General features: G+C 32.6%; 4 protein-coding genes and 1 pseudogene across 4 annotated transcripts in view; 3 read left to right on the plus strand and 2 right to left on the minus strand.

The window, feature by feature from the left end:
• Window positions 1-9787: 9787 nt before the first annotated feature.
• LOC128034573 (receptor kinase-like protein Xa21) lies at window positions 9788-10654 on the minus strand. Its single transcript, XM_052623120.1, has 2 exons — window positions 10159-10654; window positions 9788-9831 (listed from the first exon to the last, which is right to left on the minus strand). Exons 1-2 carry the CDS (start codon window positions 10652-10654, stop codon window positions 9788-9790), a joined length of 540 nt encoding a protein of 179 aa, XP_052479080.1.
• Window positions 10655-23124: 12470 nt separating this feature from the next.
• On the plus strand, window positions 23125-31656 carry LOC105801317 (probable disease resistance protein RF9; annotated as a pseudogene).
• A 9356-nt stretch (window positions 31657-41012) lies between these two features.
• LOC105761297 (serine/threonine-protein phosphatase 5) lies at window positions 41013-41733 on the minus strand. Its single transcript, XM_052624626.1, has 2 exons — window positions 41233-41733; window positions 41013-41150 (listed from the first exon to the last, which is right to left on the minus strand). Exons 1-2 carry the CDS (start codon window positions 41467-41469, stop codon window positions 41064-41066), a joined length of 324 nt encoding a protein of 107 aa, XP_052480586.1. The 5' UTR covers window positions 41470-41733; the 3' UTR covers window positions 41013-41063.
• Window positions 41734-44142: 2409 nt separating this feature from the next.
• Window positions 44143-49411, plus strand: LOC105761292 (probable disease resistance protein At1g58602). Its single transcript, XM_012579067.2, has 3 exons — window positions 44143-45287; window positions 47110-48909; window positions 49040-49411. The coding sequence occupies exons 1-2, from the start codon at window positions 44261-44263 to the stop codon at window positions 48885-48887; spliced, it is 2805 nt and encodes a 934-aa protein (XP_012434521.1). The 5' UTR covers window positions 44143-44260; the 3' UTR covers window positions 48888-48909; window positions 49040-49411.
• A 17608-nt stretch (window positions 49412-67019) lies between these two features.
• Window positions 67020-72089, plus strand: part of LOC105801318 (probable disease resistance protein At1g58602) — a 17724-nt gene continuing 12654 nt past the window's right edge. Inside the window, exons 1-2 of the mRNA XM_052623511.1 lie at window positions 67020-68049; window positions 68291-69159. Of these exons, the coding sequence (XP_052479471.1) occupies window positions 67020-68049; window positions 68291-69159 (1899 nt within the window). The remainder of the gene's footprint in view (window positions 68050-68290; window positions 69160-72089) is intronic.

A 72089-nucleotide genomic window follows, 5' to 3' on the forward strand; every position in this document is an offset into this window, starting at 1 on the left:
AAAGGGGAATTGAGTTATGTCAACATTGGAAAGTATATTATGACATATTGATTCAAGAAAGGATTAAATTGCAAAAGTGAGAAAAGTTTTGTTACCCAAGAGTAAATACTCAAAATTTAAGGGGTTAAAGTGTAAATATGAAAAGTTGAAGGACCAATAGTGTAAATATTTTAAGGGTGAAATAATCTAGAAACTAAGGAAGATGGATGAATTGGGACCAAATTGAATGGATGAAGAATTATGAGGACTAAATTGTAATTTTACCAAATTAAGTGATGACTCAAGGATGGAATTTTAAAAGATCTAAAGGGAAAAATGGTCAATTAGAAGAAAGAGAAATCTAGAAAATAATGATGACGTTGGAGATATTTTAGATTAAATAAATAAATATTAGTTTATTAATATTTTAATTTGATTTTTAAATGATATTTTATTATTTTATTATTATTTCATTTAGTGAATATTTATGGAAGAAAAGATGAAGAATCATCATCTTCTTCCCCATGCAACTAACGTATGAAGAGAAAAGAAAGAGAGAAACTTTCTTTTCTTTACAATTTGGTCCTTTTACCAAAAATTCACCATTTTCACTTAGAAATCAAAAGAATTTCCATATTCATCAAGAGAGAAAGATAACAGGGAGACTATGGGGAGCTAGAATATCAAGTTAGATTCAAGAAATAGAAGCTGGAGGAAGGAGAAAATCAAGTTAAAGATTGAAATCAATGGCATAAGGTAAGAACATCAAGATTTTTATATACTTTTGAGTTTGATATTATTCAAAAAGTAGGAAATTAATGTTAAGGTAGAGTTTCATTATATAAGGCTCTATATTCTTGTTATGTTAGTAAAGGAAATAAGAGAAAGTGATGGAAAATATTGAAGAGAAAGGAAAGGAAAGTGTTATAAATTTAGTTATCAACATTTTACACTAAAATAGTTTTGAGACAATGCGATGAGTCTGAATTTGAAAATCTATCAAAAATCGTATAAATGGAATTAGAGGATGAAAAAATATGAAATTAAATTTTATTGAGTCTAGTTTCTCATAGAAGAAACGGTGTAAGCAATGCAATTTTAAATTATGAGATATAATAGGTTTTGTGAGATAAGGTCAGAATGATTTCGGGTTCCCTTGTACTGATTTTGGAAAATCATTAAAAATTTTAGAAAAATAATTAGAGGATTAAATTTATATTTTTAAATTCTTAATGAGTCTATTTTCAATAGAAACAAACGGTAACATCATTCGAATTCTGTTCGAGGAGATAATTAATTTTTAGTGAAGAAGGGTCGGAACTGTCAGACAGCAGAACAGGGATGACTTTAAAGAATAAAATGTACTTATTCGCTAAACCAAAAATTCTGAAAATTTTATGGTAAGAAGATATGTGAGTCTAGTTTTAGAGAAAATTAACAGATCTTAATTTGGAGTTCTTTACCTCAAGATATAAATAATTTAGTGACTATGACTCAAGTGGACAACTTTGAATGAATATATAAGTAAATGGTGAAATTATAGATAATGTTACCTATAAGCATGTTATATACATTAAGGATGTGGAATGGAGAGGAGGAGGAGAAAATATATGATTATTCAACTAGAATGAGTTTTCATTAAAATGACCAATTTACATGTTTTAGGTTCAGGGACTAAATTAAACAAATGTGAAACTTTAAGGGTAAATTTGTAAAAATGTCAAAAAGTGACCAAATTGCATGAAATGAATTTTATTATTATTTAAATTAGTAAATTGAATGAAATATTAATTTAGATCAAGATTGGGTGGAAATTGAGAAAATAAAAATTACCAAAATGTCCCTAAATTTTGGTATTTTTGCAATTAACTCTGGTAAGTTCGTATGAACTATATTACATATAATTTTAATTAAATTAAATTCTATTTAATGATGAATATTATATAAATATGTGTTTTATTATTGAAATTGAATTATTATTGGTAATATGTTCAATTATTAGATGCAGTGAGATAATTATCAGAAGCTCGATTGTGGTTGGTAGGAAATGTTGCATTATTTATATTGTGAAGAATTATAAAATCATGTTAATAATTTGAAAGTTTTAATAATTAATGGAATTTTATAACTCGGTTCAATACGTTTACAAGTGTATGTGTTCTGGTAATGCCTCGTACCCTATTCTGGTGTCGAATATGGGTAAGGGGTGTTACAACACACCTCTACACAAACAATGGCTTAGAGTTCTCTTCTGATAAGTTTAATAAAGTGTGCAAGTTAGAAGAGATCGTGAGACATTTGACAGTTTTTCATACTCCACATCAAAACGACGTTGCATAACGAATGAACAGAAACATGAAGAACGTTCGATGCATGTTTTCAAATGCTAACATACCAAAGTTGTTTTGGGACCGAAGCAGCCTCTACTGCATGTTCTTTTATCAGTCTATCTCCATCCATTTCCATTGAGAAAAAGACTCTACAAGAGGTATGGTTTGGTAATCCTGCTGATTATTCTGATTTAAAAATGTGTTTTTCTTGGTTATAAAGCTGGTGTAAAAGGGTATAAGTTATGGTACCCTAAAAATAGAAAATTTGTGATTAGCAGAGATTTTGTTTTTAATGAAGCTGCTATGCTACCTAACTTATCTCTTAAAGACTCTTCCAATAAAGAATAGCAAAAGCAGGTGAAGCATCAGATTAATCCAGAACATACAATAGAGCCGACTCCTCAAGCCAGTAAAAAAATTTAGAATAGAGTTGTTTCTTCACCACAATACTCTATCGCCAAAAATAGAGCTAGAAGAGAGATTAAACCTCCAAAGAAGTATGCCAAGGCTAATCTAGTTGCTTATGCTTTAAATGTAGTTGAAGATATAGATACAAACCAAGAACCATCTAATTAGTCTAAGGCGATTAGCTGTGAAAACTCAAAAAAGTGGATATTTGCTATGCAAGAGAAGATAGAATCACTCCACAAAAACAAAACATGAGATCTTGTTAAGCTTCCTAAAGGCAAAAAGGTTGTTTGTTGTAAATGGTTGTTCGTTGTAAATAGGTGTTTGAAAAGAAAGAAGAGACTTAAGGAGTTAAAGAACTCGAATATAGAGTAAGACTTGTTGCAAAGGGTTACAGTCAAATTCCAGGTATGGACTTCACAAATGTGTTCTCCCCAGTTGTGAAGCATAGTTTGATTCGAGCTTTGCTCGGTATTGTGGCCATGCATGATTTGGTACCAAGACAGTGGTACAAGAGATTTGATTCCTTTAAGACTTCTCATGATTTCAAAAGAAGTAGCTTTGACAGTTATGTTTACTTTAAGAAAAATAGTGATGATTCTTTTGTGTATCTACTCCTTTATGTTGATGGCATGTTGATAGCAGCGAAAGATAAATGATAGATAAGAAAGGTCAAAGCCCAACTAAGTAAATAATTTGAGATGAAAGATTTGAGACCAACAAAGAAAATACTTGGTGTGGAGATTCTCAGAGATAAAAAAACAAGTAAATTGTACCTAAGTCAGAAGGGGTACATTGAGAAAGTTCTTCACAGGCTCAATATGCACAGTGCTAAGCCTATTAATACTCCTTTAGCAGTCTATTTTAGACTTTCATTAGCCTTGTCTCCAAAATCAGATGATAAGATTGAGTACATGTCATATGTTCCATATTATGGTGTAGTGGGATCTCTCATGTATGCTATGGTTTGTTCACGTCCATATTTATCATATGCAGTCAGTGCATTTAGCAAATACATGGTGAATCCTGGTAAAAACACTGGAAAGCAGTTCAGTGGATTTTCAGATACTTACGAGGTACTACTGATGTTTTCTTATAGTTTGGAGGAACTACAGATGGAGTCATTGGGTATGTTAATGCTGGTTTTGCTAGAGACTATCATAGAAGAAGATCTTTCACCAACTATGTATTTACAATTGAAGGTTGTGCAATTAGTTGAAAAGCCACTATGCAAACTACAGTCACTTTCTCTACTACTAAAGATGAGTACATGACAATTACTAAGGCTTGTAAAAAAGCCATTTGGTTGAAGGGACTCTTTAGTTAACTCAATGAAGACCTTCAAATCAGTACAGTATTTTGTGATAGTGAAAGTGTCATCTTTCTTACAAAAGATCAAATGTTTCATGAGAGGATAAAGCATATTGATGTTTGGTATCATTTTGTTCATGAGATTATTGCTCGTGGTGATATTGTTGTGAGCAAAATTAGAATCATGAAAATCTTGCAGATATGATGACTAAGTCACTTCCCATAACCAAGTTTAAGCATTGCTTAGACTTGGTTGGTGTTCATTGTTGAAAAATATCCCTTAAGGGGTTTCATGGAAGAGGTAAAGAACTTGTTCATTGAGAATTCATGTCAAGTTTAAAGATTGTTAGAATTGAGTGACCCAAATCCTTGTTAAAATAAAACACAGTGGTAAAATAAAATAAAAGTAAATTCCATATATAACTACACTTCCTTTATTTTATTTTAGAATAAGGTTTTTGAACCTTATTACACTTCATCTATTTGATATTGATTAGAATAAGGTGTTTCAACCTTACTACACTCCTTTAATTAGAATATGGATTTTCAAGCCTATAAATAGACATAGTCTACTCCTCTTGTATTCGTTCGAATTTGACCTAGTGAATTATCTTCTCCTTTGCCCGTGGTTTTTTTCCCGAAAGGGTTTCTACGTAAAAATCTACGTGTTCTTTATTTTTCTTTCTTTTTTTCTTTGCGATACATTGTCATTATCGATGTTCTATTTTTCACACCAACACTAAGGAGAAGCAAAAGTTCTTAGTAGTTACTTGGAGTGACAAAGAGGATGAAAGTGAATTTTAGACTCTAAAGAGGACATAAATAACTATGAGGCCTTCAATGCTGTTGTTCAAAGTCCTATCTAGACAGGTTATGAAACAACTGAAGAACCTGATTGTGACATTGGAACACTTGAAGATACATATTTCCAAATGATCAAAAAATTAAAAATTGTGTGTCAAATAAATGATGACTTGAGAGAAAGAGTGAGAAATTTGAAGGGAAAAAAAAGGGAAGTTTGAAAGACTAGTGCAAGAGAAAGATGAGGTTTTAAAGAATACTAAGAAAGAGCTTACTAAGAGTCTGAAGTTATTCTAAAGAGGTTCAATGGGCAGAGTGAAAAGCTTGATGAAATCTTGACCACAATGAGATTCGAGCTTGGTCATAAAGGGCCTTGGTTATCCTTTAGCAAGTAAGAAAGTTGATCCACCTACTGTGTTTGTTAAAGCTACTGATTCAAGCTTCTAAGGTCAAAGTACAAGATGTATAATTAATTTTTTTAAAGCCAAAAATATTATATTAAGTAACTAAAATATTGTAAAGCTAGTCAATAATATATAACAAATAACTAATGCAACGGGATGGGATTGCATAATTGTAACATCAAAAAGTAGAAGAAAATTGATATTATACCTGTTAATTTGTTACCGAAAAAAAATCCTCTCGAGAGAAGTCATGTTTTCAATAACTAAGGAATTTCACCTGAAACATATAATTAAATTGAGTGTACGTAGTGGTAAGAACAAATATATTTGTGTTTGTATTTTGACAAGTGCATAATTTCTCAATTATTTACAATATTTCTCCTTTTGAATTATGCTATTTATGTTCTTAATTATATTATATATGCTTATATTTCATTTATTATTAAGTTAGGAAATACTTAAAGATAAAGGAGCTTAAAGATTTTTTTTGACAAGTTTTTGCGGTTTGAACTTTCAACACAGTGCAACTTCGGTATTTTGGTTGTAACTGTTACAGACTTCCATTTTGGACCCATAATATATCAATTCGAAGGAGATTAAAAGATCTATCTAAATGTTATCATAGATGAAGCCTAAAAATGTCAAGAAGGCTCCTAAAAGTGGTCTGGCAGTTTGAAGCGAAAATTGCCAGGAAATCTTGAAAATTTTTGCATTAATTAATTAGTGGAACTTTTGTATTTTATCTATTATATTTTTTCCCAATAAATAGATATTATTAGGTTAAAACAAGGTAGAGACCTAGTCATTCTTAGTTTTATTTTATTTTCTTTATTTTATGGATTTCTAAATCTGCCTTTATAGTCAAGGGTTTTATCGAAGTTTGATTTAATAAATTCGTAAGACTTATTTGTGCTTTAGTTCTTCTATGTTCTTTGGTATTTATCCATCTTCTATTTCAATTACAATTTCTCAAGTTTATTAAGTATGTGACCAGTATTCAATAGCTCAGAACAATTGTCTAGTCAATTAAAATAGTTAAATTTGTAATTGTTTAATTCATTCTAATACTAGTGACAAACTGCATAACTCGTTTATGTTGTAGTATGTGATTATATGGTGTGTATGTGTGATCTAGCTTAAATGAACCCCCTCGAGGTGAGTTTGTTGGTTAGAATTAGGTCTTTCTCATTCTTAATGCTATCGGTAAATTAAATCTTGGACACTTAGTTACAAGGTTATTTATCGGTTAGGGAACTAATTTCAAATGAGTCATGTTTTCTAAGCCAAAAGCATTGTATTAAGAAACTAAAATAGATTGCATAAATTAAAAAAAAAGAAAAAGAAAAGATTATACCTGTTAAGGTGTTATAAGAAAGATTGAGTTTAATTAGAGAAGTCAAATTTCCAACCACGAGTGGAATTTCACCTGAAACATATAATTAAATATATTAATATTTACTAATATTTTTCTAACATATCCTTAGTTTCTTTGTGAGCACTCCATCTAATTTTAATTACTCAGAAAAACCTAAATTTTATAAAACCCTATGCCACAAAGCCACCACAAGAGATCACCAGAAAAAAACTGAAGCATCCAAAAAATCTATCAAGCACTGAACTCGAAAAGACATCGTATAACAATGGTCACCATCAGTATGAACAAACAACAGCTCTAGATTAACAAATATGATATTCATCACTTCAATTAAAAAGTTTTAAGGAAACGAAAGTGCAAAATCTGAAGAGTTCAGATAAAGGCTTAAAACGAGTCCTTATAAGATGGCAAACTTGACCAGAGGTGTGAAGTCATACTTGATAAGATGACTCAATCAACACAAAAACAAATAAAGATTTACTGTATGACTAAGTTCATTCTTATTAGCATTAAACTAAACAGTTATTGTTTAATTTCATACTTCATTATTTAAAACAATTGTTGATTGAAATTATATAAGAAAAATGAATGAAACAATAATGAGGAATTGCTTACCCTTGAGGTTGTTGTAATCAAGATATAAATCTTCGAGCGAAGTCAAATTTTCAATCTCTCTAGGTATACTTCCCTCCAAAGCGTTGTTATCCATTGATAAATATGTCAGCTCTTTACACTTGAATAAACTACTTGGAATTTTACCGAAAATCCGATTCCATTGTAAGTTCAGTACTTGCAAATTCGAAAAGTTATCAAATATTCTTGATGGCAGACTACCTGCAATGAAAATTTTGTTAGTTGTCAAACCAATTTTATTAAGGAAAAATATATTCAAGTTCATCAAAGTTATCCAAGTATAACCAGGTCAAGTTTAAAAGATTTCCAAGGCATATGCGTCTAAAATAGTTGCTTTACAATAATAAGTGTTCTAATTTTGACAAATTGCTCAAAGTAGATGGGTAACAATATTAAATTTAATAGCATTCAAATACAAACTTTGTAGTTTAATGAAGTAACCAAACTATGATCGGATTCTCTTATTATCAAAGTTCAAATATTTTAGACTATGCAAATTAGTTAACTTAATAAGTTTCTTTTCATGAATAATAGTATTCCACATTATATAATGTTATAATAAGAGGAGGAGAAATTCACTAATGTTGAAAATCGAATGATACAAAAGGAGTTTTGACTATACTTGTTTAAATGTTGAAAAATCCTATTTTAATCAATGTAAAATAAAAATGTAGTTCTATAGGGATTCTACTTGTGCGACATGGTCCATACCATGAGGGCTCTGCCCCCGCACCCCAGTACAATTTTTGACAATATATTTTATTTTTTAACAAGTGACGGGATTTGAGTCATACAACTCTAACATATAAAGAATAAATGGCACTATATATTTCTTCCAAACCTCCTCATGAACCCTTTGAAACAACAAATCTCCATAACCCAAACAAAAATTTATTAATAATATTTCATGATATTGGTACAATATACAAAATACTGAGGCAAGTGTACTTGAAATGGCTTGTGTAGTGCCAATGGAAGTGGCTATGGGGATAGCATTGCAACAAGCTTTATAACTTTCCATGTTTAAAGTAGCCAAATTTTTAAATAAAATCTTTAAGTTGTAAACATTTCTGATATTATGAAACTATGATAACTTGTTTAGGAAGATCGACATTTAAAGTAATTTACTTTAAAGATTAGATTGAAAAGTATTGGAGACATATCTCCAACCGTCCATTTTATGGATGGACCTTATTATTATATTGTATTGCTATTATAGTTGTTGGTTTTAAGGGAATCTCTTATATATTTGTATGAAAATGTGTAATGAATTTTCTCTTGTTTTTCTAAGCCAACAATATTATATTAATAACCTAAAAGATTATAAAACTAATTAATAATATAACAAAGTTATAAAGCAACTAAAATGATTTTTTAAGCATCTTAAAAGAGCTTGCATTAATAATATATAAACTATGATATTATACCTGATAAATTGTTATAAGAAAGATCGATATAAAGGAGAGAAGTCAAGTTTCCAATAACGGAAGAAATTTCACCTGAAACATATAATTAAATATGTTAAAATTTATTAATATTTTTCTAACATACCCATGGTTTCTTTGTTGAGCACTATAGGCATATGCTTTCTTTTCCTCCTTTTTTTTTAAATGTAAATTTCATTCAATTTAATAGCACTTAGATAGCACCAAACAATTTAATTATAATGAAAAGAAACCTAAAATTTATAAATCCCTAAGTAAAAAAAACACCACAAGAGATCACAAAAAAAAAGGGTCACTATATTACGTTTCGTTCAATGAAGAACCATACTTGTAAAAATCTAGGGAAGTTTAAAAAATTGGGTTCATGGAATCTATTTTAGTGTTGATGCTAATCAAAAGGTCTCTATGAAGTGTGCATCTTCATTAGAGGAGACTGGCAGGAAAAAATGGGTAGAAGAAGGAAACATGTGCCTCGAGAAGCAATTAATGCGGTGGCCTTGGAAAATACTTCTGGTACCAACAGTAGTCAAGATTTGTTGTAGTCTGATGTACATCCGGATGGATTGAGGCAGGGATAGGGATCTTAATGCTTTAGAACAAATTGAAGGAGCCACCGTTAGTGGTAAAGGCATCGGGGATGAGATTATAAAAGTAATTGACAATATATAACAGAGTGCCACGAGAAAAGAAAAGGATTGCATAATTGTAACAAGGAAAAGAAAATCAATTTTGTACCTGTTAAGTAGTTCATAGAAAGATCAATGACCTTGAGTGAAGTCACGTTTCTTCTAGTTGATGAAAAATCGCCTGAAACATATAATTAAATTTGTCAAATTAATTTGGTGATAGAATTATGTTTTGTTTTGTTCAGTATAATAGTGCGAATGAGTATCTTTGCGGTAAGACCTATAATCGTAGCTAGAACTCTCTGAAATTTTGAAATTTTTCCTCAAACTTATAATTAAATGCTCTCCAAATATCGAATGAAGTTTTTGGACTTTTTCCCAAAAAGTTGACGTCCAAAAAAGTCAAGATAAAGTAATCAACCATATTCAAATAGAGATAACCAAAAGATTTTTTGTATTGCAGTGAAATATTTTGCTACTGCAACGGAAAAATGTTAAAGATTGAGGAAGGAACAGAACCTGCAGTTAATAAAATCAATATTCATTAACTGACAATTTAGACAAGGGGCATCACTATGATAAAATTCCCACATGCAATAAATAGCACAAATTGAACTAAAATTGCTGACATGACTAACAATGGTACTTATTTGACATCAAATAATCGGCTGAGGGCTGAATCGGTTCAAATTTTTAAAAAATAAAATCGAGAAAGGTATGAAACCTAAAAAGAGTTACCATTCAAATATATCGATATCAAGTTTGAAAGATTTTCAATCGTTCTAAGAATTTATCTTTTAAAATCGTTGTTATACAATAACAAGTGTTCTAATTTTGACAGATTACCTAGAATAGATGGGACAACACCATTGAAGTAGTTATCGGATAAAGATAGACTTTGAAGTTTAGGAAAGTAACCAAACCATGACGGGACTTCTCCATTGAAACTGTTGTTATTAAAGTTTAAATATTTCAGACGATGTAAATTAGTTAGCTCAATGGGTAAAGAGCCATGAAAATTATTGTTATGAATGTCGAGCCAAGCAAGGAAAGATAAATTCCCCAATTCAGAAGGGATGATGCCTGTGAGATCCATATTTGACAAATTCAGAGCAATGACTCTGTGGTGTCTGGATCCACAAGTGACACCAATCCAATTGCAAACTGAAGTAGAAGTAGACCAATTGGTTACTAAGTGATGAGGATCATGACTTATATAAGATTTCAGTGCTAGAAGATTTAATTCATCAGCGGTGATATTGAGTGAATTTACAGACAAAATAGCACCAAAAATCACCAACAGCGCAAGCATAGGAAAGGGGAGGAAGATGGTTTTAGCCATAAAGTTGGGTGTGGGTATAAAGCAAATCATAAAGAACAAAACAGCTGAATTTAATACTTTCGTAATGTTAGTTGAATATTCTTTAAAACTTCGATTCCAGCCCCTTCATAAATCATAATAATAATAATAATAATAATAATTCAGGCCTCCAATCGTTGTACAAGTAAAAAGCCGATCATATTCTGCGAAAACTCCAAATATAAAAAGAGTCTAAACAATTAACGTAAGGTGAAAAATGAAAACCTCATATCTACCATGTTGACTATGCACCCTACTTCTATATTTTGTCATAGATTCTAGATCTTAATAATTTTGATAAAAAGAAAACATTATCATTAACATGTCATATCGTAAAATTATGTACATTTTTAAAGCTTCAATAAAAAAATTCGAGGAAAATTTAGAGGAAATTAATGAGAGATTGAAAAGGACACATCGATGGAATGATCCTGGTTTCAAGATAAAAAAAATTATTTTGTAAACAAAGACCCGATGAACGATGTATAATGCAAAAGTTGTTCACATGGAGTATTATAATTCTCAAGTGACGGAATCCTGCACTCTTGTTTTGTCATTATCTTGGTTTTCCACAAATACATCCAAGATTAAGTTTGTTTATGATATTTCGTGTTGCCTTAAATAAATGATCCTAAAATGCTGAGAAAGATCCTGCTAACCTAACACAATTAACTTCTGTCTATGCTAATATGAATTCTAATGCTAAATGTCATTGTTAAATGATGTATATACTTTCGTTTTCTTGACTATACACGACGATTTTGCAAATTAGACAATAATGTAATTTTCAAATATAATGTTTTTTTAGCAATGACTTCATTTGTTTATCTAAAATGTTTACGATGATAATATTTTATTTATAAAAATTTTACCTAACAATAATATATTGGTTGCAAATTAGAATTTGCAACAATGTAAATTAGATGCTATATCTCTTACATAACAATAAAACTATTGGCTAGCTGTCAAATATTATTTTGTAACAATATTTTAATTGGATGTGTATTACTTTATGCTACGTTTGTATATCATTGTTAAGAATTTATTTTAACAACCATAAAATGTGGTTGTCAAATACTTTACGCAACAATAATAATATGGTTGTTAATACTTAGAGATGGCAAAAAAATACGAACCTGACAGATTTCAACTCAACCCAATCGGTTAGGGTCGAGTTTTTTATTTTTGAAATCGGGTTTGGGGTGAGATGGGGTGGATTTTAATATTAAAATTAGTCGGGGCAAGACAGGTTCAAGTTTAGGACTAATTTGCCATGCCCTACCCATAGATATATACAAAAGTACCCTTGTATCTATAACTTTGGATTTTTTTCAAAGGTTAAACTTTGTCATTAGTCTTTGTACTTTGTGAAAGTTTTTTTTAATCCATCTACTTTAATTTAATTATTTTTAGTTCTTGTACTTTTCAAATTTTAAAATTTCAATCCTCTCCAAATGATAAACTATTAATTTCATTCAATTAAGTTATATTATTTCCCAACTTTGATGCGGGAAACATATTATCATATGTGTAATATCAAGTTAGCTTTTTTTTCACATATTACTCACTAAAAAATTAGTTAATGGATTAATAAAGATCTTTTGCGTCAAGATTGAAATTGCAAAATTCAATAAATATGGGGACTTAGAATGATCTAGTTGGAGAATATGGATTTAATCTATAATTGTGCGCATTGTACAAGACTAGTAATTGAACATAACCAAACTGATTTAACTGCTACTATTTGAGTCAAGATTGAAATTAACCAATTCAAAAAGTACAGGGACTAATAATAGAATTTAACCTTTTTCTCTCTTCTTTTATTATTTTTCTAATTCATGTACTTGTTTTCTCCTTTCTTCTTCCATTTCTTTTCTTAAGTCCTTTAATTTACAGGACATAGTTTTTTTTTCAATTCATTCTTAAGTGAATGGACGTAAAATTATCATTCCGCATTGAATAATTTCAGAGGTTTAAAAAAAAATCCGTTTGTTACGATATTATCAAGTTGTTAGACAACTCAGCTTATTATGTTTTAATGAAATGTTTATTATTGTTGTTCTTATTTGTTGTTGAGATGAAATTGATATTTGAAGTTTGATTCTAGCGGTGTTAAGAGCCGCATCAATTCCTTCATGCACTAGTAATGAAAAATGCAGGGAAAAAAAAATAAAGAATGCAAGGGATGTTTATGTAGTTAGGTTTCCTTAGCTAGAGAAAATAACCATTATCTTAGAACCTCATACAACAAGTGTTTTCAAGCTCTAAAATTGATCAGTTTAGACTTTTCACTTTCATACCTAAGACCTAAACATCTCCCCTAAAAAACGTAAGACTCTAACCAAGTCACACACATGATTATTATAGTATAATTCACTCACAAAATGTCCCTCACTAAACAAATTAAAGTGCTCTCTCTCTCTCTCTCTCTCTCTCTATATATATATATATATATATATAACATATACAAGTCCCCCCATATACAAGTGAATGAGACTTGCTTACATACTAAATCTATTACAATCCATTATCCCTCCAAAAACGCAAGATAAAATACACAAATAATATCTTCTAAATAGCATAAGATAAGGCTTGAATCAACCGGATATCCTTCTTTCTATGGCTTGATTTGATCCAATCCATAAATTAAAGGATGATGATTGCTTCGATCCATTTAAAACAAATCTCCAAAAACTCTTGCTAAGTGAAGTTTGGATATTATGGATGGGTTGACAGATAGCCCAAGATAATAATAAAAACTACTGCATGCCCAAAGATATTTGTTATCAAAATTTGCCAACGCAAATATGACAGTTATCTATGTAGCCAGTGCTACTCCTAGTTAGCACTGGTACAAACTCTCCTTCAAAATGCTTCAACAATCTCCTCTTTTGACAAATTTTTGAACAAACCAGTAATTGACACAGACACACAATACGGGTATGACATGATACATATACGACGACACGATAATTTTTTAAAATTAAGGATACGGGTACAGCAGAACACGACAATAAAATTTAATTTATATATATTATGTTAAAATACTTCATGTAAATGAAAATGTTGATACTTCCCATTAATAAATAATTTTTTTTACATAAAGCTCTCTATCATTACACAAAATATGACATAACATAAGTAATACATTTTCTAAGTTCAATTTCATTAAACAAAATATGTCATAACTCATAACAAAGGTCATTTTCAAGTTCAATCTATACCCCTAATAAAAAGGCTTGTACAAAAAGATGCAAAAAGAGAACACTCTCCAAGTTCAATTCATAGCATTAGCATTTCCAATCTCTTCATCATTGGTAAAAATTACCATCTTCTTGTCCAGTTTATCAAAAGATAAGCTAGCAACTTCAAGAACTCCAGCTCCTTCAAATGAGTCAAATACATTATCTCCAATATCACATAGCTTATCATCTCCTTTGTAATGATGAGTATTTCTTGAAAGCAATTAAAGATTAGTATGCACAAATACTAAATCTATGGCACGTTGAGGACTCATCTTGTTTCTCCTCATTGAGTGGATAAAAGAATATGTGCTTCAATTCCTCTCACAGCAAGATGATGAGTAAGGTTGTCCAAGAAGCTTTTAAGGTTAAATTTTGAAGCAAAGGTATGGAAGCCCCATGAATTAACCTCCAAGACTTAGGCTCTATTCTTTATTGCTTAAAAAAGCACTTCTGACTCTAAAAGTACTTTTGAAAGAAAAGCTGTGCAGAACAAACTGCTTTTGCCTGAAATTTTTAGCTTTTCAGAAATGCTTTTCAAAAGTACTTCTGAAAAGGAGAAGCTAAAAATTTTAGCTTTTCCTCTCTCAAAATTACTTTTGGTGCTTAATTAATTACTTTTCACCCTTCCAATAACGTAGTACTTTCCTTTTTTTCTTGGTGCTTAATTACAAATGTGTTAAAATTATTAATTAAAAATTAAAAATATTTTTTAAAATACTAATTACAAATATTTAATGGTTAATATTTAAATATTTAAAATATAGTTTATATATTCTAATTAAATTTTATAGATAATTAATATTTATTGCTTAAAAATATTTAAAATTTATATTTCATATATTAAAATATTAACAACAAGTTATAATAATTTTTTTATATTCTTACTAAAATATAATAATATTAACTAATTTAAATATGATTGAAATGCATATTTATTACTTGATAATAACATGTCTAAAATGGACATTTTATTTCTCAAAAGCACTTTTTGGCAGCAATGCTAAACACTCAAATTTTAAACCAAACTTTTCAAAAGCACTTTTCCACAACACTTTTCAAAAACACTTTTCAAAAGCATCGCCAAACTAGCCCTTAAGATCCAAAAGTCATCTATCTTGTAGTGAATCAAAATTATCAAGTGCTCTCGAAAATCTAGCAAATTCTTGAAAACCATCTTCCTTTCCTTGGTAGAAGGAAAATATCTTCTTCAACACTAGTTCATTTCCTCTGAGATTTCTACATCCTTATATAGAGGAAGGCAATTTGGTACTTCATCAAACCATTCACTACAATAATACCTATGTAAACAAATATAATCAAATTTTATTAATTTATAATAAGTAAAAAAATAAAGATATATTTTATTTTATAATAACAAATTAAAATTTACCTCGGATTCAATGAATGAGCCATGCAATAAAGTGATGTACTACTCTTAGTCCACTAATCAATAAGAATATCATACACCACTTCACAAAATATTGATCTTTCATCTCCTTTCTTTCCTTCATGCTTATAAATGTTTGTCTTCACTTTTCAATCATTTCATCCTTCATCTCATAAATTAAGTGAAGAGTTATTAGTTTAAAAGTTGTGTTAATTTTACAAAAAAATTACTAAAATCTGTAATCTATCTATAATCTATATAAAAGTATGATTTATAATTGCTCCTCGCAATCTTTTTAGTTGATCTATTTTTAATTTCTCCTATTAAAATAGCCTTAAAACTTAGTACAATAAAACTCTCTAATTTATAATTAAAGGGATTACTTGATTATAAGATTTTAAAAAAATTGACCCTACTCTTTATTGGGCCAATATTGTTATTTATTAATAAAAATATAAATTTATAATTTTTCTTATAATTTTATAATTTTTAAATTTTAAAAAGGCTTACTTGATTTTTAAATTTTTTTCCTAATGCCTTTTTGACCCTTTAGCTTTATTAATTTCAAAATTTTTAACTTACTTCAAATAAAAGAGTAGGGTCAAATTGAATAAATATATAAAGGTTGAGAGTTAAATTTGTTATTATATCTTGTACATAAACTCCAAATTTTAATTTGAATCTAATTTATGGTAACTAATTTATCTATTTTTAATAAAATTAAAATATAGTAAAAAATTTTGTGATACTTTTACCTATATCATATTAATAGATAAAACGAAATAATTAACAAAATGGTTAATGGTGAAAATTTCTAATTGAGTAAAAAAGCACTAATAATTTATTGATTTTAATGAAGGGGTCTCATTTATAGAAACGTGTCTTTTCCCTCCCCGCTCAACATTCAATTAATTTTAATTATATTATCCTTAATCTTCACTCTACTCTTTTAAAATATATAGCGATTCTCACTTTAAAATTGTAATTAGTGTTTACCTCTTTAATGATCTATAAAACATAAAAGATTAGTTATTAGACTCGTTCTAATGAATATATTTGAGAAATCAAAAATAGTAAACTAAGGGTGAGTTTGAATAAGCGGTGCATTTACTTGCAATTAGTGTTAAAATAACAATAACAGTGAGATTAAATATTATAACAATACTGTAACGTGAAATAAGAAGTTATTGGAAAATTATTCCATACATTATCTATAGAAATTATTAAATTTTACAAGTGAATTGAGGATTTGACAAATATATAATTTAAAATATATATAAATAAATAAATCAAAAGTCTTCCAAAACCTGAGTTGGCACCAAAATAGTAGCATTGGAGACATCAAAAACATCCACAATTAATGGAAAGACCAACAACAAAAAACCAAATTGACCAAACAATATATCTCCACCACTAAAACAACCTTGCCTACAACTAGGGGTGAGCAAAACTCGATTCGACTCAAAAAAATCGAAAAAAAATTCAAATTTCGAGTTAAACGAATCGAGTTATTCGAATCAACTCGAATTTTTTTTTTCAAATTTCGAGTTGAGTTTTCGAATTTGAATAACTCGAATAATTTGAATAATTCGAATATCAAACTATAATATTTTACATTTTTACCCCAAACTTCCAAACCTTTCCCTCAAAACTTTTACTCCTTCGCACTTTCCCCCCAAAACTTTTACTCCCCTCCCCTCCCAACCCCCCAATCTAACCAAAATTCATTTCCCACCAAAATTTTACTCTCCCATTTACTTTTTCTCAAAATTTTACTCCCAAAAACCCTCAAAACCTTTTATTTTCCCCCAAAATTTTTACTCCCTCCCACTTTTCCCCGAAAACTTTTATTCCCTTCCCATCTCACCTCCCATCTACCCCAAACCCTCCCCCCTCCAATTTTTTTTAATATTTTCCTTCCAAAATTTTACTCCCCCTACTTACTTTCCCTCAAACTTTTATTCCCCAAAACTTTTTATTTTCCCCCTAAACTTTTACTTCTCATCCTTTACTCTCAAATAAAAAATCAAAATTATCTAAAAAAATCACTAAACATAAATAGTAATAATTGTATTTATATCTACTATTTATATTATTAAAATAAATTTCACATTTTATATTATTTATATTATTGAATTGTTTAGTTATATTGAATATTTATATTAAAATTGAATTATTAATTATGCCATAAAATATTCGTGTTAAAATTTTATATTGGTATCAATTTCACATTTTATTTTTAAAATAACTTTTATTAAAAAAATCATATTTTTACATTTAATATATTTTATAATTCCAAAATACATAGTGACAAGAATATGAAGATAATTGAAACAACTAAGCAAGCAAAGAAGCTAACCAGTATATAAAAAATTAATAAATAACTTATGAGGTGATGAAAGTTAATAAAAAATTTGATTAAGGTGGACAAATTTTATTAAGATGGGTGACAGCGGTTATAAGGACCCAAAATTATTTTTTAAAATTTAACTCGAACAAATATATTCGATTCGATTCGATTCAAATTCCATCTCACTCGACTCGATTCGAGAAAACTTCAAATAAAGTTAGGATGATAAAATGAGATTTGAAAACTCGGTTAACTAGAAAATTTTTTATTCGATTCGATCGAATGCTCACCCCTACTTATAACCATGGATAAAGCCATCCCTCAAAGTTGAACTGCACCAATAATCCAAAACTGTCGCAGAGATCCAACACCGAGATTCAAATCAACCAAGTAAAAATCACAATCCAAAATTCAACGGAGAACAACCAAAATAACACCACACACTCAATTGAACCAAATACAAAGAACACTCCAAACTTCAATATCCACATTCTCTCCTCCAATCCAAGAAATACCCACCACAAACTCTGATCCAAAAGCGATGCACAATACACAAAAGAACAATAAATAACTCTTATCTTCATCACTCATAAAAACATGGAACCTCAACAAAACTTAAAATCATATCTCCGCTAAAGAATGGATCATAGTTTTAGATAGAGTCATCCTTACGAACGTAACAACTTCACTTCACGAAACATGAAAACGCATCTTATAGCTTTAAAGTTTACCAGTTAATCTATCCATCTCAAGTTGAACTAAATCATTGATAACTTCCTCATCATAATTTCTGTCTTCCCTAAGACCTAACATTTTACCTAATTCCCAAGTTTCTATGGCCTCTTTCAAAATTACTTTCTTACCATTCTTGAAATCAGAAACCGAAAGCGATTTAATGGCAAATATCTTTAACGATGTTGTACAAGCCAAAATCTAGAATGACCCTTTTTCTAAACTGGTGATATCATCGTTAAAGGGCTCAACAATGTAGTTCGTCCCATCCTGTAATATCTCTCATTGAGCTCATTAGGATCATATCCATATCCTTTTCTTTTGTAGAGCCCAAAATCAAATTATTACCTAATTAATTGATGGAGGACGGACTCTTTTTGGAGACGTTTTTAAAATGTCCTTCGTCAGACAGTCAGATTCGGTTCACTGACAATTAATGGTATTGTTTCTGAAAGAGGGTTTCGTCTCCTGTGCTTTGTCGAGAGTCAGCATGCCACAAGTGATTGCCCTAAAGGCTTAGTTTACAAAGCTCAAGTGGTACCATATGCCCTAACAAATGACCTATATAACATAGGTGAGGAGTTCAAACCCCACCCAAGACGAACTGCTCATGTTGCTTCTCTTTCTATCTGTCTTCCTCTCATTTTCTTAACCGTGTCATTTTGATGTATTATTTGGATGTGTTTTGCCTTGATCTATTTTGTTGTGTTCCTGTGATGTTAATACATAGATTTTAAGGTTTTAAGCGCAACATAAATATTGTGATTAGTAATTTGAGTAAGGAATACTTACAACAAACGGAACAGCCAAAAAAAAAAATGAAAGACTTAGCCCCAACTGATTTGATGAAACTCTGATTGCTTCAACGGTCCATACATCTAGCATTAGCCAAGCACACCATGATTAAGTTTTTAATTTAAATTTGATTCTAATATATATATATATATAAATTAAAAAATAAAATATTAAAATGATATATAAAAATCTAAAAAAAATTTAAAATTATATTGTGCGATTGTTGAAACCGTCGAAAATAAATTCCTACTCAAAATAATTTTACAAATAGCAGTGAATAGGATCAAATCCATAGAAATTGGTGATTCTGTGTTTAATCAATAAAAATAAAAATGATGGGAGATTTTTATAAAACTAAAATAAAACTAGAACTAAACAAAATTAAATTTCAAACCTAGTAAAAAACCAATAATCAAAAGTTGGAGAGAAAATCAATAAGGTGAAACTTTGGCCAAAGGTAAAATCCTGGTTTGATTCATGAATTTTATCATTGAAGAAAGCATGATTTTCAGTGTGCTTTAATAAATTGATTATAGTTTCCAATAATCATCTAGCAACTAATTTTTTTACTTTTTAATAATTTAGAAAACCGTAATTAATTAATTGATTAACCAATACTAACACTACAAACATTAGTTGATGGACTAACGCTTTCACTACCACTAGCACTTTGAGAAGAAGTCGCGGTTAAAAACTTAAAATATTAACAAAATGAAAAAGAAAAATCAATTTATGCTTCAAAGTAACATGAAATTATTTAACTATATAACACTATAAAATATATAATAAAATAAAAATAACCCATTCAAAAACATAAAAGAAATGCTAAACATACCTACTTTGGAGCCTTGAAATTAAGTTATGACGGAAATTTTGAAGTTGTTTAAAGCGTCATTTAAATATTACAATTTTTTAAATATTTATAAATTATATTGAGATAATAATTTAATTTCATTTATTCAAAATTATGTTATTAATCCAAATAATGTATTGAGGTAACATTTGGTATTGGTTAAATTAACCTAGCGAGGTAACATTTAATAATTCACTTGGTGTTGATGTTGTGAGATAATAATTTTATTCATTCATAATCATGTTACTATAATCCAATTGATATACTAACATTACATTTACTAGTGGTTGAATTAATCCAATTGATGTAATGATGATTTAGGGTTTGGTAATCCAATTGCTATAGTGAGATATAAAATCCATTTGATGTAATGAGATCGTAATTTAATTTAATCACTTTGTTATTGGTTGAATTAATCTATTTAATGTAGTAAATGCTATTGGTTGAATTAATTTAGTTGATGTAGTGGGGTAACATTTGCTATGACTTGATTGAATTCAAATGACATAATAAGGTGGTTTGTCATTCCAATTGGTGTAGTAAGATATTTAATAATTTAATTGCTGATAATTTACTTTCATTTATTCACAATCATATTATTAAAATATCATAATCTAATTTAATCTTAATTAATTAAAATATTTTGAGCTAACGTTCGTATAAATCAAATGTTATTATTTGTGGGTAAATTACACTCATGGTCACTTTTGTTTACTTCAGGTTACGTTTTAGTCACTTATGTTTGAAATGTTACGTTTTAGTCACTTATGTTATCGTGTTGTAACATTTTAGTCATTGAGCCATTAATTGTCGTTAACGATTATAACGGTAAGCTAATGTATAGCATTAAATCATCATTTCAAACAAAAAATTAGGTTAAATTATACAATTGGTCCCCATAATTTTTTTCATTTTGAGCAATTTAATTTTTTCTTTTATGTTCTTTTAACTTTTTTTCATTAATTTCCATTCTCTTCGCTTCTCCCTCTATTTTCCTACCTTCTCCATTTCTTTCAACATATCAGGAAGTCGAATTGGCAGTGAAGAAAAAAGCATGGTATGGGTTTATGGGTTTTGGTTATAGGCAATTATGGTTTTCGACTTATTTCTTCACTGCCAATTCGGCTTCTTGATATGTTAAAAGAAATGGAGAAGGTAAGAAAATAGAGGGAGAAACAAAAGATAATGGAAAATAAAGAAAAAAAATTAAAGAACATAAAAAATTTATATTGCTCAAAATGAAAAAATATGGGGATCGATTGTATAATTTATCCTAAAATTTTTGTTTGAAATGATGATTTAACGTGCCACGTCAACTTATCGTTACACTGTTAGCGACAATTAATAGCTCGGTGACTAAAATGTTACAACACGATAACATAAATGACAAAAACGTAACATTTCAAACATAAGTGACTAAAATGTAACCTAAGGTAAACAAAAGTGACCATGGGTGTAGTTTATCCTATTATTTGTATTAATAGTTACGTATTTATTGATAAAAAAGTTATGTAATTTAATCTAAAAATTATTATTTTTACTTATATGATTGATGTAATTAACTAATAATTTGGATAAATATTATGAGTTTATATGAATTAAATGTTATTCGTCTAATCTCTTTCTTTATTTGGCGTATCCCGTGCGTATCTACAAACATATGTCTATATTGGATACTTGTGCGACACCGCTATGATGATTATTTCGCTGTATCGGTGCTTTATAGTTTACAAGTTTAGATCGACACGAACAAATTTTCATACTCGAAGCACGTTTTGACAGCTCTTAAAACAACGTCAAAGAAAAATACTGATAAATGAAAATGTGCTTCTTCTCTGCCTATAGTGTTGCCTGTGTCAATAGTAACTGGGTTGCCATGTAACTCACCATGTTGAAATATACATGTGCTACTACAGAATTGCCATGTGATGTTTCTGCAGTTCCAATTGGGCTGTCATGTGATGTTCAAATACACATGTGCTACAATCTGGAGTTGACTTAAATTTTAGTGGGGCCCATCGTTCTCCTAGTAATATTTTATATGTTGAGAATTCAAGTGGTTGACGTGATGAAGAAAGGCAAAATATATGCCGTGATTCACTCCAGAAAGCAAGTGCATCTGATAAATCGCAATTGCCAGTTGATGACTAATAGCTATGCCTTCCCATCCCATTCTTACAAACAGGGCTCAAAAAGGGATTTTTAAATCCACTTTGTTCTTCTTCGATTCATCACATGTTGTATAGATATATGTTGTCCATTGTCAAACTAATGTTTGCAAATTAGTTTTTTATAAATAATTATATTATTTTTAAAAGATAATACTGTTTTTTTTTTTTTTACTTTTCACTTTATATAATTGTGGAATAATCAAATTCAATATTAGTGTAAAATCTGTCAATGCATTACCATAAATATAAAGTTCAATTGAAAAATTTGGGATTGGAATAATAAATTTATTTTGAAAGTCATATAATAATTGGAGGATTCCATTAAAGAATTGTCTACGCGAATGATTAATGGAGATGGGAAATAAAAATATATGGAAGTTATACAACTTTACAGTTAAAGGTCAAATTTTGCTACTAGTCCATGTATTATGTGTCTATTAAATTTCTTAAGTTAAACTATTTTATTTTCAAAATCTTTTACAATAAAATATTATTACATAAATAATAACTTATTAGCTGATATTTCCAAATAATACTAAAAAATCATGGTATTTAAGAAAATGAATTTAACAATCATAGTTTGAATCAAGATTAAAATTTCAAATTTAAAAGTATATTGATTAAAAAGAATCAAATTAGAGAATAAAGACTTAATTCACAACCTATGCATAGTACAATATTAATAGAAATTTTTTATCTAACATATTTAACCAGTACCGTTTGACCAAATTGACCTAAAGTCTCAAAATTTGAAAAGTACAATACTAAAATTGACCAAATTAGAAGGATTAAATCCACAAATTTCTCAAAATATATGGACTAGTAGCACAATATGACCTAAATAAAATTACTCAGTCTTCCTCCAACTTGGTTTCCAGTTAAATAGGACTGGCTGTTGCTACTTCTTTCTACACTTCACAATAAAGTCTTTCTTTTTTCTTTTCACGCTCGCTAGAATTGAAATTATAGAAAGATTACATTTTGAGAAATTAATTTTCAGAACAATCTATGGATTTCTCTGCTGTGTCTTATGCTCTCGAAACAATCGACAAGTTAACACAAGAAGTTACATCCTTGTGGGGCGTCGATGAACAAGTTGAGGGCTTAGCAAGTGAGCTGAGATGGATGCAAAGCTTCTTGAAAGTGGCAGACGCAAGAAGAGTTGATCATGAGGTGATACGTACCACCGTTGTTGAGATCAGAGAGTTGGCCTACGATGCTGAAGATGTGATCGAGACGTTTTCCCTCAAAGTTGCTTCCAAAAGGAAAGGTGGATTTTCAAATTCCATCAAAAGATCCGCTTGTTTCCTCAAGGAGGGATGTCTGCTCCACCAGATCAAGTCAGAGATAGAGAAAATCACAGCCAGAATCAAAGTATTGACTCGACAAATGAAGACGTATGATGTATCAAAGTTAGGTGTTGATGGAGAAGGACCAAGTTCTTCAACTGAAAGGCGGGAGGCAAGGCGGCCTTATCCTCATGTTATGGATGATAACATTGTTGGATTGGGTAAGGGTATTGAGAAACTGGTCTCAGTTCTTGTCGATGAGGAAAGCGAATGCAAGGTTCTCTCCATATGTGGCATGGGTGGTCTGGGGAAGACCACTCTTGCCAAGAAAATATATAGTCAAAGCAAAGTTGTTGGTCATTTCAAACACTTGGCTTGGGCATACGTTTCTCAAAACTGTCAAAAAAGAAAAGTATGGGAAGACATTTTATCTGATTTTAACCTCTTAAGTGAAGCTGACAAGAAGATGAAGGTTGAAAAATTATCGGAGAAGTTATCTAGTTTCTTGGAGGAAATAAATGTTTGGTGGAACTCGATGATATTTGGAACACCGAGTCTTGGGATAGCTTAAAACCAGCTTTTTCAGTAAGGGAGACGAGAAGCAAGATATTGCTCACCTCTCGGAACAAAGAGATAGTTTACCATTCTGACAAAAAAGGTTTCCTGTATGAGTTGCAGTGTCTAAACTACCAACAAAGCTGGGAACTATTTCAAAAGACGGTCTTTCCCCCAACTAATTTTCCGGGTAATATGTTCATTGATTTCATAATAGTGACATTCTATTTTTTTTAACTATAAAAATTCTGTAAAACTAGTTGATTTAATATTATAAATCAATTATAGGGAATTATTAAATTAACTTTCATTAAAATCAAAATCTTGATTCATTAAAGAAAGATAGGAGGAGCAATCATAACACGTTTGTAGTAAAAAAAAATACCTACTTTTAGATTATTACTTGAATTATTAATTAAAAATCTACTTTTAGATTATTACTTGAATACAAATCCAACTATAAAATATCTTTATAATTTGTATTTATAATTTGTTTATATAAAAGCTCGTATTATGATTGCTGCTCATAATATTTTTAATTTATCTCCTTTCTAATTTCTCCTACTAAAATAAAGCCTTAAAACATAGTACAATATAACTTTCTAATTTCTCATTTTACTACAATCATTAGGCTCAAGTTGTTATTTACTAAAATGTTAAATTGTTAAATTGTTAAATTGTTAACACATAGTACAATAAACATTTTATTTATTTTTAATAACTTTTCAAATTGTTAAATTGGTGATAATATTGTGGTTAATTACTAAAATGTAATGTTGTGGGTAACTTGCATTGCATCCTGCTTCACTAATTATTTGAAATTGTTTAAGATGTCAATGTTGTGTGGTTAATTACTAAACTGTAGTCTGGTTTTGAAGTTATCACTGATTTTTTTGAAACTTGGTTTTGGTATTCTACAGGCTATAAAATTGATGCGAAAATGCAGGAGTTGGGAGAGGACATGGTTAAACACTGTGCAGGGCTTCCATTAGCCATCATTATATTGGGAGGAATTTTGGCTACAAAGTATACTTCATTAACTGAATGGCGGAATGTATCAGCAAATTTGAAATCATACTTGAACAACGATAAAGGTGAAGTACTAAGAGATGTGTTGGCATTAAGTTATGATGATTTGCCTCCCTATTTAAGACCATGTTTTCTTTATTTAAGCCACTTTCCGGAAGATTATGAGATACCTGCGGATAGATTGATTCAGTTATGGGTTGCCGAAGGTATTGTTTCATCAAAGCAAGAAGAAGGAGAGGGAAGGGCAAATAGCGGAAGATGTGGCTGAAGGTTATTTGCTGGAGCTTGCAGAAAGATGTATGATTCAAGTACGAGAAAGAGACATTGCAACCTTAAAGATGAGAAGTTTTCAGATGCATGATCTAATGAGAAATCTTTGCTTGTTGAAGGCGAAACAAGAAAAATTCCTCTATATTGCTGATCAGTCAAATGTGTGTCAGTTATCCACAACCGGGAGGGATCGCAGAGTTTCTGTACACAAATTTTTTTGGATACAGTGCATTAAAAGTCCACGTCTTCGATCACTTTTGTTCTTTGAAGAGTTTGTGCCGAGCGAGGAAATGGAAAAGGTTTTGCCATTGACAATGCTAAGCTACTTCAACAACCACGAAGGTGAAAGTTTCAATCCACTGGTTTGGTTTGCCGCAGTTTTATGTTTTAGTGTGTTAACTACTAAATTGAGGGGAATTTGGAAATATATGTTCAATAATTTTAATTTTCTTAGAGTCTTAGATTACGAAAGAGGAGGAGTTGCAGGATGCAAGTTACCCAATGACATTGGTAAACTCATCCATTTAAGATTCTTGAGATTAAGGGGTCTGGACTTCTTGAGTTCAAAGTTGCCATCATCTCTAGGCAACTTAAGGTGCTTGCAAACATTAGATTTAAGAATAGAAAGCGAATGGTCAAACTCTATTCATGTACCTAACGTGTTATGGAGGATGCAGCAACTAAGGCATCTATATCTCCCCCAGCAATGTAGTCGTAAAACAAAGTTGAAGTTGGGTACGTTGAAAAACCTCCAAACACTTGTCAACTTCAACACCAAGAATTGTTATGTAAAGGATCTTATCAACATGACAAACCTTAGAGAGTTGGAGATTCGAGGGTCCTTCAATATTGAAGATTTTAGCACGGAGGAGTTGGACAAGAATCCACCTATCATCCAAAGTAAATATATTCATTCCTTGTCTATTATCAATGATGAAGGAAGAATAGATCCAAGACATTTGGCACACCTCCTTTTGAGTTGCGAAAACATTTCTAAGTTGAGGTTAGATGTGGAGATAAGAAGGTTACCAGAGTACCACTGCTTGTCTTCAAATCTCGCTTACATGAAGTTGAGAAGGTGCAAGCTTGAGGAAGATCCAATGCCTGTAGTTGAATGATTAAGAAAATGATAAAGAATATAATGGAGAAGAGAAATAAATTTTGTATGGAAAAATTCTTTCAAATAAGCTTTTTATTTCAATCACACAAGTTAATAATTCTTCATCACATACAACTCTTTATATAGGAGTTGTAAGTGACTATTCATCTATATCACTATATGCTAGGAGTTGTGACTATTCATGCATGAGTGTATCCTTTCATATTCAAGTCTCTTCACTCTTCATAATGTGTGTAACTTTTCATCTTCAAGTCTCTTCACTATTCATATTCAAGTCTCTTCACTCTTCATAATTTTTCATAATTTATTTGTGCAAGGTTAATTTAATTATGTGCCAACAATGCCTCCCTTAAATTAAACTTGCTTTGAACTCCCAACATTTCAACATTTTTCTTGAAGACTTATCCACTTAGAGGCTTTGTGAAGATATCAGCCATCTGATCTTCCATCTTGCAATATTCAACTTGAACATCACCATTATTCACTAGTTCCCTCAAGAAGTGATATCGAATGCGAATGTGTTTTGTCCTTCTATGAAGAACTGGATCTTTTGTGACCAAAATAGTAGAACTATTGTCACAAAACAAAATTGTTGACTTGCTCTGCTTCTGCTTAAGACTTTCTAAAATTCCACGTAACCAAATCAATTGACATCCTGCATAAGATGCAGCGATATATTCAGCTTCTGTAGTCGAAAGCGCCACAACTGATTGTTTCTTTGAGCTCTATGAAACTGCACCACTACCAAGGTGAAAAACATAACCAGAAGTGCTTCTGCTATCATCAATGCTTCCTGCTAAATCACTATCCGTATAACCAATGAGATCAACTAATGTATTAGCTTTATAGAAAATTCCATAATCAATGGTTCCCTTCACATATCTCAATATTCTCTTGGCAGCCTCCCAGTGATTGGAGTAAGGTTTCTCCATGAATCTACTTACCAAGCTAACAGCATACACGATGTCAGGCCTTGTCGAAGTCAGATACATCAACTTTCCAACCAAACTTCTGAATATGGTGGAATTGACTAGCTTTCCTTCACCCTCTTTAGATAACTTCAGACCTGTAATGCATGGAGTAGAGACTGGATTCGCATTTTCCATCTTGAACCTTTTTAGAACTTCCTTTGTGTAGCTCTCTTGTGAAATAAAAATTCCTTTCTCAGATTGATGAACTTTAATGCCCAGAAAATGATGAAGTTCTCCCAAATCTGTCATCTTAAATTCTGCCATCATTCAGTGCTGAAATTCTTTCAATATCTTCACATCATTTCCTGTGAAGATAAGATCATCAACGTAGAGACTTACAACCATGAATCTTCCTTGAGAATTGTCTTTGATGTAGAGAGTATGCTCATATGGACATTTTTGGAATCCACACTTCTGAAAATAAGAATCGATGCGGCTGTACCAAGCTCGGGGTGATTGCTTTAACCCGTACAAAGCTTTCTTCAACTTGTAAACTTTTTCTTCTTCTCTTTTTTTGACAAACCCTGGTGGTTGATCAACATAGACTTCTTCTTTGAGAACACCATTCAAAAACGCAGATTTTACGTCCATTTGGAACATTTTCCAATTGTTTTGGGCAGCAAGAGAAATAAGTAACCGGACTGTCTCAAGTCTTGAAACTGGAGCAAATACCTCTGTAAAATCTTCTCCTTCCTTTTGCTTGTATCCTTTTGCAACCAGCCTTGCCTTATACTTGTTGATAGAGCCATTTGGATTCATCTTTGTCTTGTACACCCATTTGACTCCAATTGAATTCTTATGCGGTGGCAAATCTGTAAGCTCCCATGTATCATTGTCTTCAATTAAGCAAATCTCTTCTTTCATGGCTTTCCTCCATATTTCTTCTTGATATACATCATCAAAAGAAATTGGATCTTCTCCTGCAAAGAAGGCAAATGATACAGCATTATTTTGCACAACTTCATCAGTTACATCATATAACTCTTGGATGCTTCTCGTTTTTCAGATCGGGCTAGATGAAGAAGAATTTGATGAAGAACTTGGGGAAGCAGGAGGATTTTTTGCTTGAGCATCATCTTCAACATTCTCAATTACTGCCTCTTCTTCTTCTTCTTCAAATTCAAAAGGAAAAATTGGCAAATTTTCCTTTTCAACTTCCATATCTTCAAACATGGAATTTTTATCAAACCGAACATCTCGGCTTATCACAATCTTCTTTGTCACCGGATTGTACAACTTGTATGCCTTACTTCTTTCACTATAACCAATGAAAATGTATTTCTCTGACTTGTCATCCAACTTGCTTCTCATTGCATCTGGAATATGAGAGTAAGCAACACTCCCAAATACTCTAAGATGACGAACACTAGGCTTTGTACCATACCATGCCTCATGTGGTGTGCAATTCTCCAAGCTTCTTGTCGGTGATCTGTTGATAAGATAAACTGCACAGGAAACAGCTTCAGCCCAAAATCTTCTTGATAACCTCTTCTTCTTAAGAAGACATCTAGCCATTTCCATAATTGTTCTATTCTTTCTTTCACACACACCATTTTGCTGAGGTGTATGGCGGACTGTCATTTCATGCCGGATGCCACTATCTCGGCAATATTTCTCAAATTCTTTTGAAAAATATTCACCTCCACGATCTGTCCGTAAGGTGTTAATTTTCAGTCCAGTAAAGTTCTCCACTTTTGCCTTGAAATCTTTAAATCTCTAAAAAGCCTCTAATTTTTCTTTTACACAGTACACCCATAACTTTCTTAAGTAATCATCAATGAAAGAGATAAAGTAACGATTACCTCCCAAAGATGAAACTGTCATTGGACCACAAAGATCTGAGTGAATAAGTTGCAATGGTCTTCTTGCTTTCCACGATGATTGAAAAGGAAAAGCAATTTTGTGTTGCTTTCCAAGTTGACATGCTTCACAAATATCATCAAGTCGATTGATTTTTGGTAAACCTCTGACCATCATCTTCCTTGAAAGCATCTCCAAATTTCCATAGTTCAAATATCCATATCTATCATGCCATAACTTTGAAACTCCTTTATGAGCACCAATAAAACAAGACATATTCTGATTTTGAAGGGTGAGAGAGAAAAGATTATTTGATGCCACTCCAACTCTAGCAACAACCTGATTTTTCTTTGATAAATAGCAAGCCATGTCACGAAAATGAATATCATACCCCTTCTTCAAAAGATGCCCAACGCTAAGCAGATTATTTTTAAGACCAGGAACAAAATAAACTTCAGACATTTTCTCTACCTTTCTTGCTTTGTTTTGAACTCCAACTCACCAACACCGCTAACTTTGTAAGCCTTTCCATCTCCTACTTTTACTTCTCCACAATCAGATTCAAAGAACTTCGAAAATAAATTTTTGTTACCTGTCATATGCTTGCTAGCACCATTGTCTATGTACCAGATATCATCAATCTCTCCACCATGAGACACGAGCAACAAAGTTCCTTGCTTTTGCTCTTGATTATTTTGTACTATATTAGCTTCATTTTTCTCTTCTTTCTTGTACCAGCATTCACTTGCCAAATGACCAGGTTTGTGGCAATGATAACATTCCAAATAGCCACGACCTCTTCCTCTTTGATTTCCACGTCCACGTCCTCTTTGTGATCCTCTAAAATTCTAACTTTGGTTGGCTTCTTTCCATCCATTCTCCGTGCTTGCATTTTCATCTCTTTGATGAGCATTTGAGCCTCTTCCTCTAAAATTTCTTCCTCTTCCACGATCTCTCCCTCTTTGATTTTTAAATTCTCCTTTCTTCTCATTTAGAGACAACTTTGACTGGAGTGCTTGATCTAGATCTACTTCCTTCTTCTTCTTGTTTAATCTTTCTTCATGGGCTTGCAACGAACCTGTGAGTTCATCAATAGTCATAGTACTCAAGTCCTTTGATTCTTCAATGGCTACCACAATGTAGTCAAATCTAGAATCCAAAGAACGGAGGATTTTTTCAACACCACGACTATAATCCATAGTTTCACCATTTCTTTTTAATTGGTTGACTATGGACAAAACTCGTGAACAGTAATCAGAAACTGATTCCGACTCTGTTTTTTGCAATCTTTCAAACTCCCCTCGAAGAGTTTGCAACCGAACTCTTTTCACCTTTTCATCTCCTTTGAAAGAATTTTGTAAAATATCCCATGCTTGTTTTGCCGTGGTGGCACAAGCTATTTTTTCCCAAGCTGCTTCATATGATTGAACTCCTTGATATATCCAAAATAAGGCTTGTTGATTTTTCTTCCTTGATTTTCTTAAACTCTCTTTCTGAACTTGTGTTAATCCCTCCTCCTCTTCAGCCTCAACTTCATTGTAACCTTTTTCAACAATCTCCCAAACTTCTAGAGATCCAAGAAGAGCCTTCATTTGGATACTCCATTTGCCATAATTTTCTTTGGTTAATTGGGGAACGGAAGAAAGAGGAATAGAATTGTTCATTTCGATCGAACAAGGCTCTGATACCAATTTGTAGTTGAATGATTAAGAAAATGATAAGGAATATAATGGAGAAGAGAAATAAATTTTGTATGGAAAAATTCTTTCAAATAAGCTTTTTATTTCAATCACACAAGTTAATAATTCTTCATCACATACAACTCTTTATATAGGAGTTGTAAGTGACTATTCATCTATATCACTATATGCTAGGAGTTGTGACTATTCATGCATGAGTGTATCCTTTCATATTCAAGTCTCTTCACTCTTCATAATGTGTGTAACTTTTCATCTTCAAGTCTCTTCACTATTCATATTCAAGTCTCTTCACTCTTCATAATTTTTCATAATTTATTTGTGCAAGGTTAATTTAATTATGTGCCAACAATGCCAACACTTGTGAAACTGCCTAACTTAAGGATTCTTAAATTCCATCAAAAAGCTTTTGAAGGAAAGGAAATGTTTTGCTGTGGACAAGCTTTTGCTAAACTTGAGTCTCTAAGCCTTAAGGAGCTGAACTTTCTGGAGGAGTGCAAGGTGAGTGAAGGAGCCATGCCTTGTCTTCGGCGATTGGAGATACAAAAATGCAGACAACTAAAAAAGCTTCCAGATGGACTAAGGTTCATTGCGACCCTCCAAGAACTGAAGGTTGAATCAATGCCAAAGACATTCAAGGATAAAGTGGAAGAAGGGGGAGAAGATTTCTGCAAAGTCCGACATGTTCCTTCTATCATATTGCAAGACCGTTTCTGGTAGTGATTATGATTAATGCCAGGTAATTCATAATCTTTGTTTTAGGGAATACTTAACCCTTCTGTTTATATATAAAAACTGGAGATTTGAATTTGTCTTGTATTTCTTTATAGGTTGTGGATTCTATTGTTGTTCAGGTAAGATTGTTAAAAAGTAAAATGATTTGAGACATCTCAAAAGATAGCATGTAAATGACATAAATAGCCCTAAGTGTTGTAATTTATATAATAAAATGAACTACACACGTAAAAACTATTACAAACACATTTTGTTATATAAAATCTAAGATAAAATTGAAACCCAATACCAAAAACCAAATTATTCCTCTAAATTGTATCAATGTGACAATCTTTGGAAAATAATTTAAAAATAAAACAAGCTTTGCAAAATATTGACATCAACTATAATTTAATACGTAATTATAACATAAACTTTAATTTAGTGTAATTTTATACATAAAATTTTGATTTGATTTGATCTAATTCTTATAAATTATTAACACAATTATTGATATAACATAATTTTATGTTTATACATTTCATATATAAATAATTATATTTATCTAATATAAAAATAAATTGATTGATTTATTTCTTTAAATATGTACGATTAAATCAAAGTTAAAGTTTCAAGTATAAATTTGAATCAAAATTATAGTTTTGCATGCATAATTGCACTAATTTAAAGTTCATGTATACAGTTGCACATTAAATTAAAATTGTGTATAACTTTGAGACTCGTTCCTTATAAAATATGACCAAATACGAAAAATATCATTAACACGATATGTATAAAAGAATATAACAAACTAAACATAAAATGATTTACTAATGTTAAGAAATTTATATTACTGATGAACACGAAGAGAACATAAAATAATTAAAATACATTATATAAAAAAACATGGTTTTGATTAAAATATACAAACGTGTTAAAATCTACTCTATTATTTAAATATGTGATTGAATTAGTGTTATAAATCAATTTGATATTAATTTAATTAATGAAATTATTAAAATAATCTTACATATCTTTAAAAATTAGGGTAATGCATTTTGATACATATACTTTTATAAAATGTTGAATATAATACCTAATACTATATATTTTTCTTTTGAACCTCTAATTCGATTGATTTTTTTTTAATTTCTAGCTATTTGATTTCATTTTCCTGAATATTCTTGTTTGTGGATCTCCTTATCCGATCTTAATAGATAAAACAAAATGGTCAATGATGAAAAAGAAAAACACTAATAGTTTATATTATTAATCTTCATTCACTTTTAAAAGTAAACCAACTATTTTTAAAAATTTTATTTAAACTTTATCTAACATATTTTCTATAATTTCATATAATCAAAATTGATAAATTTAAAATATGTATTAATGTGCAGGCTGATTTAGATTTAGTTCAATTATAAATATTGATACAAGCAATACAATGAACACCCATATAACCTCATTCAGCTTGAGTAGATTCGTGGCTATGCTTATGCCAAATTCATTGGTCAAAGTTCATTATTATTTTTCTTATATCAGTAGCCACCGTCGTCAGCGACTCGCCTTTCATCATCGCTCAGAAGAAGGCATTGCTCACCAGACTCAAATCTGATACCAAATGCATCTATCAACATCTACAATCAAGGTTTCTTGGTGGCATATGATGCAAGTCTCGTGGATTATATATAGCTGGCTCCAAGATGCATCTGATGTGACTAGCTAGTGGGAGTATTTCTATCATATCCATTTGAATTAGAGGCCAAAAATAAGGCATATTATAAATATACAATGAAGAGGTTTTAACCACGGTAACGACCAAAGCTTGAAAGTTTATAATTTAAATAATAATAATAATAAAGTACACATGAATTATCATGTAGGTTATTATGTCTAAAAATTTAATATTTTAATTGATACTTTCATTAAGAATAATAATTTAACTCTTTTAAAAGGTTGGTGATCAAATTTAATACTTTTGAAAGATTGAGTACTAAATATAGCTTTAAAAAATGATGATCAAAATATTAAAAAATATAAATGTTACAGGCTAAATTTATCATTATACATTTTTATTATTTAAATATCATACAACATACATATAAGTGTAACACTATGTTAGGTTGATATTTCCAAATAATACTAAAAAACGCTACACTATTTATAACATATTTACCTGTCATAATTTGAATTAAGACTGAAATTTTAAAATTTTAAAATATATAAATTAAATGTTATCAAATTGAAGAACAAGGAGTATGAGATTTAATACCAGAATTTGATCTAACATATTTATCAGTACCATTTGATTAAATTGACCTAAATCTCAAAATTTATAAAATACAAAGACTAAAATAGACTAAATTAAAAATATTAATTTTGATATCAGTTTAGAAATTTTGGTGCCCTTCAAAAACTTGAATATTTCTTAAAAAAGATTTTTATCTCTATAGAAAGCTGGGCATCCTTCAAAAATTTGGTATGAATATGGATTCATACTAACAAATATTGTTATACCAAAATTTATTTTTATTTGAAGTAGTAATTATTTTGATGAAATATAATGTATTTAATTCGTATCAAAATATATAAGGTGATATAAAATCTATTTTAGCATACAATATTTCTAAAATATAATATATGTAATGTTGTAAGCTATTTTTGATATACAACATTTCTCACAAGGTATTTGGGTCACTACGCATCGTTTTCTTTTTTCATGTTTCCCCAAAATTTATGTTTAAAGTTTCTGTTTTCTGCTCATGTGACTCAATAGGCTATAATAAAAATTTTAAGGGATATAATTAGACATTTTGCCAAACCAAATTTTTAATGTGCGCCGCAAAAAAATGTCGCTATTGACAACGTCGCTAACTTTTGCGGCGTTTATACCAACAAACGCCGCTAAAGAACATGATCTTTAGCGGCACTTTACCCACAAACGCCGCTAAAAGTACGGTTCTTTAGCGGCGTTTATAAAAAAACGCTACTAATTTTGGCAAATTTGTAACATCCAATTTTCATCCATATACAATCCTTCTTGTAACATAAAATCCAACCAAAAACGGCAAATTTAAATGATACATCAAATTCAATGAAAGATATATATATGATATAAATTGATAACTGAATTATAATTCAAAATATTCTTACAATAATATTAAAATTAACAATGTTAAAAATATTTTTACAATAACTAAAGCACACTAAAATGTTTACACAATCACTTCCCAAAAACAGGTGCAGCAGTAATCATAAGGGAAAAAAAAAGAAAAATACACAAATCCAGAAACAACGGTTTTTGGCAATTACTTTTTCAGGAGTAATACCCAAAAAATAACCCCCTGGTTTCAACAAAAATGACACATTATTTAGAACACTCCTTGCTTTTGCGCTGACTCTACCATGCTTCCCTCACTTCATTTATCCCAGATGACACATCTGCAATTAACATCCATGTTGCGCGGAAGCGTGTAAAAGAGTAAAATTATTGTACTAAAAAATCACACAAAGTTCAATTCCCAGGAAAGAGAGGTGGATCACAAGGATCGCTAAGTACCGTGTCTTTCCTAGCCAGAATATCCCTCTATCGTAATTTAATAGCACAATAAATCACTACAATCACACTCGCAAAATATGCAAAATAAACAATAAAGAACACTAGAATTTTAACGAGGTTCAGCAAATTTTGCCTACGTCCTCGGGCACTACCAAATATATTTCACTCCAAAATACAAGTGAAATTTTACAAATAAGGAGAGAGAATAATGCCTTAAGTAGAGAATGGCATTTGTGGGATGGAGAAAATGAGAAATAACTAGGCCTATTTATAGTTGAAGCTTAAGGATCAACTTGCAAAGTCACTATACAATTAGGGACCAAAATTGCAATTATCCCAAGCTAAATTTCAACCCAAAAATCTATGCTTAGATTTCCGGTGCCTAATTTTCTGACACAAATATCTTTGAAAAGTCAAAGATTGTAGGTTGCCAATAATCTCCACCTTGAAGATTTGATTAGGATAATCTTATCTTCACACAATTCTTTCTGCCTTCGACAACAATACTTGATAGTGCCTTCTTCAACTGTTAAACTTGCAGGATATTGATCAGTTCAAACAATGTTCGAACTTGATTGTTGTTACCACCTTGGTCAACATATCTGCGGGATTATCTGCAGTCTTGATCTTCTGAAGACGAATTTTCCCTTCATCAATAATTTCCCGCACAAAATGGAATCGTACGTCGATATGCTTTGTACGTGCATGATAGACTTGATTCTTTGCTAAATGAATAGCACTTTGACTATCACAATACACGCCAATATGCTCTGAACCAATCCCAAGGTTTTAACCATACCTTGTAACCAAATAGCTTCCTTTACGACCTCATTACGACCATGTATTCGGCTTCGTGGTTGACAACGCAATCAGAGATGCAGTGTAAACTTCCAACTTATTGGTCCTCCAGCAAGTGTAAACACATAACCGGTGGTTGATCTTCGTTTGTCCAAATCACCGGCATAGTCAAAATCAACGTACCCAATAACACCTTTACCAAGTGTAGTATCCTGCTTGAACAGTAATCCAACATCCACGGTCTTTAGAATATACCGTAGAATCCATTTCACAGCTTGCCAATGTCCTTTTCCAGGATTATGCATATACCTGCTCACTATACTAACTGCTTGTGAAATGTCGGGTCTTGTACACACCATTGCATACATCAAGCTACCCAAGGTTTGGTTTGCTCGTTCATGCCAAATTGCTGTAGTACTTTCTTCAAATACTGCTTCTGAGATAAGCTAACTCTACCTTGAGCTCTATCTCTACATATTTCCATGCCAAGAATCTTCTTAGCTTCACCCAGATCTTTCATCTCAAACTCGAGATTGAGTTGAGTCTTCAATCTCTCAATCTCAACTTTGCTCTTAGATGCTATCAGCATATCATCAACATATAAGAGCAAGTATATGAAAGTTCCTACTTGTAGCTTCTGAAAATACACGCAATGATCAAATTTACTTCTTGTGTACCTTTGCCCTTTCATGAACTGCTCAAATCGCTTGTACCACTGCCTCGGAGATTGTTTCAATCCATAAAGCGACTTCGTTAGTTTGCAAACCCAATTTTCTTTATCAGCAACCTTGAATCCATCAGGCTGAGTCATATAGATTTTCTCTTTCAAATCACCGTGTAAAAAAGCCGTCTTCACATCAAGCTGAACTAGTTCAAGGTCATATTGCGCAACCAAGGCTAGCAAAATCCGAATAGACGAATGCTTCACAACTGGAGAAAATACTTCATTGTAGTCTATTCCTTCTTTCTGAGCGTAACCCTTTGCTACCAATCTAGCCTTGTACCGAATTTCATTTTTTCCAGGAAATCCTTCCTTCTTTGCATATACCCATTTGCATCCAATTGCCTTCTTTCCCTTGGGCAGTGTCACCAACTCCCAAGTCCTATTTTTATGAAGAGACTGCATTTCTTCATTCATAGCTTGCTTCCACTTTAAACCATCAGGGTTACTTATTACTTCTGTGTAAGTAGAAGGAACATCATCATCTGCAATTGGAAGTGCATAGGCCACTATATCATCAAAGCGAGCAGGCTTACGAATCTCTCTTCTTGGCCTCCTATATGCAATTGAATCTTGTTGCTGTAGAAGTTCTTGGGTCGAAACTTCTTCATCATTTGTTTCTTCAATATTAGCTGGATCATCATTAACCTTTTCAAGCTCCACCTGCTGCAAAGTGCCACTGGTTTTGTCATCCTTTTGTGAATCCTTGTTCTTCATCATGGTTGATTCATCAAAAGTCACATCTCTACTGAAAACAATCTTCCTTGTATCAGGACACCAGAGACGGTATCCTTTTACTCCACCAGTTATACCCATGAATAATGTTTTCTTTGCTCTTGGGTCTAACTTAGATTCTTTACATGATAATATGCAAGTGGAACCAAAACATGTAAAGAATCATAATCGATGAGGTGTTTACCATCCACATCTCTATAGGAGTTTTTCCCTTTATTGCGGTGATGGCAATCGGTTGATTAGATGGCACGATATGTAATCGCCTCACCCAAAATTCCTTGCCCAATCCAAAGATTGGACAACATACATCGAACTTTCTCCAAGATAGTCCGATTCATACGTTCGCCACCCCATTCTGCATGGTGTATCCCGAACAGTGAAGTGTCGCACAATGCCCTCATCTTGGCATACTTGTAGAAATGGATCATTTTTGTACTCAGTACCATTATCTGATCGAAGTCGTTTGACCTTTCGACCAGTCTGAGTCTCCACCATCTTCTTCCACTTCAAAAATGCATCCAAAACTTCACTTTTTCTTTTCATTAGATACACCCATACTTTTCTTGAATAATCATCAACAAAAGTAACAAAATAATGCATACCTCCCAAAGAAGCCACTTTGGTAGGTCCCCACACGTCACTGTGAACATAGTCCAGAATTCCTTCCGTATTGTGAATTGCTGAACCAAATTTTACCCTCGTCTGCTTGCCCAGAACACAATGCTCACAGAATTCCAATTTGCAAGAATTTGCACCTTTCAACAAGCCTTGCTTCGCCAAAGTCTGCAAAGCTTTTTCACCAGCATGTCCTAATCGCCCATGCCATAACCTGGTAGACTCTGAATCTGCATCTTTCGCAGAAGCTGTTGATCCAATAACTGTACTTCCATTTAAATAGTACAAGTTATTTCTTCTAGTGCCTTTCATCACCGTCAATACCCCAGCTACTACCTTTAGTAATCCATCTCTCAAAGTGACTGTGAGCCCTTTAGATTCTAGGGCCCCTAATGAGATGAGATTTTTCTTCAAGCTAGGTACATAGCGAACATCTGTCAAGACTTGGATTGAGCCGTCGTGATTCTTCAATTTGATTGTACCTATTCCCATTGTCTTACAAGCACTGTCATTGCCCATAAAAACAACTCCACCTTCTAGTTCTTCAAGACTAGAAAACCAGTCCTTATTAGGACACATATGGTAAGTACATCCCGAATCCAAGATCCACTCATCCGTATGACATGTCATTGCCATACCAACCAAGCTAAAGTCTGACTCCTCATCATGCTCCGCTACACATGCATTAGAAATAGCCTTGCCCTTTTGTAACTTAGGACAATTCTTTTTCCAATGCCCTTTCTCACGACAAAAAGCACATTCATCTTTGGCGGGTCTCCCTTTGGACTTGCCCCTTCTACTAGGTTTGTTGTTGTGTGAACGACCTCTTCCTGCTAAGACTTCTGCAGTTGTATCTCTGTGATCTCTTTTATCTTTCTTTCGAGTCTCAGATCTGTACAACGCACTGCAGACTGCATCAAATGTGATCGTATCCTTCCCATGAAGCAATGTGGTGGTAAGATGATCATATTCATCGGGAAGAGAATTCAACAACAATAATGCCTTGTCTTCATCTTCAAACTTCTCATCCAAATTTAGCAAGTCTGCTAAAATTTTATTGAATGAGTTCACATGGTCATTCATCGACATACCGGGTGCATACGTGAACCGAAAAAGTTTCTTTTTCATATAAAGCCTATTTTCAAGACTTTTCGTTAGAAACTTTTCTTCCAAAGTATCCCACAACTTCTTCATGATGTCTCCTCATGACAGAGTACTTCGCTCTTTGGCCAAACATAGGCGGATTGTACCACACACTGTCTATTGATCTTGGCCCACTCATTGTCATCCATCTTGTCGTTTTTTTCTTCAAGGGCTATATCCAGCTCTTGCTGACATAAGACATCCAGGATCTCACATTGCCACATACCAAAATTATTGGTACCATCAAATTTCTCTACTTCAAATTTTGCATTGGTCACGGTAGTCTTTGTTGATGACGATGCCTCTGCCATTCTTCTCCTCGATCCCAACTACTGTATATGTGAACAGTACCGTCTACGTGAATAGTACCGTGGATGAACAATACCGTATACGTAAATAGTATCGTAAACGGTCGTATTCCCCAAGTACGAATCTAGCTCTGATACCAATTGTTGCGCGGAAGCGTGTAAAAGAGTAAAATTATTGTACTAAAAAATCACACAAAGTTCAATTCCCAGGAAAGAGAGGTGGATCACAAGGATCGCTTAAGTACCAGGTCTTTCCTAGCCAGAATATCCCTCTATCGTAATTTAATAGCACAATAAATCACTACAATCACACTCGCAAAATATGCAAAATAAACAATAAAGAACACTAGAATTTTAACGAGGTTCAGCAAATTTTGCCTACGTCCTCGGGCACTACCAAATATATTTCACTCCAAAATACAAGTGAAATTTTACAAATAAGGAGAGAGAATAATGCCTTAAGTAGAGAATGGCATTTGTGGGATGGAGAAAATGAGAAATAACTAGGCCTATTTATAGTTGAAGCTTAAGGATCAACTTGCAAAGTCACTATACAATTAGGGACCAAAATTGCAATTATCCCAAGCTAAATTTCAACCCAAAAATCTATGCTTAGATTTTCGGTGCCTAATTTTCTGACACAAATATCTTTGAAAAGTCAAAGATTGTAGGTTGCCAATAATCCATTTTTAACATTTACTGTCAGTCACATATAATCACCAGAATGATAACGAACCTATCATGACCTTAACCCTTGGTTTCAATTTCCAGTGCAAGATTACCAATGACTTACTAGGGCAAGAAAGTCACTCATCACATTAATGATTTTAGCCTAACTTCATTGTATAACTACAAAGCAGAACCTATGACTAACTTCATGCTCGGCAGTGTTTACTTCAAATCATAAATTACAAAGCCTGCCTTCAACATGAAATAAGAAAAATATTGCATGATGGATATGAGTTCAAGAAGTCAGCAACAATCATAAGAATCTAAGACACTGCCATAGAAGGATCATTTCAATTTACGGATCCACCAACAATAAAGTAGCGTCAGGATACAGATCCACCACATTTTAGCACCATTTGCAAAACTATCATAGCGTCAGGATACAGATCCACCACATTTTAGCACCATTTGCAAAACTATCATAAGTTTATATGCTCATAGCCGAAAACATATAATAGAACCTATAAAGCTAAAATATTAGAGACTGGCCTTCTTTTCCTTTTCCAAAATTTCTCTTATGGGACAAGGTAGTGCTGCCTCTTTGCTAGTCGTTGAACAGTTTTACTAGCAGATTTCTACTCCATCTGTGGAAACTTAATCTTTTTCATAACATCAGTCTTCCCCTCAGAACTTGCTCAATAATGTTAGAACTATAATTAGTTAGTTAGTTAGTTAATGAATAAACTACTGCTTCTGTTGTTAAAGTTAGTCAGAGCAGTTTAACATTCGTCTTCTATAAATAAACAGCAACCTCTGAATGAAAGAAGTTAAACAAAGACAATGAAACAAAAATCTTTTTGAAATATTACAACCCCAGCACCTGTTGAAAATCCTTTAGTGCTTCCTTAAACTTCCCCATGGCAAGATAAGCTGCGCCTCGTCTGTAATAACCCTGTAAGTTAGAGAACCATCAGAACAAGAACAAAAATATATACTGCATAAGAGGCTGAATCACTTCAGTAGATAAAGCATGCCTTTGAATATTTAGGATCCACTTCAATTGCCTTAGTAGCATCTTGTATGGAACTACCATACTCTTCCAATTTGGTGTGAGCAAGTGAGCGATTGGCCCAGTACACTGCATTCTGACTATTTAGCTCTATCGCCTGCGTGTACAAGTCAATAGCCTGACCATATCTGTGTGCTGAATAAAAGAAAATCGAGAGCTTCAGCACAATTGAACACAACGAAATTGCAAAAATCACTATCATAATCCTCGTACATGCATTTGACTATCTACATTCTACACTTTCTCTATGCAAAATCAAACACTTTAAAAAAAAAAAGCCAATGGAAGAAATACTTGTTAAAAAAAAGAAGCTAAACGCAACCAGAATTCACTTCAAAGAGTTCAAACAAATTTCATGCCCTCCAAGCCAATGGAAGAAATAATCCACGTTGCTTAATAAAACCTCCATGTTGTTTATAACAATTTTACTTCAAAATAGAAGTGCTCAATAGGTATAACAGACAAGAAGACATAGTTCAGACTAAGGAGAAAATATATCATAGTCCAGACTAAGGAGAAAATATATCAGCACTAAAGATGAAATAAAAGACCTCCCTAAAATCCACCGAAATAGGAGAAAGGAAAATGAAAGAAAATCTCCTGGAAAGCACCAAAAATAGCTCACTGAACCCAAGAACCAAAAATAAATTATGAGATCCAAAATCGATGGGGGTGAAAGGATAAATTTAACATTAAAAAATGAAAGAAAAATCAAAATATATAAGGTGATATAAAATCTATTTTAGCATACAAAATTTCTAAAATATAATATATGTAATGTTGTAAGCTATTTTTGATATACAACATTTCTCACAAAGTATTTGGGTCACTACGCATCCTTTTCTTTTTTCATGTTTCCCCAAAATTTATGTTTAAAGTTTCTGTTTTCTGCTCATGTGACTCAATAGGCTATAATCAAAATTTTTAGGGATATAATTAGACATTTTGCCAAACCAAATTTTTAATGTGAGGCATACCGAAATTTCTAAGTAGAAACCTAAAACATCTAGTTAGATATTTTGTTAAAATTTCTAACAAGTATCAAAATTTGTTTAAACTGAATCAATACACAATCATATTTTGATCTTGATAGTATCTGTTTTAGTTCTAAGATTTGATTTCATTTTCCTAAATTAATATTCGTGTTTATGGATCTTAATAGATCAAACAAAATCGTTAATGATGAATTTTTCTCTTCTATAAAGCAGAAATGAAATAAGGTGAAGTCCAAAGAATCCTACATGAACAGAGCAGATATTCTACCCATAAAATAACGATTACTATTTTTGTATTTCTGTTTATTTCTATTAAATTTTGTGTTGTCAAAACGCTACATTTTGACATTGGTTTTTAATGAAAACAGTGCGTGTAAGGGAGGGTAGTTAGATCAGTGTCAAAACGGGGAGTTGAGAGGGAGTAGATGTACTAGTGATACGGTGCATTTTTGAGTCATTTCTGTTTTGCAAGTGTTGAAGCTGGCCTGCATGCTGACATGGAGCAACAGAAACTGCCCGAGCCATGCAGTTGCAGCTGAAGTTCAAGCTGCTGTTTTGTTTTTGTTTCTTCAAGTGATGTTTTGCAATTTACTTGGATTAGAACTAAGTAGTTCATGTACTTGATGTTATTAGGTGAAGATTGAGCTGATAAATCAGCTTTACAAAGTGTACAAGTAACTTTATCAAGTTTCAATGTATTTAGTGGTAGTAGGTATTGTTTAGGTGATGATTTTGTATCTCATTGACCAGCTTATGTCTGGTATATGTATTGGCATTATGCCATTGTTCAAATATATGAAAAACTCATTCAAGAATTGTTCATCCAATACTCTCTCAATCTTAGTTTCATTTGGTTCTTAAATGCTTGATTCTGTTATTGTTTGCACTGCAAGTCTCGAGGCTTAAAGCTCAAGAAACTGTTCTGTTTGCCTCATCTTTGTTCATTGTTCCAACAGCCAGTCTGTCAAAATTTGTCTGTTATTCACCCTTTATGAATCTATCTGCATGGAGGGTGAGACAATGATGGAATTACACATGAATTTTCTACTCTTCTTTCTCTAAAATCTCATCTTCTTCTCCGATTGCTTCTTCCTCCCATAATTATTTCTGTTCCGGTTTTCTTCCCTCCTCATATTTCTTGTCAAATTTGAATGAAAATATATGCAGTTTACTTAAACTTCGCTTTTCATTACAGCTTTTAAAATTATAACTTCATTGTCTACAGAAGTTAAAAGGTTAATCTTTGTTCTTGAATGCTGCAATCAAAACCAATTATAACTTCAGAAACCTTATTTAGACATATATTTTACTCGTTGAAGTTTAAATGATTTTAATGTATTTAGACATGAATAAAAAAGGGTATATTATTCGTATCATTTCATGAGAAAAGAACAGCTCCATTTTGACAATCCGTATTAATTGGTGATCAAATATTATTGGCTCCCCTTTTATTCATTGCTCAATTTTTTAGCAATGGATGATTAAAGAAAAAGGCATTTGATTACATCAATTTATTCTTTATTCAGAATCAGTCGCCTAAGCATTGGGTTAAGAATCCAATTTTCATTGCAAAGTACTTTGTTACATCATCAGAATCACTTCAACCTATGGTACAAGCAAGAATCTATAGTTCAAACATTGCACAATGTTGTCTTTTGCCAATATATATCGTTTTTTGGTGCTTTACTTAAACATGCTGCAAGGATTTGATAAACATAAACATAAAAATAAAAAAGATTGGTTTCAATAAATTTAGTTGTTCTTGTTTTAGCTTCCATTAATTATGATTCCTTGCTAAAGCAATTGGATAAGAATCGAATTTCCCTTGTGCAGTATTCTTATCCTTCCATGGGAATCACCTGAACCCGTGTCCACAAGCAAGAATTGTACTATGGTTTAATTTAACTTTTAACCATATAATCAGTTGTACCTGAAACTAAAAATTCCAAGATATCAACTCTCTTTAGTCACAAAAAAAAAAAAAAAAATTGCTCTCTCATGGATTTCTCTGCTGTTTCTTCTGCCCTCAAAGCAATCGGCGAGCTAACACAAGAAGTCACATCCTTGTGGGGCGTCGATGACCAAGTTGAGAGCCTAGCAAGTGAGCTGAGATGGATGCAAAGCTTCTTGAAAGTGGCAGACGCAAGAAAAGTTGATCATGAGGTGATACGTACCAGCGTTGTTGAGATCAGAGAGTTGGCCTACGATGCTGAAGATGTGATCGAGATGTTTGCCTTCAAAGTTGCTTCCAAAAGGAAAGGTGGATTTTCAAATTGCATCAAAAGATGCGCTTGTTTCCTCAAAGAGGGATGCCTGCTCCACCAGATCAAGTCAGAGATTGAGAAAATCACAGCCAAAATCAAAGAATTGGCTCGACAATTGCAGATGTATGATGTATCAAAGTTCGAAGTTGATGGAGAAAGACCAAGTTCTTCAACTGTAAGGCTGGAGGCAAGGCGGCCTTATCCTCATGTTATGGATGATAACATTGTTGGATTGGATGATGACGTCAAGAAATTAGTCACAGTTCTTCTCAATGAGCAAAGTGAATGTAGGGTTGTCTCCATATGCGGAATGGGTGGTCTGGGCAAGACCACACTTGCCAAGAAAATATATCATCACAGCCAAGTTGTTGGTCATTTCAAGCACTTGGTTTGGGTATATGTTTCTGAAAACTGTCAAAAAAGAAAAGTTTGGGAAGATATTCGCTCTGATCTTCCCAGCTTAAGTGAAGAAGACAGGAAGATGAATGATGAAAAATTAGCAAATACGTTATCTAGTTTCTTTGAGGAAAACAAATGTTTGGTGATACTCGATGATGTTTGGAACATCGAGGCTTGGGATAGCTTAAAACCAGCATTTTCAACAAGAGAGACGAAAAGCAAGATCTTACTCACCTCTCGGAAGAAGGAGATAGTTGCACACGCCGACAAAAATGGTTTCTTATATGAGTTGCAGGAGCTAGACTACAATCAGAGCTGGGAACTATTTCAAAAGATTGCTTTCTCCCAAACAAATTCTCCAGGTAATATGTTTATTGATTTCATAATCGCAAAATTATTTTATCTTAATATATATTGCAACATTTGCTCTACATTTTATTTTTTTGTTTGGCTAAAAGAATTTTATATTTTAAATTGGCATAATAATTTATTTGCCTCACCAACTTTACAAAAAACTTCATTTTAGCCATCTCTTTATTTTTTTTACTTTTTTTAGCCATCCATTTTAGACATACACATGACAGCCCACGTACGTCAGCAATTAATTAATTATTTGAAATAAAAAATATTAAAATATATATTTATAATTTTTTATGAATTTTAAGAATAATTATTTTTAAAAAAAATAATTTTTATAATTTATTTGAATTTTTAAAATTTTAAAAATTAATTAATTGCTTACATGACATCCACGTGTATGTCACTTCAATAAATTTAATATATGTTTAGTCATCATTCTTCTCAATTTGTTTCCGAGTTTATGTCTTGCCCCCCCCCCCCAAAAGCTTTCCAGAGTTCGTTAATTGATTTATTGTATGAATTTTGTAATATTTTAAGATAAATTTGATCATATTTGTAGTTTATTTTGGTAAACTTATATAAAGTAGTATCTAAATATTAAATTTATAAAAATAAATTTAAATAATCATAGTATCTAATACAAATTGAGCAATTTATTTATTTTGATCATATTTCTAAATTCACATCTAAAAAATTGAAGTAAACTAGAAGTTAAGATAATTTATTTTACTTCAATAGTGTTATTACTTGAATGTAACTCTAAGCATAAAGTATAGAAAAAAAAGTTGTGATAATTGTAATTATTATTAGTTAAAAATTGATGTAAAAAGAAGGTAAGTTAATTTTTATTAATGAAAATAGAGTTATTACTTGATAAAATTTTAAGCATCTTAACAATCACTTAATTAATATTAGAGTTAATTATATTCATTAGTTTTTATTTTGAATAATGTTTCTTTGTATTAATTACATAAAATAAAACTATAGTATATTTTGAATATGTTAAGAATATTTTAATTATGATTTGAAAATTTTATATTATAATATTTGAATTAATAAATTTATATATTTTAATTATATTTAATAATTCATACAATAAATATTATTTTACACTAATTACATAGCTAAAAATAAAATATTTTAAAATTTTAAGTAAATAGTAAACATATAAAATCACATGTGAACATATGATAATAGAAGTTAATATAATAAAAGTTGTAAACTTTTAGCATAATTATTGCATTTTCGTGAAGTTGGTTAAATTTTGATATTTTTTGTACAAATAAAATACTATAAAACCAAGTGTTTCAATGTCATAAATCAATTGTAGGATTTACTAAATTAAATTAACTTTCATTCGTATCATTCATTACGAAATACATATTACGAGGAGAAATCATAACACCATAACACATTTGTAGAGCTAATTTAATTTAAAATTATTAATTAAAAGTTATGCTAATCTTAAAATAAAATAATTACTTCAATCCGTAATTTTGCTCTTAATATTTCAGTTCATCTACTTTCTAATTTCTCACTTCACTAAAACCTTTAGGCTCAAGTGGTGTTGTATTAAGAATTTACATTTGATATACTAAGTGTATAAGTGACTCACATGCAAGAAATCACTTGTCAAAAACCATTTTTTTTTTTAATAACTTTTCAAATTGTTAAATTGGTGGTAATATTGTGGTTAATTTATCGGCAACTTGCATTGCATCCTGCTTCACTAATTATTTGAAATTGTTGAGTATGTTAATATTGTGGTTAATTATTAAACTGTTGTCACTGATTTTTATGAAATTTTGTTTTGGTATTATACAGGCTATAAAATTGATGCGAAAATAAAGGAGTTAGGAGAGGACATGGTTAAACACTGTGCAGGGCTTCCATTAGCCATCATTATATTAGGAGGAATTTTGGCTACAAAGTATTCTTCATTAACTGAATGGCTGAAGGTATCTGTAAATGTGAAATCATACTTCAAGAACGATAAAGGTCAAGTACTAAAAGATGTGTTATTATTAAGCTATGATGATTTGCCTCCCTATTTAAGACCATGTTTCCTTTATTTAAGCCAATTTCCCGAGGATTATGAGATACCTGTGAATAGATTGATTCAGTTATGGATTTCCGAAGGAATTGTTTCATCAAAGCAAGAAGAAGGAGATGAAGGGCTAATAGCGGAAGATGTGGCTGAAGGTTATTTAATGGAGCTTGCAGAAAGATGTATGATTCAAGTACGAGAAAGAGACATTGCAACCTTAAAGATGAGAAGTTTTCAGATGCATGATCTAATGAGAGATGTTTGCTTGTCAAAGGCAAAACAAGAAAAATTCTTCGATATTGCTGATCAGTCAAATGCCCGCCAGTTATCCACAATTGGGAGGGTTCGCAGAGTTTCTGTACACGAATATTTTCCGATCCAATGCTTTAAAAGTCCACGTCTTCGATCAATTTTGCTCTTCGATGAGTTTATACCGAAGGAAATGGAAGAGTCTGTCGATATATGGATATGTTATATTTGTTGTAGGGTGGTAATTAATTCATTGAGTGGAAGTTGGAAATATATGTTCAATAATTTTAATTTTCTTCGAGTGTTAGATTACGAAGGAAGAGAAGGAGCACAAAGCAAGTTACCCAATGACATTGGTAAACTCATCCATTTAAGATTCTTGAGCCTAAGGGATTTGAGGTTCTTGAATTCAAAGTTGCCATCATCTCTAGGCAACTTAAGGTGCTTGCAAACATTGGATTTAAGAATCGACTGGTCATACTCTATTCATGTACCTAACTTGTTATGGAGGATGCAGCAACTAAGACATCTATATCTCCCCCAGCAATGTAGTCGTAAAACAAAGTTGAAGTTGGGTACAGTGAAAAACCTCCAAACACTAGTCAACTTCAACACCAAGAATTGTTATGTAAAGGATCTTATCAACATGACAAACCTTAGAGAGTTGGAGATTCGAGGGTCCTTCAATATTGAAGATTTTAACACGGAGGAGTTGCACAAGAATCCACCTATCATCCAAAGTAAATATCTTCATTCCTTGTCTATTATCAATGATGAAGGAAGAATAGATCCAAGACATTTGGCACACCTCCTTTTGAGTTGCGAAAACATTTCTAAGTTGAGGTTAGATGTGGAGATAAGAAGGTTACCAGAGTACCACTACTTGTCTTCAAATCTCGCTTACATAAAGTTGAGAAGATGCAAGCTTGAGGAAGATCCAATGCCAACACTTGAGAAACTGCTTTACTTAAGGATGCTTGAATTACATGAAGAGGCTTTCATAGGAAAGGAAATGTTTTGCTGTGGACAAGCTTTTGCTAAACTTGAGTCTCTAAGCCTTAAGGGGCTTAACAATCTGGAGGAGTGGAAGGTGGGTGAAGAAGCCATGGCTTCTCTTCAACGATTGGAGATACAAAAATGCAGACAGCTAAAAAAGCTTCCAGATGGACTGAGGTTCATTGCAACCCTCCAAGAACTGAAGATTGAATCAATGCCAAAGACATTCAAGGATAAAGTGGAAGAAGGGGGAGAAGATTACTGCAAAGTCCGACATGTTCCTTCTATCATATTCCAAGACTGCGAGTGATAGTAATTATGATTAATGCCAGGTAACTCATAAATCTTTGTTGTAGGAAATACTTAACCCTTTTGTCTATATATAAACTATTTTGCATGGTTAGATTCTTTCTAGGTTTGCTTCTTATACTCTGTTTTTGGCAATGTCTCATATTCCCACAGGATTTGTCATTTGAATTAAAAGTGGTAGAAAATGTTTTCAATAGGGTGTTAAGCACGTTGGTGATGGTCAGCAGATGCAATTTGGAAGATTGAAATTAACTGGCATTGTCTTTTATTTCAAGTGAAAAAAGGTGTTGTCTCATCTTTTGTTCTCCAACATGATTCTTCAACTACTTCATATGATATTGACATTTTTAAACTTTTCCTCTTGAGGTATAGAAGCCATTGCCATTTTTTTTTTTTTCTGCTGCTGTTCTCCATGGGACCAAATGTAATTTAGAAAGGTTGTAACAGTACTGTGTGAAATTGTGTACGTGATGTGAGAGCTTTGTATAGTAAAATTGGAGAGTGGAAATTATCTTGTAGTTTTTATATGTGTGGATTCTATTGTTGTTCAGGTGAAATTGTTTTTTTTTATTCTTTTTGGTATAATTTTCAAATTTGTAACTGCTTAAAAATATAATATGATATTAATATTAATGTGTGATGCATTCATTCAATTTTTAAGTAAATGAATTTAAAGGTAAAATTGTATCATTATAACAAAAATTTAAAAAATAAATTGATTTGAGATATTTATAGAAAAAAGAAAAATAATCAAAAGGCATTTTATAAAAGGAACTATTAATAACGTTTAGATTTCTTTCATAATTATATAATACTTTCAACACTTGTTCATATTCGACCACCACTAACTTCATTGCATTCGCCCCCTCCTCTGTAGTCTCACCAAACAATATAGTGTCATCAGCGAAAAACAAATGTGTCACAACTATCCCACCTCTCCCCACTCTAGCCCCACCAATTAATCCTTCACACTTTGCCATGTTAACTAAAGTGGAGAAGCCCTCAGCATAAATAATGAACAGATACGGGACTAATGGGTCACCTTGTCTCAAGCCTCTTGTAGGCCTAAATTCACCCCCTTTAATTCCATTAGCACCACCGAATAAGGTACAGAGGTTACAGACCTCATTACTAAAGTAACTCATTCATTACAGAACCCCAATCGGCACAATATATGTTTGAGAGAACTTCATTCAACCCTATCATACGCTTTGCTCATATCGAGTTTTAAGACAAAGGATCCCACCGAACCCTCATTCTTTTTTTTGAACAAATGTAGAATTTTATATGTCACTAATATGTTACCGGTGATTTGTCTACCCAACACAAAAGCACCTTGATTGTCATTTATACAAATATCAAGTACATTTCTAAATCTATTTACTAGTACCTTGGATATAATCTTATAGATGACGTTACAAAAGCTAATAGACCTAAATTGACCCATGTTCCTTGGTGAATTTATTTTAGGAATTAACACAATATTCGTAATATTAATCACCTCTATGTCCTTCCTACCATTTAGCACATCCAAACAATAACTAGCAATATCTTCCTAATAATGTGCCAGTATATTTTTTTATAGAAAAGGGTTGGAAGTCCATCCATACCTAACGCCTTCAATGGAGCCATTTATTTCACTACTTTTGTGATCTCTTCTTTCCGGAACTCAGTCAATAATCCTTCATTCAACCTTTCAGAAACACATGGTCGAACTTGTTCAATCAACCTTCCACAATCTCTTACTGGCTTTGGTTCAAATAAATCTTGGAAGTATTTTGTTGCTACTTCAATAATTTCTCTTTTCCCACTAACCCAATCACTGCTCCCATCCTCCAAACCCCTCACCGTGTTTGTTTCCTTTCTATAGCTCGCAGCCTTATGAAAAAATGAAGTGTTTCAGTCCCCCAACTTTAGCCAATTCACTCTTGCCCTTTGTTACCAGAAAATTTCCTCCTTATCCGCTTCCAAATTCAATGCTAATTAACTTGGTATCCGTTAACTCCGTCAGGACCTCATCAACTGAATCCATCTCATTCAATTCACTCAACCTTGCGTACAACCCTTGTTTTCTGCTTTCTCTAACTACCTTATTCCTATTGGCCCATCTACCCAGCTTAGAGCCAAGCGCATCCAATCTTGCTGGAATATCCTCTTCACTCATATCCCATCCAACAGCAACTTGCTCCTCAAAACTGTCTTTAAATACCTAGTCTGCATTAAACTCAAAGTAAAAAGGTTTTTAAATTGCTCCACCCCCATCTCTTCCAACCGTATCAACTGTTGATATTGGCCAACCATGCTGCTGTTACATGTTTTGGTTGAAGTGCATGCAGCTTGATGACATGCTGCAGCACGTATACTTGCTGTAACAGCAAGGTTTTCTCTTTAGTTTCTTTGTTGATTAAACAAGTTGATGATAACTTGATGAGTTAGGTGTTGAATGACTAGTTTAGGTGGCTTGTTTATGTGTACAAGCAATGTTTATCAAATAATTCCCACCACCCGGAATCAACTACTCTTCTATCAAGTCTCTTTTCGATGTTATTTCCCGATAGCTTCCCCCTCTCCCAAGTAAACCACCACCTCGAGAACCCTAAATCACCCAAATCGCACTCCTCTTAAGACATCTCGAAAAGCAACCATTTGCCTCTCCTCACACAAATGCCCATTTCTTCTCATAAGAGAACATCCCTATAACTAACCAATGTAGTCGACTGCATCTCCGTAGATGCCGTAATAGTCTCCATGAATCTTTCCTTAAACTTTTTACAGGTGAACCATAGAATCCAGTAAACCTCCACACATTCGTACCCTCCCCCTCACTTACCTCAATATCAATATGTGAGCTAGAAAAACTTTTAATTGTAATCCCTACCTCCTCCTTTCAACCTATGGATAATCCACATCTAGACCTATCACCTCCAACATTGATACCATTCATAAAACCAAATCTCCTTCTAATTTTATCAATCAATCTTGCACTAACCTTTGTTTCGATAAAAAACAACAGTTGAGGCCGAATTTGTCTCAAGCTATTTTTGAGAAGTCTAACTGCCCGCGATTGCCCTAGACAGTGAACATTCCAACTTAAGATTTTCATTGTTAACGGCTGGTTTGATTTCCAGTATCCCCCGATAATTCATTAAGTCCATTTGAATCCATTGTTTTATTTGTAACTGATGCCAATTGGCCCCCTCCTGTATTCGTTGCCTTTTCTTCCCCTTTATAAATTCAATTGGCCTTTCCTCTACCTCCTGCCCCATTCATTTACTCATGTCAATGAATTTATCACTAGCTAACGCATTAAAGAAACTCGTTTTTTTATTGAGCATCCACTCTACTAGTCTTACCTTGATAACCCTCTAATTTTCCCTTATTTAGTCGATTAGGTTTAGCGGTTTGGTTCTCTTCACTTGCCCTCCCTCTTGATTTTTATCCAACTTCATTCCTATCCTAACCCCATCCCCCGGTTCTTCCCTCAGCCATTGGCTAACAACTAGCGCCACCCTCCGTCGTGGAGCCCTCAAAGAACTGTCCCAACCAAACTCCACTTCCTGCTCTCCTAGTGTTAAACGAATGAGACAGAAACCTTCCCCATGACCCAATCTACCACATAAAAAGAAAAATAATGTAATCTTCTCATACTGAAATTGAGTGTATGTAGACTTATACTGTTCAAAAATAATCTTCTTTTTTCTCATTAATGGAACCCGAACATCTAGGTTCACCCTAATACGTTTAAACTTTCTCACTCATCTTGTTACTAACGCAGCATCATACTCCACGAATTAACCAATGAAATTACCAAATTTTAGCGCCATACCTTCAGACATAAACCCCATTGGCAAATTATGTACTTGCACCCAAAATAAGGCATAAATGTGTGGGACTTGCATCGGATCTTCTCCCTCTTCTAATTTATGGAAAATGATAATGTGCTTATTAAAGAACCAGGGCATGTCCTCCATCACCCTCTTTAGATCAATTATATTGAAAAATCTAAACATAACTCTCTTCTCCCCAAAATTTGTGATAACTATTCCACCAACAGATGCCATAAATCTGCCAGTTTATTCTTCATAGATGGAAAGTGAATCACACTATCTGTTAAAACCCGCCCCACCAAACACAGGTTGTAATCTTCCTCAGCCCCGATTTCATCTTCCACGGCCTACACCAGTTCCTCTTCATCCTCATTAATATTAAGATTTGTCAATTCTTCCTCCATTTAAGATGCCACCGAAAAATCAAAAGCTTCTTCTGTAATGCTCCGAATTTCTTTATTAAGGAATGTTGAATTATGTCATATAATTTAATGCGGTTCAGTGCTTGGGTGATATTGTTACGTGTGAGAGGTTCTAGTTTCAAGTTTTTCCTTTAAAATTTTAATTAATTTTTTGTTATATTCCTATCCCTGATTGTTTGGTTTAAATTTTATTTTTAGGCAAGTTATACTAGAATGAGCCTATTAGTTTGGTGGTAAGATGCTTATTAGTTACTCATTAGTCCTGTGTTTGAATTCCGTTATGTATAAGTGATAATTAAGATACTTAGAGCTAAAGTAGTAATTCTATTTTACATTTAGTTGAGCGTAAGAACAACTTGTTTCTATGCTTCGGAAAATCTGAAATACTATCAAAATTGGTCCCTCATAATTTTATCAAAATTTTACATAAATTCCTTAGGAGAAATTAATAAAAAAATGTCATATTTATTTGTAGTTCCCACTAAAGTCTTGGTTTGAAACCTATTAATATTATATTGAAACATAAAAAATCCAAAAATTGAAACTAACTAAAATTTGATAAAATAGAAGGACTATCTATAAGATTTACGTACCTCGTTTTCATTTGAGCAAAAGATAAAGATATAAAAACGGCGCCTGAAGGTGCCGAGTTAAAGTCGGGTGCTCCAAGTACCGACTTCAATCATTTCCTTATTAATTTTCAAACTCATCTATTTTACTAAATAATTTTTTCATACCAAGAAAATGCCTCTTGCAAGTTCTATGGAGGATGGAGAAACTAAGACATTTATATCTCCCTAACAAATGTAGTCGTAAAACAAAGTTGAAGTTGGGAACATTGAGAAACCTCCAAACACTTGTGAATTTCAACACCAAAAATTGTTATCTAAAGGATCTGTTGGTGTTTAGAACTCGAAATTTGATGGTTGATCGAGAGATTTAAAGTAGAAAGAAGAGAAAGGAAGTTTTTAAGATGGAAAATAATTGAAGACAGGAATATATTAATTGATTTGCACCTTAACTATTTAAATACAAAAGTTCAAGCTAAAAATAGAAAAAAGAGGTTCTAAAAATCTGCTAAAAAAATGGTAATAATATACCAAACAAATCAAAAAACTAATCTCCTAAAGTCAAGGAGAATTATTCAAAAATTAGTAACAGAAAAAATTTAAATGGCGGCAATCTTAAACACATTATCTTAACACTTCTCCTTGTTTAGATGCTGCAAACTCCAATTATATTTCTGTCCAGAGGTCGATCAACCAACTACCAAGTTTTGTTTTTCTTGATCATCGCAAGCTCCTCCTTCATTGCAGCCATCCAATGTTGACTATTTTTTTTGCATCATGATACTCTGCAGGCTCACAAATAGCCATGTTACATCTTTGGTAAATTTCGGAGAGCAGCCTTGTACCTCTGACAGGTGCATCATCAGCCAAAACATCTTGCCCTTCATCTTCAAACTGTTCTAATGTGCTGCCAATGGTAAAACGATTTGGTGCACTAGAAGTTTGGTTTGTCTTGATCGAGTCTTCCCAATTCCATTGCTCATTTTCAACAAAATAAACATCTCTGCTCACAATAATACGTCCAGTGTGTGGTTGAAAGACTCTGTAAGCTTTAGATACAGTGCTATACCCAACAAAAATGCCAGCTTCTCCCTTTTTGTCAAGCTTATCACGCTTGACCTGTGGAATGTAAGTGAAACACAGGCAGCCAAACACTCTAAAGAACTTTAAAGAAGGTTTGTAACCATACCAAGCTTCAAATGGCGTCTGATCCTTCACAGCTTTTGTTGAAATCCGATTTTGCAAGAACACAGCAGTGTTTGCAGCTTCTCCCCAAAAGCTTTTTGGAAGACTTTTCTCATGAAGCATACATCGAGTCATCTCCATTATAAATCTGTTCCTCCTTTCACTGACTCCATTTTGTTGTAGAGTGTATGGCGCCGTCAGCTGATGCTCAATTCCAGCCTCTTCACAAAACCTATTAAAAGTTTCTGAAGTGTACTCCTTGCCATTATCAGATCTTCAAATCTGAATCATGCATCCACTTTCATTCTCAACTCTAGCTTTAAATTTCCAGAACACACCAGCAACTTCTGATTTTTGCTTCAACAAAAAAATCCAACACATTCTTGTTAGATCATCAATAAAGGCTATGTAATAGAGGTTACCATTTAACGAAGGTGTTCTCTGAGGACCACAAAGATCAGTATGAACAAGCTGTAACTTCTTCGAGGCTCTCCAGGCTTGTTTAGGAAAGGTTTGTCTATGTTGTTTCCCAAATTTGCAAGCTCGACAATGAGGTAGATCATCATCAATGTCTGTAAGTCCTTCCACTAGCTTCTTCGACTGCATTTGAAGTAATCCTCGATGATGAAAGTGCCCAAGTTTCTTGTGCCAAGTCTCAGTAGCACTAACTCTGGATTTAAAAGTCATTTGCTCCTTTTCCATTGGACTAAGAGCAAAACTTTTTCCCTTCATTTTGACATTGAACAAGTCTCTGCCATTAGCATCTCTGATCAAGCACTGCTTATTCTCAAATAGCACTTTATAGCCTTTATCCAGCAACTGGCCAACACTTAAGAGATTTTGATCAATTTTAGGTACAAACAAAACATCTGAAATGAATTTTGTACCTTCATAACTTGTAATAGCTATTGTGCCTTTTCCCTTGACTTCCAAGTACTCACCATTTCCAATCCTCACTCTTTTGACTTCAGTATTTCTCAATTCCTCGAAGAGCTCCTTGCCATAGGTCATGTGATTTATGCACCCACTATCAATCAACCAGCTCTCACTTGATTCTCTGCTTGAGAAACAAGTAACCACGAACAAATGATCTTCTTCTTCTTCTTGATCAACTACTTGTGCATCTACTTCTTGCACCTGGCCTTTGACCTTGCAAATCACTGCTTCATGTCCAAGTTGATTGCATTTGGAGCATTTGGCGTCAGGTCTTTTCCAACATTTGAATGGTGGATGACCTTTCTTCTCACAATGGTGACAAGGTGGGTAGGATTTCTTGACACCTCCTCTTTTGCTCTTCTGATAATTGCCTGATAATTTTTCTCCACTCGTCGATTGGTTTTTAAAATTTTTCTTCTTTTTATACCTGTTGTTGTCTTGATGCTTGACAGGTAAGGCCCCTTCTATCACTCCCTCTTGCCTCATGGATCTTCTTTGCTCTTGTGCTTGTAAAGCATTCAAGAGCTCTGCAAGAGAGATCTTTGACAGGTCCTTGGTGTTCTCTAGAATAGTATTGGTGGCTTCAAACTTCTCTGGAACAGTGACCAGTAGCTTTTCTACGATTCTAGAGTCGTTCAACTCAGAACCAAGCAATCTCACCTTGTTGGAAATACTGAGAAGCCTGTCAGAATATTCTTTCACTGACTCAGACTCCTTCATTTTCTGCAACTCAAAATCCCTGATTAGATTCAGGACTTTCATTCCACGAATCCTCTCATCTCCTTCATATTCAGCCTTGAGGTAATCCCAGATTTCCTTTGCTGATTTCAGAGACATTATTCGTGTGAAAATCATTTGAGACACAGCTGCAAATAAGCAAGCTTTTGCCTTTGATTTCCTTGTCTTCTTTTCCTTTTGTGCTTTAATCTGTGCCACAGTAGGATTTGCTGGAAGAGGTGGGACTTCGTAATCCTCTTCTACAGGTTCCCATAGATCTAAAGCCTCTAGGTAAGTCTCCATGCGAACTGCCCACATCTGGTAATTGTCTCCATCGAAGACTGGTGGTGCAACAACTGAAAAACTGGATCCTCCTTCCATCTTAACACACAAATAACCTCACAGATCCCTCAAGAAAATAGCTCTGATACCAATTTGTTGGTGTTTAGAACTCGAACTTTGATGGTTGATCGAGAGATTTAAAGCAGAAAGAAGAGAAAGGAAGTTTTTAAGATGGAAAATAATTGAAGACAGGAATATATTTGTTGACACCATTTTTTGGATGAAAAACGGGGTCGACTTGGGTTTTGAAAAAATGAAAACGAAAACGGGAGTCGCCACCAATCCTTTTTGAGGTGTGATTGGGTCACCTTGAAAAATGTTGTTTTTAATAAATAATTTAATTTTATTAAAACAACGGTTTTGGCCCACGAAATTTAGAAAATGGTTTCAGGAGTCGGTTACGCACGAGGAAGGATTAGCACCCTCGATACGTCCAAAATTGGTACCTAATTGATTACTTAATGTCTTAGTGTCGAAAAAATTGAAAACTTTAAGGAAATTTAAAAATACGATCCTTGTATTAAAATGTTAAAAATTTTGGAAAAAAGGGACACGTTCCACGTTAATCGAGAAAGAAAGCATCATATCCAGTAAGTTAGGACACAATGTCTCGAATTCCCGATACGCGAATGAATGTCAAAATTTACTTATTTAAAAGATGTTTAATTATCTTGGATTAAAAAAGGGATCAGGACCAGTAAGTTAGGACACGATCCTTTATTAATTCCCGATATCGTTTAAAACTTGAGTTTGAAAAGATTCGTGTAATAAAGTTTAAAAGAATATTCAATTGTTTAAATCAAATGAAGAAATTGCAACCCAATACGTTAGGGCACAATTTCTCAAAATATTAAACATTGAATATTGCATTTATTTCGAAAAATCCTCGTCTCGAGAAAACAACGTGTCACATCCAATGCGTTAGGACACAACGTATTGAATTCTTGATAACGAACTTTTTATCATTTTTAAAAGAGTAATCTCGATTATTTAAATTCAACGAAGAAAATCAAAACCCAATACATTAGGGCTCGATTCTCTCGAAGATCCCAAATACTGAGTATTACTTATATTTTAAAATTTTTCATTTTTTGGCAAACCCAAGTGAAAATGGATGTAAAACAATGATAAAGATGATAATATAAGTAACATAAAAACAAAGGCTATAAAATAAATAAAAGACAAACTAATATAATACACCATGGCAAACATGCAAACAATAATATTAAAGCATTCATTCTAAATAATATGAATACAAATAAAGAAATAAATAAGATAATGTAAATGTAAAAATATACATATATATGAATACTTTTTAAAATTATTGTAAATAAACATGTAAGCAAGCAAATGCATACACATATGCGTATATATATTATGAAAGATGTATAAAAGTATGTTTTATATACATGTATTCATAAAATGCATATAGATATATATAGATAGTTTTAAGCTATAAAGTATACAAATATGTACATGTATGAATTATAAAATATATAAAAATATGAGTTTGTATATGTAAATTATATGGAAATATATACATAAAAAAACATATAAGTATGTGTATGTATTCATGAAAATAAATAAATAAAAATATATGTAAATAAGTATATATAAAAACTATAAAAAAGTAATAAAATATATATATGTAAAAAGACGTATATATATATATATATAAAAGTTAGAAATATGTATGTGTATTATAAATATATATGCATATATAAATAAATTATAAAAATAGGTATGTTTATATGTATATATATTACAAAAAAAAGTATGTGTACAAGTATATATATTAAATAAAAAATATACGTATATATATAAGCAATAATAATAATAATAATAATATGAAATTTGTTAGAAAAATAAACAAAATAGCAAAAGGATTAGATTAAACATTAAAACAAGATTCGGGGTTCAAAACGCAAATAAACGAAAAGGCGGAACGCTCGAATACGCACAAAACATGGAGGGACCAGCAAAGCAAATTGCCCTTCCTTTAAAACGACGTAGTCGGGTAAGGATTAAATTGAAAACACAAAAAAATTTCCGGGCAAAATTCGAAAGATTAAAAGAACCTAATTTTAAAAGCATCAAAGAGTGGAAGGGCTAAACATGTAATTATCCCTTCCATCAAAAACACGCGGATCCCCTTGGGCAGGCGGGTCGGCTGGATCGGGTCGAGCACGAAACGGCGTCGTTTTGGCTATTGGTGCCCAAGCCCAAAACAACGTCATTTTGTTAACAGTATAAAAGTTAAAGCTTTTTAGAAAAAGCTCATTTTTTCTCTCTTTCTCAAAAAAGAAACCAGAATCCTCTCCCTTTTGTGTTTACTCTCTGGGCAATGCCTAGAAACCGGCGAGGGACCGCCGCCGTGTCGACGCGCCGGCCACCGTACACGGTGGCCGGAAAATTAAAAAAAGGTATTTTTTGCTTTTTTTTGTTTATACGTTGTTTAAAAATAAAACAAAAATATAAATATAAAAAAAATCGATTGCAAACGAAAGGAAAAAAAAAAGAGAAAAGAAAGAAAAAAAATAAAGCTTATACCGAAAAAGAGCTTTTTGAATCTGTTTTCTTTGCCTTTTTATTTCTTGAAATCATGAAAGAGGGGCCGAACCCCCTTGTTTTACAATCATCGGTTTTTATAACCGAAAGCAAAGAGAAAAAAGAAGAAAAAATCCCCCCCGATTTTGTGGTCTGTTTCTGTCTTCCTTGTTATTTCTTCTCTGCAGGTGCAAGTGGCGATGGGATGGTGGCAGGTGCGGCGCGACAGTGGCAGTGGCAGAGGCCAAGAGTCAGCAGATTTGGCGCTGTCAGGAGGCCAAGGGTCAAAGACCCTAGTGCGACGCCTAGGGTTTCTGTTTCTGAAACCCTAGGCTGATTTTTTTGTGAAATTGGGCCTTGGTCATTGGGCCTTTGGTTTGGGCTCCGGGTTAGGGCTGGTTTTGTAATTGGGTTTAATGCTGTAATAGACTGGGTTATTTGTTAGTGGGCCGGGCAGAAATTGGGTCTGTACAATATTAATTGATTTGCACCTCAACTATTTAAATACAAAAGTTCAAGCTAAAAATAGAAAAAAAAGGTTCTAAAAATCTGCTAAAAAAATGGTAACAATATACCAAACAAATCAAAAAACTAATCTCCTAAAGTCAAGGAGAATTATTCAAAAATTAGTAACAGAAAAAATTTAAATGGCAGCAATCTTAAACACATTATCTTAACAGGATCTTATCAACATGACAAATATTAGAGAGTTGGAGATTCGAGGGGCCTTCAATATTGAAGATTTTTACACGGAAGAGTTGGGTAAGAATCCACCCATCGTCCAAAATAGATATCTTCATTCCTTGTCTATCATCAATGGTGAAGGAAGAATAGATCCAAGACATTTGACTCATCTTCTTTCAAGCTGCAATAGCATTTTTAAGTTGAGCTTAGATGTGGAGGTCAGTTACTTAAAGATGCTTGAATTTCATGAAGAGGCTTTCATAGGAAAGGAAATGTTTTGCTGTGGACAAGCTTTTGCTAACCTTGAGTCTGCCTTAAGAAGCTTAACAATCTGGAGATGTGGAAAGTGGGTGAAGGAGTCATGCCTTCTCTTCAGCGATTGGAGATACAAAAATGCAGACAGCTAAAAAATCTTCCAGATGGACTGAAGTTCATTGCAACCCTCCAAGAACTGAAGATGGACAGCGAGTGGTAGCAATTATGATTAATTCCAGGTAATTCATAATCTTTGTTTTAGGAAATACTTAACCCTTTTGTTTATATATAAAAGTCCACAACTATTTTGCATGTTTTGATTCTTTCTCAAGCAGATAATAATTTGGAGAAGATCCTAGTTTCGGTTCCTATCCTCTATGTTTGGCAATGTCTCATATTCCCATATGATTTGTCATTTGAATTAAAAAAGATAGAGAATGTTTTCAATTGGTGAAGGTCAAGTGATGCAATTTGGAAGACTGGAATTAACTTTTATTTCAAGATTCTTCAACTACTTCATATGATATTGACATTTTTTAACTTTTCGTCTTTAGGTATGGAAGCCATTGCCATTTTTTTATTCTGCTGCTGCTCTTCATGGAACCAAATATTGAGACATTTACAGAAAAAGAAAAATAATTGCCGAATGAAATGGGTAAGAATCTAGTATCCTTTGTGCAATACTCTTATTCCTCCATGGGAATCGCCCAAACCTGTGTCCACGAGCAAGCATTGTACAGTTTAATTAAACTTTGAACTTTATAATCAATGGTGCTAGAAACCCAGATATTTTCCACGATATTAATTGTCTTTGGTCACAAAAAAATTGCTCACTCATGGATTTGTCTGTTGTATCTTCGGTTCTTAAAAGAATTGGTGATTTAGCTCAACAAATAAAGTCCCTTTTTGGTTCCGATGACCAAGTTGAGGGATTGGAAAGGGAGCTAACATGGATGTAAAATGAGATGTTTGGGAAATAATGATTTGTAATAATTTAAGTTCGGTTTTGGGACTATTGGAGAAAGTAATTTAGACTTTAGTCAATTAAGAGTAAATTAGGCTTTAGTCATTAATTATATCGAAAGAATTGGTGAAATGGGAAGCACCTAGAGGGACAAGCTAAAAATCAAAAATGCTTCTTAGAGGCTGGCGTAGTACAAGGGATCGTATGTGGCTGTGGTGTGGCTTAGATTCAGTGATTTGACCTTATTTTGACTGCGGTATTTGCTATCATAGAAGCACTCTCCCCCGCGAGAGTGATCGTTATGCTTTTGTGACTAGTAGGATTTTAGACTCATCTTTATATGATCGAATCTAAAAGGAGCTGGCCTATAGACTTTGCTCTTTCTTTTATTTTGCTTTCAGTACATTCATAGGTCAGCCAATAAGATAGCTCATAGACTTATCCATTAATCTCTTTGTGATGATTTTTTTTTTTTTTTTGTTTCCGGATTAAACCATCCGGATGTGGATGATCTCCAACTTGAAATAAGGGAATCTCATTCGTAGAAACGTGTTTTTTCCCCCACTCCCCCGTTCAACGTTCAAATTGATAAAGTAGACTGCACTAATTAAGTTGTCCTTCCATTAATTAATTTTAATTATATTATTAATCTTCACTTTACTTTTCCAAAATATAGAATAATCCTCACTTTAAAAAGTAAACCAACTATGCTTCCTCTCACTAGCAGGCTTCATCATCACTCACATTGTTAATCTTTCTTTACTTTTCTAATATATCATATATATATATATATATATATATATTCAGTACACAAATTCATATTGCCACAAATGATAACCTCTTCTTAAACATGTATTATCACCACATACAACCAATATACCCTTAGGCACCTCAAATGACAACTTAAAATATGTCAATCAAGTATCCAAACTTACCTAATTAATTTACCTAACCAAGTTACCAAAGTTCACTATAATTCAAATACATACATACATGCATATATCACTTGTACTAACATCACAATTATACCTTAATCTCTTACCAATATGTAGGTTAATTATGTAAACAAAATATTGTTCATAATATTTACATAAATTAAACTTTGATTAAGACCGTACAAAAGCCTATACATGCCATATAAACCGTATTTAATGTTTCAAAAACTACCAAGATAAGCTAGATAGTGTGACTTGAGTGCCGGTCCAATCGTCCAACCTTTTGAAAATCTACAAAGACATTAAACAATACAAATAAGCTTAATGAAGCTTAGTAAGTTCGACAGATTAAACAAAAATCTTAGCGAACTAACTATAACTAATTTAGATATTAAAAATCATCCATAACAATTCCCTGTCATTTACAACATCAATCGACAAATACATCCGTATTCAAATCAATACAAATAAATAACATATCTTTCAAATTTAATAAATAAATCACCTTATTGAGATTTCTTCATTCGAAGAACGACTTACAGATAAGAGTACATCGTTAACAGAAGCTCGAAAGTTAAAAAAAGCTCGTAAGAGCTGAACAGAAGCTCGTAAGAGCTTAATAGAAGCTCATAAGAGCTGATCCACCCAATTAAGTCAAATAGAAAATAAAACACTAAAATTTGCAGCAAATGCTAAACCTCGATTTACTTGGTTAAAATGCTGATAGCTCTTTCCAATACCATTGTACACCAAATTACGAATGTACTCAAATCTCGCGTTCAATTCAAACATAATATCCAATTCAATATTATAATTTCAACAATAATTCATTTCTAACAATAGAATAAATGCATAATACCATTCATCAATTTATACAAATTATTAGATTTTAAATGTACGAACTTACATAGATTGAATTGTAGTAATTATAGAAGTTCAGGGACTATTCCATTATTTTTCTTTTTCACAAGTATCTACGGGATCTTGATATGAAGCAAAAATATGAGAAACCTGCTTAAAGCTCTCTCTCCTATGGTGGTTTAGGCCGAAATTGAAGATGAATTGCATAGAAAGCTTTAAAATTCAATTTGTTGTTTTAATTTCATCAAAATTACCATTTTGCCATTCCATCACTTTATTTTATTATTTTATCTTCATATGCTGCCTCATCACTTTAATTTAGGTGTATTTATTACTTAAGTCCTTCATTATTTATTAATCAAGTCATTTAATCACTTAATTATTATAATTAGCAAGTTTTGCACTTTTTTAATTTAGTCCTTTTAATTAATTATCGATACATTAAAATTTTTCAACGAAAATTTAATACCACCTTAATGACACTCCGTAAATATTTATAAAAATATTTACGGCTCGTTTTATAGAAACGAGGTCCCGATATCACACTTTCTGAAACCACTTGAACCTAATAAATCATTATAAAATATAAATTACTAATTCAAAAATCTTTTTAAAACCATATTTGACTTGTAAATATTAAATAATAATATATATTTACAAACTTATTCGTTGACTTTGGTGGTCTCGAAACCACTGTTTTTAACACCACTAAAAATCGAGTTGTTACATGTTGGTTGCGGTACAGTGCAATACTCACTCAATGAACCCAATCCCCTGAATCAGGTATTTGTCCAGAATTTCACCTCTCGACCAGTTACCACCTTCCAAGCCATATTCCCCTGAATGTCCTTTCAAATGTTCTTCAAGGACCGCCAAATATAGATGCAACTATTAGAAGATAAAATAAAATATTTGGTATACATTAGTTTCCTTATATTTTGATTGCAAAACTTTCAACGATAAAGACTCCATGTTGTTAATGAAATTAATTCCCAGTTTCATCAAGAAAGCTTTATTTTGGTTATGCATATGCCTAAACCCAAGGCCCCTATATTAATTGGCATGTAACATTTGTCCCAACACACCAAGGAAATCTTCCGCTCATTCCCCGTAGCTCCCCATACAAACTTTCTTATGATCTTTTCAATTTCCAGACTTACCCCTTTTAGTATGAGAGTTGATTGCATAAAATAACTTGGAATAGTAAAAAGCACCGATTTAGCTAAAGTCACTTGGCCAGCAAGAGATAACAACTTCGCATTCCATCCACTCAACCTTTTTCCTGACTTTCTCAATTATGAACAAGTACATTGAATTGGTAACAGGTTTATGAAACACTAGAGTTCCAAGATATCTCCCCAAATCCTCAACTTGCTCCATCCCAAGTGTGTTAGTTATTTGGTTGCCAATGCATTTTCCACTATTTTCGAAAAGAAAACTTGGGATTTGGATTTGTTTACTTTATACCCCGAGCATCTTTCAAATTTCTGTAAGATTTCATTCACTATGTTGGCTTGATGTATGTCTGTCTTATAAAATAGAACTAAGTTGTAACGACCCGATAGTCAGAGGTGTCGAAAAGTGAAGCTAGAAACTCCATTTCCATAAAATGAACTCGTAAATATTTTTATTAAATATATATGAGGTTAGTTTAGTAGTGAATTAAATTTTGGATAGGTAAATTGCATGAATTAGGAACTATTATGGTACAAGGACTAAATCGCGTAAAGGTTAAAAGTTAAATTATATATTTAAATTAACTAAAAGGGACTAAAGTAGCAATTATACCTTTGTTTCTTTTAAAGTGGACGATTATGGTTAAAATCATTAATGTTATGTTATTAAATATATATGTTATATAAATTAACTTTAATATATAATAATGATAATAAATAATAGTAATAAACAACAAAACCATCACATGCAAACATTAAAAAGAAAAAAAAAAAGAAAAGAAAGAAAGAAATAGAAAGGGAGAAGCACGGATAAGGACCTAAGGGTTCAAATCCAAATTTGGTTAGTGCAATTTAGTCATTTTCTCATAATTTTTATGTTTTTGAAATCCTGATACTTAAAACTACCCGACCCATGTTATAATTTTTAGTATTATTTAAGATTTTAGATGTTGTCATTATTGAATAGTTTAAGTAATAGGGATTAATTTGATAGATTCTAAAGTTAGAAGTGAAAAAAGGCTAAATAATGATGTTAATTGTTAAGTTTGAGCAATATGGACTAAATTGTGAAAATTTTGAAATTAAGGGTAGAATTAAAATAGACAGCTGAATTTAGCTTAAGTAAAATTAGTATAAAAATTTAAGGTTAAATATGGATATTAAAATTAGTCTCGATTTAGGGGCTAAATTGGGGATTAAGTAAATCGTGGTGTAACATTTGAAATTTAATGAAATTTGAGTTGTGTGTTATTAATCTATTGTAATTATTTTATTCTGTAATCATTCCGAAATCCTCGAGTAAGAAAGGGAAAGACAAGGTCGACGTCGAGTAGCTCAAAATATACAGTTTGTGTTTTTATAATCCAAACTAAGTTATAAATTATTGCATTCTGTATTGTTGCATATGGTAAGTAATTGAGATGAGAACTCTTTGGGCCAAATTGAATCAATTGATGATTACAATGAACAATTTATGTGTATCAAGAAATATGGTATTCTTATGAATATGTGTATTGAGAAATTATAGTTGTTATCAAATTTTATATATACTTATATGTGTGATGATGTACATATGTAAAATTGGAACATTGGATGTGTTGAAAGTGAAATGAAACTCTATTAATTGTTTTGGGCTAAGTTGAATATAGATGGCATGCCATAGGATAGGAAGAGTTTCAGGGATTTCTTCGACCTCAAGTCAATGAAGCACTAGATGCCAATATTACTTCGATTTAACCGATGAGACACTGGGTGTCAACTTATATAGCGTTGGGCACAGTTACTACTTCGGATTTATCCATTGAGGCAATGGGTGCCAAATTGGTGTGTTGGTTGAATCCGTGTATTTATCCGAGTCTGAATCGTATTAATAGGGGAAATTAAATAATAAATTTATATGTTTGATATTGAGAAGTCAAAGATGAGAAATGAATTTGAGATGAGAAATGAAATATGAAATGATGAAATGAGATGTGAATTTTGAAATGAATTCAAGTATTGATATCACTTCTCTTGTTTCAATTATAATTTCATAAAGTTTATAATTTAATCCTTAACATCATGAAGATTCATTATTTATTATAATTTCACCTTAACATCACTTGTCATCAATTCACTACTTCATTTAAACTCTTTATCATAAATTTCAAATGTATGTTTCATTGAAAACAACTTCTATGAAATATTTTCAGAAATCATCAAATAATAGAAAATATTTTACAAATATTCATCCGAACACCGAAAGTACTAGTTTTTCTAAAAAAGTAAGTTATTTTACAGAAATTATTTTTCGAAAACCATTTTCAGTGAAACAAACAGATCAGAGCCTAAGTTCAGAACAAATGAGTAAAGTATGGAATCCTAACTTAGAAACTACAATGTTCTTTTCCAAGATTTGAAAATATATTTTTTATTTTTTTGAAAATACAATAGCATTGCATCCAAATTAAATATTAGAATTTTTATATATAACTTAATTATATTAGAAAGTGCAAACTATTAATAAGCAATTACAGAGATTAATAAAACCTAAAAAGATAAATCCAACTAATCCAACTATAAAAGGTTAAATAGATAAGTTAAAATAAAACCACTTGGGCTGGAACTTTTCCTTCTTTTCACATTTCCCGGTTAAGTTCCTTTTCTCTTTTCACACTTGCCAGAACCGAAATACAAACACTGAGAAATCAGTGTTCAAAATATAGAGAAAATCTATGGAATTGTCAGCTATATCCTCTGTTCTCGAAACAATTGGCATGCTAACTCAACAAGTAACATCTTTGTTGGGTGTCGATGACCAAGCTGATAGTTTAGAAAGAGAGCTGAGATGGATGCAAAGCTTCTTGAAAGTGGCTGATTCAAGAAAAGCTGATAATGAGGTGGTGCGTGACAGAGTTGCTGATATCAGAGACTTGGCCTACGATGCTGAAGATGTGATCGAGACTTTTGCCCTTGGAGTTGCATCCAAAAGGAAAGCCGGTTTTTCGAATTGCATCAAAAGATCAGTTTGTTGCCTTAAAGAGGGATGCTTGCTCTGCCATGCCAAGTCTGAGATAGAGAAAATCACAGTCAGAATCAGTGAATTGACTCGACAACTGAAGACATATGATGTAACAAAGTTGGGGGTTGATGGAGAAGGACCAAGTTCTTCAGCTCTAAGGCGAGAGTCAAGGCGGACTTATCCACATATTGTCGATGATAATATTATTGGATTGGATGGTGATATCAAGACATTGCTGCCACTTTTTGTCGATGAAGAAAGTGAATGCAGGGTTGTTGCTATTTGTGGAATGGGTGGTCTTGGTAAGACCACTCTTGCTAAGAAAATATATCAACATGACCAGGTTGTCAGTCGTTTTAAGTACTTATCTTGGGTAGATGTTTCTCGACAATTCCAAAAAAGAAAAATTTGGGAAGACATCTTATCCAAGCTTTCCTCCACCAACGTAAGAGGTAGTAATCAAAGTGAAGAAGAAATAGCACAGAAGTTGTTTAAGTTTTTAGAGGATAAAAAATGTCTGGTGATACTTTATGATATTTGGAGTATTGAAGCTTGGAATAGCCTAAAACCTCCTTTTCCAATTGAAAGGAATAGCAATAGCAAGATATTGCTCACGTCTCGAAGGAAAGAAATAGTTTCCCATGCTGACCCAAGATGTTACCAGTGTGCGCTGCGGTGTCTAAACAATGAACAAAGTTGGGAATTGCTTCAAAAGATTGCTTTTCGTATATCAGATTTTGCCGGTAATATGATTATTGAATTAACAATTGCAAAATTATTTGATTTTAATATCTATACATATAGGTATGTATCATACCCATTCACGAATAAGGCTACCCACTCAAGCTTGAACCGTGCTCGAATCTTGAGATAGTGATAAAAAAATATAAAGCTTGAAAAATAAATTTGGTTTAAAAATTTTATATGTAGATCATAATTTTCTTTTTCTTTTTCTTTTTTTCTTTTCTTTTACAGGATATGGAGTTGATGCGAAATTAAGAGAGTTAGGGATAGATATGGTTAAACATTGTGCAGGTCTTCCATTAGCCATCAGGGTATTGGGAGGAATTTTAGCTACAAAGAATAATTCAGTAAATGAATGGAAAAAGGTATCCACAAATGTGAAAGCATGCTTTCGGAGGGACACAAGTGATGTAAAGGATGTGTTAGCATTAAGTTATGATGATTTGCCTCCCTATCTAAGGCCTTGTTTCCTTTATTTAAGCCATTTTCCTGAAGACTATGAGATACATAAGGGTAGATTGATTCAATTATTAATTGCCGAAGGTATTGTTTCACCAAATCAAGAAGAAGATTGTGGGGAAATAGCGGAAGATGTGGCAGATGGTTATTTGATGGAACTGGTGGAAAGGTGCATGATTCAAGAATGTGAAAGAGACATCGCAACCTTAGAGGTCAAAACATTTCAAATGCATGATCTGATGAGAGATTTCTGCATGTCAAAAGCAAAAGAAGAAAATTTCTTTTACATTGTTGATCAGTCAAATGCATGTTCGTCATCCACAGATCAAGGGTTTCGTAGAATTTCTATCCATGAATACTGTCGGATACAGTGCATTAAAAGTACAAAACTTCGATCACTTCTTTTCTTCAAAGAAATTCCAATAGAAGCGCTTCGGCCCCGATCATTGGTAAGTTACGAAGAAGGAGAAAGTCGTCTTTGCAATCCTCTAGCTTCGATTCTGTTTATTTCAATAATTGGTATATCGCTTCTAAAACTTCAAGGAATTTGGACATACATGCTCAACAATTTCAAATTGCTAAGAGTTTTAGACTTGGAACCAATCAATGATTTTTTTGGATGCAAGTTACCGAGTGGCATAGGTAATCTCATCCTGATAACACTCTAGAATAACGTATTTTTATGTATTAATTATGTATTTATTCTGAGTATGATCCTGCTAATTTGAGCTATTTATGATCTTTTATCTCATAGGGACTAAATTTGAGGCAAAAGTGAAATTAAGGGACAAAAGCGTGAATTTAGAGATAAAATGGGCCAATGTGCGACACAAGGAAAAGTTGGTGCCAAAAGTGCAAGCATGGAGGACACAAGGGTTGAAATGCAAAAAGAAGAGATTTTATTTTATTAAACTCTATTTTAATTATATTAGGATAATTAATATTGAGATAATTATTAAGGATTATTTTTAGGATTTTATTTTATCTTTATATATCTTCAATTAAATGTATTTATCTTTTAGGAATTTAAGTAGAATTAGAATATCTCCCTAGCACTATAAATAGGGGGTGAAGTGACTCAAAAGGGGATCTCATCTTTTTCTTTTTCTCTAAACACTCTCTCCCCAAAAGTCTAGGCTTTTGTTCTTTTCATATTTTCTTTCAATAAATTCTTTGTTTTTATTTTATTTATTTTCTTTTCTACCACAACTATGAGCCACTAAATCCATCTAGCCAAGGTTGTCAAAATCCCAAAAGGTTCTTGAGGCTAAGAATCAGATTAGCCTTCTCACCGAGTATTCATCGTTTCTCACTTTACTGGCCGACGCTTCCGTCCAAGTCCCTTAAGAAGTAAGTTTTCAACATATGCAAAGGCGGCCGCTTTGTATGTTTTGGGAAGGTTGCACAATCGGTTCGTTAGCTTATCTGCGTCGAGGTTGGCGAGCCCAAGAGACAAAATGGCGTGGATTCGCCATTGAGAAGCGTTGATCTAGCATAAGACGATCCTGACGCGATTGTTAGCTAGAGTCGAGTTCCACCAAATCGTAGTCTAAATCATTGGAGTTGGTGGTCGAGGCGTCCTCTTCCACTATAATCGGCTTATTTGGTTTGGGAAGGATCATCTAAAAGCCGAGGATTGAACCCAAGGCGAACGAGACAACTGGAGGTGGAATCTCCCATAAGAATTTTCTTTCTCTTAACTTTATTTTTAATTTTTGAATTTTCAATTAAATATTCTTAATTTGCTTTTTATTTTATTTTTCGTTTCTAGATCCAACAATTTAATTTCGCTATTGTTTTTATTTTTTCAGAACGCAGTTGTCTTGGGCAAGACTCTTGCCGGATATCACGAAACAAGATATTTTGCAAGTCCAAATCCACGAGGATTTGACCCTACTTCCCTTTTACTATTCTTTTCATTATTTATTAGGATAGGATATTTTGGTGCTTCCAACGATCAGCATCAAATTTTGGCGCCATTACCGGGGACTGGCAACGTACTAATCTTGTTTTTTGTTTCTTATGACCAGATCTGCTCCAGGTACTCTTGCGTTTGATTCAGAAATTGAGAAGACTGCTAGAGCCAATCGCAAGGAGACAAAGTTACTGAAAAAGCAATCGTGTGGTTGGAACTCAAAGTAATCCACTGCTAGAAATTGAAGTCGACGACGAAGCTGAGTCTAGGGTTAACGAAAATCCTACTCGAACACTTGAAAGCGAAAAAGTAGAAGTCGACTCACCAGAAGAAGTGCTTAACGCTAGGGTTAATGAAAACCCAAATTTAGCACACGAACCAATGGCTCAAACAATTCGACAATCGTCAAGCTCCAACAGAACAACCGCCATTATGCTTCGCGTATCCTACTATGGATACTGATTTTGAATTGAAGTCAGGTTTAATCCAGTTATTGCCAACTTTTCGTGGGTTACAAAATGAAAATCCCCACAAGCATCTGAAAGAATTTCATATGGTTTGTCTTAGCATGAAACCTCAGGGGGTAACTGAGGATCAGATTAAATTGCGTGCTTTCCCTTTCTCCCTAGCAGATTCCGCTAAAGAATGGTTATTTTATTTACCCCGGATCTATTACAACTTGGGCTGATCTATCTCGTTTGTTTCTGAACAGGTTTTTTCCAGCGTCTCGAGCAGCTGAGTTAAGAAGAGAGATCGTTGGAATAAGGCAAAAAGAAGCTGAGTCCCTTTACGATTATTGGGAGCGGTTTAAGAAGTTGTGTGCAAGCTGTCCACAACATGGTATAACAGAGCAATCTCTCCTCCAATACTTTTACGAAGGTTTGAAGCCCATGGAGATGAATATGGTAGATGCTGCTAGTGGAGGAGCATTGGTCAACATGACTCCCCAACAAGCGAGAGACTTGATCTCCACGACGGCTGCAAATTCTTAGCAGTTCCGAGCCAATACTGAACCCCCTAGAAGGGTTCATCAGCTAAGTAATTCAACCTTAGAGGATAAAGTTGATAGACTTACTAATATGATGAATTCTCTTATTGCAGAAAAAGTGAAGACAGCTCGATTATGCGAAATATGTGCTACACCTGATCACACAACTGATGCATGTCCCAGTTTGTATGATGATACCACGGCCCATCTGGATGCTGTTGGAAATTTCCCTGGGCCACCACAAAGGCAGTACGACCCCTACGTTAATACCTACAACCCAGGGTGGAGGGACCATCCTAACTTAAGTTATGGGGCCAACCTACGAAATAACCAGCCATACCAAAATCGATTTCCGCAGCAGCCGCAAGGTTCAGGTAATTTTCTAGAAACCATGGTCAATAAGTTAGCAGCTAATGTTCTTGATTTTCAGCAGCAAAATCTTAATTTCCAAAAGGAGATGAAGGATTTTCAACAGAAAACCGAGGCGTCTATCAGAGAGTTGACCACATCGATCGAGAAATTAAACTCTCAAGGGAAGCTGCCGTCACAAATGTAACCAAACCCTAGACAAAATGCAAATGCAAAGGACGTTACGGCGAAAAGGTATTGGAATCGATTCCTGACAGGAATCTTGCCCAAGAAATTACCCAGGAAAAACCCAAGAAAGACGAACAGGT

Source organism: Gossypium raimondii, chromosome 11 (assembly GCF_025698545.1).
Source record: "Gossypium raimondii isolate GPD5lz chromosome 11, ASM2569854v1, whole genome shotgun sequence".
Classification (NCBI taxonomy): Eukaryota; Viridiplantae; Streptophyta; class Magnoliopsida; order Malvales; family Malvaceae; genus Gossypium; species Gossypium raimondii.

Coding starts and splice junctions, on each gene's coding strand:
- LOC128034573 (XM_052623120.1), bottom strand. CDS start 10,654: ATGGCTAAAACCATCTTCCTCCCCTTTCCTATGCTTGCGCTGTTGGTG. Junction 9,832..10,158: donor TGTTGTCCCATCTATTCTAG/GTAATCTGTCAA, acceptor TATTAACTGCAG/GTTCTGTTCCTTCCTCAATC.
- LOC105761297 (XM_052624626.1), bottom strand. CDS start 41,469: ATGATAGTGATTTTTGCAATTTCGTTGTGTTCAATTGTGCTGAAGCTC. Junction 41,151..41,232: donor TGGATCCTAAATATTCAAAG/GCATGCTTTATC, acceptor TCTAACTTACAG/GGTTATTACAGACGAGGCGC.
- LOC105761292 (XM_012579067.2), top strand. CDS start 44,261: ATGGATTTCTCTGCTGTTTCTTCTGCCCTCAAAGCAATCGGCGAGCTA. Junction 45,288..47,109: donor CTCCCAAACAAATTCTCCAG/GTAATATGTTTA, acceptor GGTATTATACAG/GCTATAAAATTGATGCGAAA.